This window comes from Chenopodium quinoa, unplaced genomic scaffold (genome assembly GCF_001683475.1).
Source record: "Chenopodium quinoa cultivar QQ74 unplaced genomic scaffold, ASM168347v1, whole genome shotgun sequence".
Classification (NCBI taxonomy): domain Eukaryota; kingdom Viridiplantae; phylum Streptophyta; class Magnoliopsida; order Caryophyllales; family Amaranthaceae; genus Chenopodium; species Chenopodium quinoa.
The window spans coordinates 5,462,202-5,534,290 of NW_018743955.1; the positions used below are offsets into that span (position 1 = coordinate 5,462,202).

The following is a 72,089-nucleotide window of genomic DNA, read 5'->3' on the forward strand; positions in this document are numbered from 1 at the left end:
CGACATGTGAAATATCGAGCATTGGACACCGAGTAATCAAGCCCCAAAGTGGAAATTCAGAATGGGCTAAGAAGTGAAGCCCAATCCAAGTCCAAGCATAGCCGGGCCCGATCGGGAAACCTTTGGCTTGATCGGGCGGCTGCTCAGAATCAGAGCGCGGAAAAAAAGGCGGGCCCGATCGAGCGCCCTTTCGCCCAATCGGGCGCGTGTTTCTGATGGGGTGTTTTTGGCGATTTACTTAGTTTTAATTACGATTTGTTGAGGGTTTTGTATAAGTATGATTGAGTGTTATTAGTATTAGTTACCTATTCTCTTAGAATTTCGCTCTCTACTTAGCTTTATTTTCTCTTTCTACAACTCTATACTTTGTTCTTAATTCAACTCATTATTTCCATTAATTTTGGTAACGATTTCTTCTCTATTAATTTCAGTAATTTTATTTCTTTAATTCATCATGATTTATTTAATTGCTTTGATTAATTAGTTTAGATTTAATTATGCGTGAGTAGTTTTCTTTCTAGGGTTTTGTGGGGATCCATAAATAAAATGAAGGGGTAATGTGTTATTGTTTATTGTCAATGCTTGATTAATTTCCTATTGATTGATTTAATGCTTTGCAATTAGATTAGGCATGGTTTAATTGTATGAGTTATGTAATATTGATTCGAGATTCGAGAGATGAGAATTGATGTTTAGGCTTAGTTTCAATAGGCGGACTAATTTATAAATGGTTAATTCGAGATTCGAGAGATGAGATTTAATACCGGTAAATTAACTTTGTGATTGTAATATGTAGCGAAAGCCCTTTATGATCTAATTAATTGATACATTGATGATTGATTGTTATGTTTTACCCCAGAATATAACCTATCCCCTAGGTCTTTTATTTATTGATTTTCCTCCTACTTTTATTTCTCCCTACTTTTATTCTTAGTAGTTTAGTTCTCTTTAATAATAACAAATTGGTTACTTGATAATTTAGATTACTCTTGATTAATTAGGAATAAATAGACTTGTTTCCCTGTGGTTCGACCCTTCTTCCCTATCTGCATAGTTAGTGGACTTAGGAATTATTTTTGATTAGGTGATACGACTTTAGCCTGTCAATTGTCCCAAGAATTCTAATTCCCAAATCTACCCATTTACCCCAATTATAGTTGGCGGAGAACCATAAATTAAGAACAAATGGAATCTTACCTTACTGCGAATTGAGTGTGTAATCCCACGTAGTTTTAAATATGTTATAAATGAAATTTACTTTAATTTTATAATATTGTTTTGTATTTTTCCGTAATTTAATTTCAAATTATTAATTAGGATCAAAAATTATTTTGGTACAAATCATTTTATGAACCTTCATTCTATAATTTATTTCAATATAACTAAAGTTTATCCATTTCATTCATTTGGCCCATTAATTTTATGAGGCCCAATCTTTCTCTTTACCCTACAACATTCTCCCCTATAAATACCCCATTAATTCCCAAAATTTTCCCACACAAAAAGGTTAGTCTTATTTTCTCCTTTGTTTTATTAATTTGTGTAATTATAATTATTGATTTACGGGTTTTGATTTTATTGTTTGAAATTAATTTAATTAGTCTCCAATTGTAATTTGATGATTAAACTTTATAATTTCAGATTTTATAAATGGTCATAATTTTCTGATTTTGTAAATTTTATAACCTAGGGTTTTTAATTATTGAAAATCATGATTTTAGGGTTTTTATGAACAATTGATTTAGGGATTTTATTGTAATGATGTTTTGAAATTTTGGTGATTTTAACTACTAATTAGTTTAACTTAATTCCAGAATATTTTGAACATTTAAATTCGTGTTTTAATTTTAAGATTTCTGTTCGTTAATATTAGTCCCGTTTTAATCCCAATCAAGTTCTGAACTCATCCGATTTTGATGAAAAAGTAGTGTTTTTCATGTGAAAACAACGTTTAAGAAAGTTGATTTTCAGGCAGTTTTTGATTTTTTTTTTAACGAAGTTTTTTTTATGCTTAAAATTTTATCCTTGAGTTTGATTAATAAAATTAATTATGTTTAAAGTTAATTAAGCATAAATATATTTTTTTATTGAATTTTTTTAAGAGGTTTTTCATCATATTATATTGTTGGAAATTACTTGGGTTAGTATTATTAATTGTTGGTTGTTTTTTTAGGAAGTGATTATTTCCAAGGAGACTTTTAATTGAGTATTAAAGTGATGTATTGATAAGGTTTTGAAGGGTTTTTAATTAATCTAAAGTGCTGGAAATAGTTTCTAAGTACTACTTTTGATGTTTTATATAGAGGGTTTAATCACCCATTAAAAACGGAGATTATTAGGGGTTTTTAAAATAATTTTCAGATTTTTATTAAACTTTAAATTTGCTGTAATTTCATGTATAAGAGTGTATTTTAAGGTTTTTATGAAGAAAATTTAAAGAACTATATATAAGCCTTTAATTTTAACTAAAGGGAAGATTTTAAAGTGTTGTTTGATTTGGATTTTGAAGGTTTTAAAGTAAGTTAGTATTGCTATAAATTTGATTGATTGGGTATTGATTGAGATGTTATTGTTTGGTTTAGGAGAGGGGTTTATTGAAGGTGATTTCTAGATAGTAAAGTGGCATACCAATTCGTTTATTCAAGGTACGTACAAGTTACGAAACCTTGCTTTTAGGTGCATGTTTAAGGACGGATCGAGAACTTAGTATCATGTATAGGGATGACTGAGTTAAATTGTTTGGTTATATATTGTGAATTTCGTATGACGTGCACTATTTTATATTGCAAGAATTATTTGTGCTCTAATTATGCAAGGTGCCTTAGAGGCAAAGGTATGTGATTTGTGGAATGATTTATTTATTACTCATTCATGATTATTGGAATAGGATGAGTAACGGAAGAATTCAAGTCTTATAAGACGAGGTTAAGGTTTTGGGGTGCCTTATGCACTCAAGGTGTTTATACACTGAGGTAGTTAAAGGAATAAATAATAAATGTTGCTTGTCACTAATAAATCAAGAATTGAAATTGGAAAGTTGTTTTACTTGATTGAATTGATATTGGATTGATTGTATTGTTTGCATATGAGTCATCACCAAGTCTAAACCTGTAAATCACGTAAAGTGCAAAATGGATGAGCAATAAAACTCTGGATTGGTGCACTTCTGGAGTAATGACAATCAGGGGTTGGGGTACACAAGGGTATTAGCCGTGTACTTTTCTCGAGGTCGTCTACTCTACGAGTCTCTTATTTCAAATACTTTTCAAAACTAGGAGTTAGGTCACTAGTAGAAAAAATGCTATTTGTAACACCCTATTAGTAACTGGCGTATGTTATGCTAGTTACGAAAGCATCAATAGTAACCGACTAAGACAATGCCAGTTACAAATTTCATGACATTAGTAACCAACGTAGTACAGTCGGTTACTAATATGTGGTTTATCATTGTTTGAAGTTTTATTAGTAACTAACTAAATAAATGCCAGTTACAAATGTTAAGTCAAAGAAACTTTGACTAAAAAGTTTGTAACTAGCTTACAAACGCCAGTTACAAATATTAGGTCAAATAAACTTTGACCAAAGCGTTAGTAACTAGTATACAAACGCCAGTTACAAATATCAAAGAAATTTTGACTAAAAATTTTGTAACTAACTTACAAATGTCAGTTACAAATATTAAGAAGTTAATGATGTAGCTTATAAATAGTAGTTGTAAATAAATAAAAAAAAAAAAAAAAAAAAAAAAAAAAAAAAAACACTATTGAAAATGAATAGTGTGCTGACCATTTTGCCATTGCCTTTTTATTGTGCGTTGAATTCTGTTGTGGACCAACCCCAATTTATTCATTCTCGACTAGCACTGTCAAAAACCGAACCGAACCGGTGAAACCGATCCGAATGAGAACCGAACCGATTAAAAACCGATTTTTTGAAACCGAAAACCGACCCGAACCGCATTTTAGTAAACCCGAAACCGAACCGATCCGAGTAATGTTAAACCGTTTTAGAACCGAACCAAATCTAAACCGAACTGGAAAGGAAACCGAACCGAAAATAAACCGAACCGTTTCTAACCCGAAACCGTTTAAACTGGCATAAAAACCGTTATAAACCGAACCGTTATAAACCGAACCGTTTACAAACCAAACCGTTTACAAACCGAACCGTTTACAAACCGAACCGTTTATAAACCAGACCGTTTATAAACCGAACCATTTATAAACCGAACTGTTTATGAACCGAATCCTTATAAATCGAACCGTTTACAAACTACTTACTACTAGGAGTGGTTATTGGGTGGGTCAGTGTGGGTCGATGCAGATCATTTACGAAGTGAGTCGGTTGCAGGTCAAGATGAATATTTAGCGGGACATAAATAATAACCAATAACTCGAGATAAAAAAAGGAACAACATATCAATATGTAATGTGGCTAAAACTATTAATACTTGTTCTATGAGATTAAAACATTTTAGCAATGAAGCAACACAATATATATTAAGCATCACTAGTTCACTACAATACAACATCCATGTCTTCTTAATTAGATGCAAAACTTTCATCTATCACTTCTTTACCAATTTCAAGGACGTCTTCTTCAATATCACAATCATAACCACGTAACCAATTTTGTGTGGTCACCAACGCCTCAACATTCTTAGGCAAAAGCGCACTCCTATACTTGTTTAAAATACGACCACCCATGCTAAAAGAAGACTTTGAGGCTACCGATGTAATAGGAATGGCCAAAACATCCCTAGCAATAACAGCTAATATGGGGTACACACTACTTTGAGATTCCCAATACTTAAGAACATCGTACTTTTGCCCTTCATAAATTGGTTGTCGAGGAGTACACAAATAAGAATCAATCTCCATCGATGGCCGATTTGATGTGTCATCCTCCTCATCATCATCATTATCAACATACTAGAAAAGTTCAAACAAAATGCTTTTATTAAATAATAAAATTAAAACATAAAATTATTAATTTTGTAAACCACAATAATCAGAAATTGATTACCTTGAATATATCATCATCCAAGTGACTATTTGAATTTTCGATAACAGCTGGGATGGAGGGTGGAGCATTTGTACTTGATGTAAAACCGGAAGACAAAGAAGAATAAAAGTTATACAACTCCAAAAGAGCATCTTTAATCACCTTCGCCTTTTCAACACATGCCTCATCAACATAAAGCACTTTTAACATCTTCATCACTCGAACAAGCTTATAACGAGGATCAAGAACAATAGCAATTGATAGGATCAAACTATATTCATCCCAATAGCCCTCAAACTTTTCAAGCATAACTTTTGTCATGGGTGCAAGTTTAGGATCTATATGGGCTTTACTTATTGTGTGCTCAATTTTTAAAACACTAGCAAAATACAAATTTGCAGTAGGATATTCTGAACCAGAAAATAACACAGTGATTTCATGAAATGGCTTTAGGAAATTACATATTTTAGTAAGGGTATCCCATTCATCATTCGAAAGTTTGAATTCATAACCTATAAACCTATCAATAACCAATTTCAAGGCTTCCTTTGCTTCCAAAGCTTTTCGAATCATCGTATATGTGGCATTCCAACGAGTCACAACATCAAGACGTAACTTTCCATTAAACACACAGTTAACCTCATGAAGAGCATGCTCAAATTGAGTGAGTCTAGAATCTGAAGAATCAATATATTTACAAACCTCACGCAATTTTTGAACACTACTATCAACTTCTTTTAAACCTCTTTGAACAATAATGTTCAAGACATGAGCTGAACATTGAATATGAAAAAATTTACCATTACAAGGAAGAGGAGAAGTCAACATTAAATCTTTCTTCAAAAGGTTAACCATAACATCCATGGATCGAGCATTATCAACAGTCATTGCAAAAGCTTTACCCTGAAGGTTCCACTCCCCAATAAGTTTTAACACAAATTTTTCTACCTCAACACCAGTATGAGGAGGACCACAATATCTAAAATTCAGAATTTTAGACCTAAGACACCAATTTTTATCAACATAATGTGCCGTTAAAGTAAGATAACCTCGATTAGTACATGCTGTCCACAAGTCACAAGTGAAGCTAACTCTACCTTCAATTCCCGAAAAAGATTGCAACAACAAAGACTTAAACTTATCATGCTCATCAATACAATGTTTCAAAATAGTGTTTCTACACACATGATTCACATTGGGGTTCAAATTCGTAAAAACTTCCCTAAGGCCATGATGCTCCACAATACTTAAAGGATAGGAATGCAAAATTATAGCTCTAGCAAGCAATTGTAAATGACGTGTTTGATTAAACAGGAGCTCAACACCACTTTCATGATTTCCAGGATGGTGTGGATTTTTATTCATGCATGTCTTAGTATGAGCTTTACAAGTTGAAGTACCAGCATTACCTGGAGTTTTATATTCATTACCGCAAACATTGCATCGAGCATATTTTATCGGAGCAAGACCAACCATCTTATCAAAAAAGGTGTAATACCTCCAAACATCTGATGTTCGTCCACGCTTACTACCACTAGTGGTACGTTGAGTAGAATCTTGATTCTGAACAGTAGAATCTTGATTCTTTACAGTAGAATCCTCATCAAAACCAATAAACTCTTGCTCCATTGCTGAAAAAACAAAAACACAACAGTATAAATCAAGTGAAAACAAAAGGCAAATTAAGGGCAAATAAAAAAAAATAGGCAAATTAACACAGCAGCTCCGGACCTGCTTGCTTCAAGCAAAGCACACCAGCAACCTAGCCCAGCAACAGACAGACAACACAGCCCAGCTAACACAAGACGACAGCAAAACCACAGCTGCAATACCCTAGAAAACCAGCAGCAACCAACCCCAGCACCCAACCTGCAGCAGAGACATCAACTAGGACAGCACAAACCATGGCCAGAAAGACTCTGCTCTGAACAGGGCAGAAAACACCCAGCAGATCCTACAATCTAGCCTTGTACATCTAGCAGATCTGGCCAGACATTAGAACAGCAGCAGCACAGGACAGACCCTAGCTAGTACTACATGCTCTAAGCTGAGGTAGTCCATCTACAATTCAGTCCTAAAATATACTAACACTATTAGACAACTCCTATCTGAATGCACTTGCACTTTTGCAACAAAACAAAACCCAAACTTAAATAAAAAAATCCTGCTAGCATTCAGCATTAACCCACATAAACAGAAACACTAATGAGAGAACAATGCAGCTGATAGAACAAAGGATAACATTCAGTATATTTGAAGACTAATAGAGCATTATAGACAAAGCCATACATTTTAAATGCTCAACAAACAGCAAACAGTCACAAAGGCAGACCAGCAACAACACAGCAGCCTGAAAAAAACCAAGCACAATTAATAACACGAAAAGAAACCACGAGCATGAATAAGGTAACCAAATCAACTCAATTGTTGCTCATGGTACTACAACCACAACCCTGATCAGAACTGAGCATAGCCAAAGCTGGTAAGGCCAGAACACCTCACAAATAGATATAACAAAAAATGAACAACAAGAAAAATAAAATTAAAAAATCAGAAATTAAATGAACAACAAGAATAATAAAATTAAAAATTACATGAACAACATCAAAAAATCAGAAATTATATGAACAAATCAGAAATTATATGAAATTATATGAACAAATCAGAAGTAAAAATCAAAAAATAAAGACATGCAAATCCTGCAAACAACGAATCAGCAACATAAAACCGAAATGAAAACAAAAAAATTAACATAAAATTACCTTTGAGCAGTGACGGCTTGAAGGAGAGGAAGATTTGAAGATGGAGAACTGGAGAATGAAAAAAAAACGAGAATGGAGAGATCGAAAAAAAAATCGAAAAAAACGAAACGAAAACAAATACAATTAACTAAAATTTACCTTTGAGCTATTGAAGGCTAAGAGTTCAGAGCTTGAGAGTTGAGAACTTGAGAGTGAGTGAGGATTCAACGCTTCGATTTGAGGATGAAGAAGAAGAACGGTGAATGTTGTGGAATGAAGAGGATGAATGAAGAACCTAATTGTCTTTCAGTCTTTCACAGTTTCACGTTTCACTTTTTTTTTTTTTTTTTTTCTCTTTTGCATAATATATGAACCACATGTTTATTTAATTATTAAAGAATCAAAATATCTAAATTCTAAATCTAAAATGTGTTTTTCCTTTTGGTTTTTGGAGGGAAATTTCCCACCATATTTTGTTGAAATTGTCAACCAAAAAAATGAAATTAATTTTCCACTTTGTAAAAATCAAAATTTTTAATTTTATTTTAATAACATTAAACAAACTTTTATACAATTAATTAATTACATGACTTAAAAAAAAACTAATTACATTTCTCGGATCCCGATAAAACGATATTCACCTTCATAATATCAGCTTTTATAATTTTTTTTAACACACACATTAAAATATTAAGTTCTTTAAATTATAAAATGTGAATCGGTTAGCGTGTAATTTCTAGGCGTTGCGATTAATAAAAAATCGAAAATTGTTCAATAAATAATGATGTCATATCTTAGAGAGTTAGAAGTACTACGGATTTGTTATATGGTTATATTTATATCAGTTTAGCTGTACCTATAAGCAATACACTTGTAATCGTGTAAACTTATAAATGATATAGTTGACTAGTAGATTAGTACATAAATACAAATTACTTAATTAGATATGAGTTATGTCTACATGAGTGATTGACTAATATGACTATATGAGCAATTGTCAATTTAGCATAGCTGCATAACAGATTAGCAGCGTACTAGACTATCATACTCGGTAATATACTAATACCATTTCAGTATTTGATCTACTAGACTCAAGTTAAAAGTTACTCTTTCTGATTAACTTGTTAGTCTAATTAAGTAATTACTAATTACTAATTAGTGACTTAAGCCTTAAGGGTAAACCAGTAAAGGATATACAAAAATATAATAATCTTATGTTTCTCATCCCTTTATACTAATAATATCTAACTATGAGAATATGAGATGGTTATATGTTATGTATCTGTATAATCGATTGAAGGAATCAACATTACCTTCTTCTTCATTAATGTTTTCTTTCATTATACAAATCAAACTACTCTGTAATATCTTCATGTATAACTTTATGCAAATATATAATGATAAACGAGTCTTAATTATCAGTCTTGTTGACTAATTAAGTATCGAATACCAAATTGCAAATTTCGATGTCACAACAACTCATCAAATCATGATTATGACATTATTAACTAAATGATCAAATCAGAAGCAGATAATAATCTGATAGTAAAACAATAATACATTAATGCACTAAACTTTTATAATCTACTTCATAATAAACTAGTAAGATCAGTATAGCTAAACTTAAATCATAACATGATATGTATTTATAAAATTAATGAGAATTTGCATATAATATGATGCCTCAATATGAAGTGATGAAGTCTCGGCTTGATATAAAACTTGTTAACTAGCAAAAAGTTAGAAAGTAGTACAAAATTTTTTGAAATCAAAAACAGACTCGAACCGTAATTTAGTAAATCTGAAATAAAACCGATCTAAATAATGTTAAATCGTAGAAGAACCAAACCCGTGAACGAACCGAACCAGTTATACTCGAACTAAAATAAAACTAAACCAAAAAACAACCGAACCGTTTCCAACCTGAAACTGTTTGAACCGGGATAATAACCATTTACACCGAACCGTCAACAAACCGCAACCCGTCTGCACCGAACCGTTTACTACCTGGAATTTTTACAACCCGCACCGTTTACAAACCGAACCGAATTTAAACCGGGTTAAAAACCATTTACACCGAACCGTTAACAAAGCGCAACCCGTCTGCACCGAACCGTTTACAACCCGAACCAAATTTAAACCGGGTTAAAAACCGTTTACACCGAACCGTTAACAAACCGCAACCCGTTTGCACCGAACCGTTTACTACCCGGACCGTTTACAACCCGAACCAAATTTAAACCGGGTTAAAAACCGTTTACACCGAACCGTTAACAAACCGCAACCCGTTTGCACCGAATCGTTTACTAACCGAACCGTTTATAACCCGAACCGAATTTAAACCGTTCAAGAATAAACCGAAACCGAACCGAACCGATAATTATTTAAACCGAACCGAAACCGACCCGTAAGACATTTGAACCGATTTCAAACCGACCCGATTTCAAACCGAACCGACTTCAAACCGAATCGAAACCGAATTGTCAAACCGTTTTGACAGTGCTATTCTCGACCCTCAAGTTTACGTTCCTTCTCTAATTCAATGGCGAATTTCTACAGTTAGGGCAATTGGAAGTTTAATTGGTTGTGGTGGGGTCCGACGGCGGCGACGGCAGGATGAAGAGAAGGAGTGTGCAGTGAGAAGGAGGTCAAGGATAGAAGAGATTGTGAGGAAGAGCAGATGGTTGTTGTTGTTGGCGGTTTTGGACGAGGTGCATGAGTTCTTCCCATAAAATCATGGTGTCATGGTACAAAAGATCAAGGTTTGTTCACAGTACTTTTAGAAGCTTTAATTCCAGATTATTGCCTAAAACCCCTGTTCAATCTTCTGCCCCAAGAATTAATTCCAGTTCATCTCCTTTATTTTGCAATCAATTTAAGTCTTCTAGGTTATTTAGTCAGCTTCGGTTTCTTCAAAATTTGGGAATTTTAATGGGTTAAATAATCAAAGTAATTTGATATCATGCCTCAATCTTTCCTCTGATCCAATGAATTGTATTGATGTTCAATACTTCAATTGGTCTGATATTAATGTGTTTTTAGGGTTTGTAAAAATGAAAATATGGATATTTTGGGTTTTTAAAAGGGAATTTTGGATATTTTGGGTTTACGGCTTATACTTTTAAAAGGATAAGGGGTTTTTGATTTCTCACTAAAATTCAGAGTGTGCTGTGGTGGTGAAGCCTTGAAGTTTCTGAAGCATCTCCATATTAGGTCCTCAGAGAAAGGGCTTTACGAAGGTGAGATCTTATTCAATTGATTGTTAAAATTAAGGTAAGGCAATGGAGAAATTCTTGGTCAAGTAGTGTCATCTAAGGTACAATTGCTATTTCACTGATATTTTTTTATGGTTGAAATGTTTTGATCGCTTTATATTGTTCTGGTTGAGTGTACATATGAAAAATTCAATTATGCAATTGAAATAATTCAAATTAAGAAACAAATATTTGATTTTTTTTATAATACATTTGTATTTTAGCTATTGTATGTTAGATTAGTATCATATGATTCTATCTCTATTTGTGTATAATTATAGATTGTGAACTATCAATTTGATTACTTGGTTGAAGAGTTGTTGTGCATCGGTGCATTGAATTGGCACTCTGTATTAGAATGTTGCCCGAAGATGATGCAAGAAATCGTGTGAAGAAAGTTTCAGACTTTCAGCTATTCACAATCTCTGTCATAAGGTATAAAAAGAGGGGTGGGTGTGGGAGCTGCCTGCATCATCTTTTCTTAATCTTATATAATTTGATTGGTTAGTCATAATTCTGAAGATTTTAACATGAACCTGACATGGTAGATGGTGCTAAGTCACATACGAAAGTCATGTAAGAAGTCATAATTCTCTGCTGGGTTGACTTAATTTATATGTGATTCGATTTAGAACTAATTATTATTTGTAATTGATTACAGAAGAAGGCTCCTTATTACATCCAGAAAGCAGAGAAGAGGAAGGCTGATTATGAAAAGAGCATGAACACCTATAACAAGAAATTGGTATAGTCTAATTTGACTCCATTGGACTTTTGAAATTTGCTTATTTACGTTGTTATTAGTGTTTGAATGCAGTATAAATTTTGGCCTTGAATGCAGAGGACAAATTTGGCGATGAACAAGGTAAAATCAAAGTTTGGCCGATTATACGAAACCACTGGTTCAATACTTCAATCAGACCCTCCGTATGTACTTTGCTTTTTTGCAGAAACAATTACCCGACCACACAGACCAGTAGTTTAATTAGACCTTGTTAAATTCGTGACCCTTTTTTTTCATATTGCCAATATTTATTTGCTTGTATTGCTGGTATTTTTGACATGATTGTGTTATTGTTGAATTTTGTTTTTATATTTCCTGGTTTACTCAATTGTTTGCTTTCTTGCTCTAGATTGGGTGATAAATTAGACAATGGAGAAAACACTACCTTGAACAGAAAATCATATAGTAGACGAATCTCTCTCAACCCCTTTAATTCTTTAATTGCATGTTTTATGCTTTCAATTATATTTCACATTTATGGTTTCTGTGCATTTTTTTTTTTATGATTTTTAATTTGGTTTTACTTGTTTTTTCCTTTTTGTGATATGGGTATTTGATTAATCTAAGTTTCATGACTTGCATTTGAATGTCTCTTGATCAATTCGTGATTAAATATTGGAAAATTGATTAATATATTATTTTTAAAGATTGCTGATGAATTGGATATATCTAATTTGTTACTAACTAGAAATTTGGTAAAGAGAAATGTCATTTCATGTGTAATCTTGTCTATTAATATACTTTTAAAGTGCAATTAAATTCTTTTTTCCAAGTGTCTATACCATTAGATTTGATTATTTTTGTTGGTTAAGGGTGTTTCCAAGTTAGTAGAGTGTATATATTCTATCTAGTTTGGCACTAAGAATGAATACAATAAGAAAATCAGGCTGAGGAATTTTCTATTTGCAAGTTAGTAGGATTTCAAAATGAAATTTGAAAAAGGGTATTGTATGATACATGATTATAAAAATGTTGCCTTGATTTCCTCGTATACCGGTTATCAAATAGTGCTTTACATGAAGGTTGATTGCATTATCAATTTGCAACATTAGATTTTGCTCATATATATAAAATATCCAAGCTCTATATTCATCTATTATTTATTTATTTATTTATTTCTTTTGTCTATCTTCAGGTTTTAGGGAATATTTATGTAGGTTCTACCTTGCCAAACTCTTGTTATAATGTATTATCGGTTGGACTTTCATTACAATGAACTACAAGTTGGGGTACGTTAGTTATGTTTCTTAATGTTGTTTACCATTTAAGGATTATGGGATAAAAATTTTATGCCTATTGGGGTAAAATTAGGGACTTTGCTTTGAACTCTGATTTATATACTCTCGGGTGCATTGTACACCCAACTAACTCAAGGTTAGTTTTTGCTCTTCGATTGATGATTAAATGAAAAACAATCATCAAAATGACGAAATGAGAACAAAATACATATGGGTGTATGGTGCACCTGGGTGTACGTATATAATAAATTCATTATAGATCTTTGACAGTGAATAATTTAATTTGCTAGAACACAAATTGATGGTGGTGAATAATTTTGTAGAACTCTTAATGAACATTTTTTTAGGGATTAAAAAACTCAGCATTTAGAATTTTTGGTTGTTAATAACTTGTAATAATGATGTTCAGGCTGCCCTCTTCTCTGTTTTGAGTTTTTTTTTTTTTTGTTTTCCAATGCTGCTAATGATGTTTTTAATGAAATCTCTTTTTTTTTTTTCTCTCAGTTTAAATGACAATGAAGCCTCTGCTCTTCTTTTGTTTGCCTTCTTAATTAGTGTAGAGGTAAATTGTTGTCATTCTTCCTTTAATTTCTTTGTGGTAATATACAACATGAGTAACTGTCAAAAAAAAAAAAGAATGCAGGTTTCCATGCTGGTATGTTTCACATTTCGGTGAGTCACTACAACTTTTTTTTTTTGATATGTTTGTGCAGTGAAAGCACTTAGCAGCTTTTGTACGCTATACCAATCCCAACGTATCCTACTGTGATTATCCAACTACTAGGAGTGACAATGGGTGCTATATCCTAATTGGTTTAGAAACTTACTTATAATATTCATTTTAAAATTGTTTTTAATTTTTATTTTTATTTACTTTGGGAAACATTGCCCCTTTTAAGTTATATTTTACTTGGTTGTCAGTATGATAAGCATTAATAATTTTAACAGGCAGAAAGTTGAATTTACAAGATGTAAGTATTCTACTTCAATATATGTTGAAGTGCATATTGTATGATGATAACGTTAAAGTTACTTGAATTTGATTATTTGCCTACATATTCAAGCTAGTGGTTTTGAAGGACCAATACTATTTAGTATATCAACAAACTATGGAGTGGCGACAGGTTTCTTATGGTGAATCAATTGTTCAGTCAAATTTTAAAGTTTATTGGGAACATCATAGTATTTCACTTGTTTGTTTGTATGACTCTTGTGAGAGACATGTTTGTAATTTGTTTACAAGCTTAAGTATATATATCATTTTCTATAGTATTATTAGAAGATTTATATGTAGATGTCATTTAACTTGGGCCTTATATGGTTGAGATTGATAATCATTATTGTATTTAGTATAAAGTTGATAAATAAATTATAGTGCTTCACGTACAAAAAAATGCACTGTAGTGGTGGCAGTAGGGGCGTTTGCTACTGCTGCCATTTTTTTTTAATAATATAGAAGGCTATTCGTAACCGGCGTTAAGTTATACTAGTTACAAATAATACCCTATTTGTAACCGATGTAACTTAATGCTAGTTACAAATAGTATGCTTTCTAACTTGGAAAATAGACTATTTGTAACTGGCTTTAGGTTAAGTCAGTTATAAATAGTACATTATTTGTAACTAACATTAGCCGGTTACAAATAATTTTCACTAATTGTAACGGTGGCATTCGCAACCAACAATGCCAGTTACAAAAAGTCAATTTCTCCAGTTACAAATAACATTTTTTCTACTAGTGGGTGAGATCTCATACTAACTACGGTCACGGAGTCGCGCCCGTGGTCATTGGATGTTTATTGATGTTTCCGAAAGGAGTCATGGGGTTTAATTTTTCTTTTATTGATGTTCCAAATGGAGCATGGGTTGGACAACCTTGTCTATTGCGTAATCCAATGAATAAAAATAATGATATATCTATTATTAATTAATGGAGTCTTAGTAATATAAAAAGTTGAGTCGTGTGTTGAGTCTATAATTTAATGATGCATGATGTTTGATTATTAGTAGCATGTTAGGGATTTCATAATTTATTTCGCAGCTTGTATGTACTCAGCTTTGCTGATTGCATGCTTTTGTGTGTATCTTTCTTTGGTCATGACCTTCGCCTTTCAATGACCCTGTGACGATCCAATTTTTACACTTGTAATATTAGGGAGCAGATTAACCACAGGTTCTTACACGCAGCATTCGCATCAGGGTTGTGGGATTTTGAGTGGAGAGTTGGTTATTATTCGCAGTATATTTCTTTTCATAAGTTTGAATTTTATTAAACTCTGGTTTATTTATTTACTACTTTTGTGGGGTTTTGAATAAGGACCTTTATGGTTCCAAGTTGTATGATTTAATTTGGTTTTGATTATTGGTTTTGAAACTTATTTATAACTGAATTAGTTTTTCAGCTGCTATTTTCTGATAAAGCCTTAACGTTTGAACATGTGACGGTAGCACGCCAGTAATTCTCTTGAATATTGTTCAGGATCCTCACAGATTTGAAGAGAGAATTATTGGGGTGTCACAGAGTGTCTTCAATTGTGGGGATTTATTCTTCAAACAATAAGTAGCAAAATTTAAGAAAATTTGGTGGAATTTGGTAAAGGAAATGCGAATTGAAGTTGGAAGCTGTTTTAAAGAGATAATCGAGGGGAAAATCAGTCAAAAGGGTCAATATTGTCGTTAGTAGCTGCTATGTGGGGCCATAGCCGGAAAAGCCACCGAAATTTAGAAAAAGGTGGAAAAATAAAAACGCTTTAATTTTAATGGAGAATTCAGAGGTGAATATAGCCACTTTCAATGGGGAATTCATGATTGCCAATGAAAATGAGAGTGAAAACAAGAGGGGCAAAATGGTCTTTTCAAATTAAAATGCGGGCATTAGTATGTAAAATAAGGACGACATTTACTCCACAAAATAAAAAATAAAATTTAATGGGTTGTAATTTTAAAACAGGTCTACTATTAAGGAGGTAATTTACAAATTTTCCCTAAAAATATTGCACAAGATTACACATTTAATAATACAAAATCAAACATTTGCAAATATGAACACTTTGTAGATCTTTTGAAACAAAAAAAAAAAATTGACTTTATTATGAAGGAGAAGGGAGGTGTAGATGTGTAGGCAAATTATGCAATTATGAGGACGAGAGACCATTTCAAGTCCTCTTATTTTGGCAGACCCCTACTTTGACCTACGCTCTCTCATTCAACATTCTCTTTTCCTCAAAATGTATTAAAACTTCTCTTCTCTCCTCTATAAAGTAGGAGCCCTTTCCTTAAATAATGCTAGCAAAACATCCAATTTCATAAATACAATCTCTTTTTCAAATATTCCCACTTTACCGTCCACGTCACCGGTTCAAGGGAATTTTATTATTTTACATTTTAAGTGAATATTCGCTACTTCAAGTAGTGGTGTACGTTGGAAAACCGCTACACTTACTCAGAACCGCTACCTCAAGAAGCAGTTTCTTGTTTAATAAACATCCACTAACATAGTACTCCATCCGTTTCAATTTGTTAGTCCCATATACTACTTTGGGCGTTTAAAAAAGATCTACTCATATTGAATGTCTCCTTTTAGTGTTTTTATTTCCTACTTTATACATATTAAATTCTGATTGGTTAGGTTAATTGATTGTGAATTAATGACAAGACTCTAAGTAAGAAATTACTCCCATGATTTATGCAATTATGGATAATGTTTTCCTAAAAAAAAAAAATAAGGCAAAACTATTTATGAATTGTTTTTTACTTTAATGCTAGATTCCAAATATTCTCCTTTTCTTATTTTATGTGATTGATTCCATATGGGACTATCATATTGAAACGGAGGGAGTACCATTTATTCAAGCAGCAAGAAATTTCTGCCACAACTACGAAGAACACCTCCACCCTTTTCTGTTGATGGTGGTGCTCCTCCCCTACTACCGCTGGCTTCTTGCCACTCTACTGCCATCGTTTTAGGCCCCTAACCCTGTCTTGGTGTTGCTGTAAATTGGGGGTCAGATGAAGGGTTGTTTTATGTTATACCCTAATTTTGTTTTTACCTAATTATCTTGTTAATTTGTTCTTATTTTCAATTCACATAAGAAATTTGACAAATAATAATAATTGATTGCAACTTTTCATAACATGAGCAACCATTCCGATGTCCATCTCTAATAAACTGGACTCTCTTTTCACTAGATTTTGGTGGGCCAAAAGTGGGGACAAAGGCATCCACTGGATCAATAGGCAACGAGTTCAGCTCCCCAAAAGCATGGGGGGATTGGGGATTCGATATGCTAGTGGTTATAATGAAGCCTTACTTTTCAAAAATATTCACCGCATGCATACCAATCCACAACTTCTTGCTGCTAAAGTTTATAACGCAAAATCGGATTGTATCTTCTATCCCCCCTCCGACTGGTGTAAACCTCCTTCGGCTTCTTTCAGATGGGTTAGACGTGCTATGCATTCTACGGCTATTAAAATGAGGACAGGGTTTGCATGGAAAATTGGTACAGGTCATAATGTTCTAGTTTCCAGTTCAAAATGGGTTAACAATAAAATTCCAGTTGTTAACTCAAATCAGAATCTTAGATAGAGTGCTTTTTGGAAAGTTAGTGAACTTATTACCCCTTCCCGCTCTTGGAATGTTGGAATTATTCGGGATCGTTTTGAGTGGGATAGTGCACTGGAAATTTTTTCTATAGCTCTTCCCGCTGAGGAAGAGGAGGATTTCTTATACTGGCCCTGACATAGTATAGGGACCTATACGGTTAAATCAGGGTACGCCTTCTTAACAAATCCGGAAGGTATGCGAGAGTCTCCTCATAGGAAAGAAACTTATGATTTTTTCAAAATTTTATAGCGTCTCGATATTCCCCCCAAATGGCGAATTTTCATGTGGAAACTTGCTGTAAATGGATTCCCTGTCAAGGCTAATCTCCGAACAAGAGGAATTATCATTGATGCTATTTGTGACTACTGCGATCTAACAGAGGAGGATGGTTTTCATCTCTTTCTTGAATGCTCCATAGCTCGATATGCTTGGGACAACTGCCAGATATCGAACTGTTAAAATTTAACGGATGCCACTTCCCTAGAGGATTGGATCCGAAGCCATATTCTGCTTTTCTATAGTTAGGATGGAATCCGTAGTGATCGTATTCAGGCCTTTGTAGCCACTTTATAGGCCATATGGATTACTCGGAACAAGCGTGTCTTTCAAGGTGACAACGGATATTTGGGCTGTTACTTTGGTAATCTGAAGGAGGCTTTTCTCTTTTTGAATGATTATACGAAATCGACAACTAGATTACAGGAAATTGCTTAGTTACCAGATCTCTCTAACCGGGTCCCGCCAGGGTTCCTTCAGGTCTCGATTGGACAAGAGAACCATGTCCTCCATTTCAATGACTCTTTAGCTCAAGGTACAATTCGAATTGATGGTTCGTGGCAGAAGTCTAGCAAACGGTATGGGGTTGGTTGGACAATAGAAATGTTTAGCACAGGTGAATTGAAAGCAGAAGGAAAATCTAGAATTGCGACCTCAGCCTTACATTCAGAGCTCTTGGCATGTTTATATGCTTTACGCTGGGCTAGAGATAATGGCTACCGTTCAATCAGAGTTTTAACCGATTGTGCCTCTCTTGTGACGATGCTTAAAAGGGAAACACCCTTGGATATTCATATTTACTGGACTTGGAAGGATATTATTAAAATTGGAAGCACCTTCCAACATTGCATTATCCTCAAAGTTGATAGAGCACAGGTCAACCTCTCTCATTGTATTGCTAATCAGTGTCGTACTTCTTTAAACTGCTTTTCTAATTCGATAGGATTTGATTTTTTTTAGTTTAGCTCTTCTTCTTTTTCTTCCTTTCTTTCTGCTGTTGTCAAAAAAAAAAAAAAAAAAAAAAACCGTTGATTTTGGAGATTGTATATAATGGTGAGTTTTTAGGAACAACAAGAATTAAAGCTTGTGACTGGTTTTCATGTTGATTACCACTACTTTCTTTTGATGTAAACCGCTACTTCAAGTGGTGGTTTTCTGATATAAAGAACCAACAAAAAATGGTTTATTTCTTTTAGCTTACGTGGGTATAATGGGAATTAGTAAAAAGATTATTGACCGTAATTTGGGAATTGGATGTTTTCCTAGCATTATTTAGGAAAAGGGCTCATAAAGTAGTAAACAAAGTAAGTAGTTCCTAAAAGCACACTCTCTAATCTCATCTCATCATACAGAAAAAGGTATAACTTTAATTGGTCAATCACTATCACACCCACCATATTTCCCTTAATTTGCCATTTTGGCCTTGTACATTACAGAGCTTTTCACTAATCAAACCTATTTGAAGTTTAAGAGAAAGCTAAAAGCTCTTTTTGAAAAGCTCAAAACAAGAGCTTTTATAATTAGTCTATTGAATTCAACATTTAGATTTTTGGTTATTTTTGTAATGCCCCATATTTTTATACTTATTTTATTTAAAATAAGTATTTCATGGGGTATTTAAATAATTTGAAATGAATTATTTATGATATTTTAATTATTTATTTTAAACAAGTTTGGAAATATTTTATAAAAGGAAAAATTTATTTAAATTAATTATTTATTAGTTGGAATTTAATTTAGGAAAGTTTTATTTTAGTAAAGTTTTATTACAAAAGATAAAAAAAAAAGGGAAGCTTAGGTAAGAAGGGTTTCTAGAGAAAGGGGTATAAATATTAAACACTTAGGCAAATTAAACTTTTTCCAGAGTGGAGAAAACCCAAGGTAAACTTTCTCTCTCCTCTCCTTTATTCTTCTTTTTTTTTTCTCCTTCCCCTTGTTTCGGATCTCCACCGTCGGCCACCACCACCACTGGTGGGCCGCCGTCCACCAGTAGCACCAGCCGGCAGTGGTGCCGGCATGCTGTCCGACCTTCTCCCCTTCAGAAAAAAAAAATTCAATCTTTCTTTTTAATTTTTGTTTAAACCTTAGATCTAATTGTTAAATATGGGTTTTGTGATTAATATTATGATATTTGATTATAAGTAGTATGTAATTTAATTTTCTGATTTTAATTCTAATTAAAAAAACCCCAATTTTGAAACCCTAGATTAATAAATTATTAATTATTGAAGGATTATGATTTAGGGTGGCTTAAACCTTATTTATGTGTTTTAAAGGCTAATTGTAGAGTGGATTTTAATGCTATATTATTATTTTAATTTGTAGGAGACTTCGAAGTGGGTGATTTCTATTAGTCGTGGTGATATTAAGATCGTATTCAAGGTATGTTCGCGTACTTGGCATATTTTTGATGATGTAGTAGCATGCTAGATGTGATTAATTAATTCCAAGTAGTATCATGCTAGATTATGATTGGAAATTGTGATTTGGTTGTCATTGCTATTGATTTGGAAATAATCGTTTGACATGTTGAATATGAACCACACTTTTATTTATGGCATGATAGAAAGCATGTTTAATTAAACTAAATGTTTAATTTGGTTTGGAATATTAAAAGAGAATTTTATTATGGTTCATATAATATTTATTAATGCTATAAGCATGGGAAATGAACTATGTAAGTGTCTATGTACACGGAGAATAAATTGTATGTTGGTGCCTTAGTGCACTTAAGGTGTTTTTAACACCAAGGGATAAGTTTTTGGCGCATGAAGCGTTTAAGGTGTCTTTGACTCCGAGGTAGATTTAAAAAAGGTTCAACATTAAATATTATGTGATCATTAATTATTCAAGAATTAAATTGGAGTGTTTAATTGTTTGAATAATTATGATGTTTGATGTTATTATGATTCGAGAGTCATCACCAAGTTTAATAAATTGTAAAGAGCGTAAAGTGAAAGAGCTTACGCACCAAAACTCTTGGAACGTATATACCTTGAGTATGAACATATGGGGGGAGTTATGCGACTTTATATTTGACTATAACTTTTATTGGGAGTACAGGACGCTGTATTTTCCTTTTTATGTGCAGGAATTCCGTCACTTACGAGTGGTTCTTTTATACTAGCACGGTTAGCTCCCGTGTTAGTACCCCTTTATTGGGGCAGGTTAGGGGGAACTTGTTCGATGCGTAATCAAAACTAAATAAATTATTTAGTTACCTAGTTGAGAAGTTTTGTTTTATGTTGTGTGCTTGAAAACAAGTGCAACAAGGTAAGTTGTGTGTTGATAAGTAAAAGCATGTTAGTGTGTTTAATTACGCTTATGTACTCAGCTTTGCTGATTGTGTGTTTGTTGGCCTTGTCTTTACCTTAGCCCTATGACGACCCATTATTAATAGAGAGTAGTGGAAATAAGTAGAGAAAAGCTTTTCAAGTGATGAAGCATATTCATGATGGAATCGCTAGTTTTTCCATAAGTTTATGATGTGTTACTGCTTTTAATATATCATAATATTATTGTTGCGAGACTAACGTAAAGGTTTTGAGTTTTGATTGGTTTTGTTAAGGACTTACAATGGTTCCAACTTCCAAGTTGTAGGTTTGACTTTGCTTTTGATTAGTTGACTTTTAAAGTTGAGTCATTTTAAATATTTTAAAGGAGAGTCTTCCGCTGTGTGTCTTTGATAGTTGTCTTAGCCGTTTTCATGGTGGTGTTAATATATTAGATTTTCCTATTTAAAGTTTTAAACGGGGCAAAACAAACATTTTAAAATAAAGGAATTTCTAGGGTGTTACAATTTTGTACACTAAACAACTAACAATTACCTACAATTTAGTATTTACCAAACACTTTTACACAATTAGATATGTATAACTAGCTAGTCAAACCATCTAATACAACTAACTAGTCATCAACCAATTAGTACGACTAGTTACATCAGTCAGCCACCAACTAATTACCATTACCAAAAGAAGTCATCATCATCATCTTCATCGTCGTCATCGCTGTCGTCATCATCATCATCATCATCATCAGACGTTGACGCAGACGTAGAAGCAGAAGCAGAATTTCGTAATGAGTTCATCAAATACCACCAGGAGAAAGCCTCATCGCCATGCGCATCTTCATATCTTTCTGGACACAAATCAAGCAATCATACAGGTGATATGTTTTTAGATATAAAGCATATTGGGATGGTTATTACATGTTCAGTTCAACTTATTTAAGAATATGCTTATTTCATAAATGATCAAACCAGTTTAGACTACAATTTTTTTTATTGCGTTTCCTTATTACTAAATATTACTCCGTAGTGATTTCATAATTTTTTTTTCAAAAAAATATATCAAAATAAGATTGTTTCATATTCGGAAAGTACACAATAATACAACAATTCACGACATCTCATTTGGTATTTTTTATTGTATACGTATGGTCAAAGGTCAAAGGTCAAAGGTCAAATTCGGATATCAAATCATATCAAAGAAATTTAGATCAGATCAGATCATATCACATTATATCAAGTGAAGTGAACATAGCCTTAGACACTAAAAGTCTAAAACAAACTGCACATATTAAACCTCATAGTCAGTTATATATCTGCAAGGATTATTCTTTGAAGATATGTTGTGGATCCTTTAATTCATCAGCACTTGGCTTCATTTTTGAAAGGGTGACTGGGTTAGCAGATGCCTCAACAGTTTAACAGTTAACAAGACCCTTATACTTCATGTTTGTCGGTCTTCATTACTTACACATGGCTTATGTAACTTCTTTGCATTGGAATTCATCATGCAATTCATGTCCATGCCATCTCTAAAGATACATTACAAAAGTATCTCAGTTCTGACTTCTATATACTCCAATTAAGCACAAAGTCACAAACCCTGACAGATTTGAATGAGTAAAGCATGGCAACAACAACAAAATTTTAGTCTTAAAATGATTTGGGGTGATGAGTAAAGCATGGCAAGAGACCAAAAAAAGCCAAACACATGGTCCAGTGTGATAGGTCACCTGAAGTCAGACCAACCCTCATCAAGGTTTCCTATATTGCCAGTAACAATTTTCATATAAGACAACTAGGCAACTAAAACGTTCCATCTGCAGCAAAATAGGGAATTAATGCCTAATTACTTAGAAAAATTGTAGAGAAACATAACAAACAAAAGGATGATGATTGCAGAACTTATGCTGGAAGAAGGCACATAAAAACATAGACAACAAACATTTGCAAGCAAAATATACAATTTGTCCTTACTTATTTCCTTCTTTTGATGTCCCTTGGTACAAGAAGAAGTCCTTCCTGAACCATTATGAGGTTTCCTGTACTGCAAAGGGCGCTTATCAGATGACAGGCCATCTTGGCCAGAAATAGATTGCCAACTCTGTAAACAACCACATTGGCAATAGTAGTCAGAAAATAACCATGCATTCAGTCCAAGTAGACTACAGAAATCAAGTTCATGGTAGCAAAACACATATGTGTTCTCAATCCTTAAGATTAAAAACATTACATAACTTCTCTTCAATCTTCATATCTTATTATGTTTTTTTCCTACAGATATGTGGTTTGCGATAAGTGTGGTGTTAAAGCGAAAAACTTAAGTGTCCGTTAAGAATCTGATACCTATGTTGAGTTGAGAGTAGGACACGGCCACACTGGTACATACTAAAAGCTGAAATAGAGATCATCAATCTTTAAAAACATCAAGAAGATTAACTAGCATAATAGGGTTAATATTTGGGGTAGTGATGACATGACAAGAAAGTTCTTTCTATTGTATGGTAGACATTCTTGATGCCTAAAAAGAAGTTGGTCTGAGTCTAAATTTTGCAGAATCTGGAACAGTGCATAGCATAGAAGTAGTTAACATACTATGGGTGTAATGAGAGTTAATCAAATGATACATCTAGTGGATGAAGATGGCACTGTAGCAAACAACAAAATTAAGATTCAACAAATAAATGCAAACTAAATACTCCCAAGCCCTCCTCTCTATTAAGGTTACCAGTACGAGAAAGATCAGCTACCAAAGCTGTACTTTTGCTTCACTATCATACTCCATACACTGTTCTCGGTCAAGCTCATGATCCGAGGATCAATCACTTCACTACGTTGTACTTTCTTGCCTCACTTTTAAACCTTTTGGTAATATAAGGAAGTAGCTTCAATTTGATTTTCTAATAATCCCGAGGAGTTAGGACTCAGATAATGCTCTAGTCTACTAGTCTAGGCATTTGGTTTGATTGTTCTATGTCAATCTACAATTATGAATCTACCAGGTTTTGACTAATTATATGTTTCGTTAAACCACAAAATAATAATAAAAAGTTTATGAGCTCATATAATGCATGTTGTCTTATGGTAATTAATTGATGGGGTTTCAAATTTCTTAAGTCACAAGTTTAGCTTAAACTTTTGGTGGATGATGTTTATATAGCTACAAACACATATTTCAAATTACTAGTCCGGTCATATTTCTACTGACACAATAACATGAGCATCCAACAGAAGCACACTATTTTAACAACTTGACAAGCAAATAAAATCAAAATCAATCTCATCCTAAATGTTATTGGATTTGATAGATTTTAAAAGCATCATCAAACTCTCACCTTAGACAGGTAATCAACACAGGCTTTCACATTCTTCATTAAATTTTGCTTGAAATGGTTCCTTCGATGACCTGACCTTCTGCTTCTGTAATTGCTGTTGTTTTTCTGCATTTCAATAAACAAAAGCACCACATGTCAATTGTCATAATAAAGACCCGGGATCAAATCTCTTCTACATAATTTCCCAATCCCCTCGATACGGCCAAAAAGTTTCTCAATTCCCCCCCCCTCCCGGTAACATTTAATTTGGTCCATAAATTAAATTAGCTCAACCAAGCCCAATTCAAACCATAATTCAAATTCAACAAATAAACGCAAGCTGCGCTTTTATGCTTTACTCTCATACTCCATGTTCTCGGTCAAGCTCATGATGCCACGATCAATCAATTCACTAAGTTGTAGATTTCTTGCCTCAAATTTTAAGCTTTTGATTATATTCTAATGATCCCTAACAGTTAGGAATTTGATAATGCTCTACTCTACTCATCTAGGAAATTGATTTATTTGTTATATTTCATTAAACAATGACAAATCTACTAGGTATTAACTCATTATATGTTTCGTTAGACATTGAAATTATAATACAATCTGACAAGCAAATAAAATCAAAACTCAATCTCATCCCACAAGTCAGTGGTTTGCTAAATATTAAAAGTATCACCAAACTCTCTCACCTTTAATAGGTTACCAACATAAGCTTTCACTTTACTTATTATATTTTGCTTGAAATAGTTCCTTCCATGACCCAACCATCTGTAATTGTTGTTGGTATTATTGGATTTCTGCATTGCAACAAACAAAACCATCACAAATCAATTAGTCATATTAATCCGGGATCAAATTTCGTCTACATAATTTCCCAGTCCTCTCTACAAGGCTAAAAAAGTTCTTAAATGCCTCCCCCAATAAATTAAATTAGCCCCATGAATCAAATTAGCTCAACCAAGCCCATTCAAACCAAAATATCACTTTGCTAAAACCCATTATCACCCACAGCATATAACTTTATCTAATTCATCACCAATTTATCTAATTAACGATGCAAATTAGCATCCAGTGACTAAGTGAGGTAGTAGATGTTGAGAAAATACCGGCTAATATGGCATTATTAACAAGTATTGTAAATATAGGGGTATAGTGGTCTTTTTTCTCCTCTTGAAAAACTTGTCAAAAATCTATAGTTAAATTAAAAAATACAAACCCAAAATCACAAACTCTGAGTTGTCTGGAATTCTCGACTGAGGAGTGAGGAAATAGGCTTCTCTTTGGGCTTGCGCATCTCTTGTTCATCCATCTTCATTAGAATTAAAGAGCTCATCTTGTTCATTTTTCATGGTATTTGACTACTTTCCATCTTCAATTACATTGCTATTAGAGTTTTTGCTACTCTTGTAAATTATATTCAACTTCAATTTGTGAGTTGCAGGAAGTAGTAGAGAAAGAGGAGCAACAAACTCGGGTGCCAATGCTAGAAGATTGTTTGAACCTATTAAGAGGCGAAACCGACGAGAAGCGTCTCGCCGGCTTACTGTTAGTCACCCGTTGTTGCGACAAGAATGACCAACAATCCATTCTTAAGGTGTATCATGCTGTTGGTGTTCGATTCCTCGACCGCCTTTTACGTACTGGTAATTCATTTTTAATTCATTCCTTAGTGTTTTTTTTCTTCATAATTTTACCAAATTTTGTTTGTTTTATATATTGTGTTTAAGCAGTTTTTGTATTGGGTGTGTTAATTTGAATCTTCCTTTAATTATGATGCTTAATTTTATAAATAATTATGAAATTGGGATACAATTGCTGCCATAAATACTGCTTATTGCAATAACTATATGGTGAAGAATTTGGCTAGGATTATTAAGGTTAAGCTCCTTGTTATGGCATTAATATTAGGTTTGTCATAATAGTGTTACTATGGTTTGTTAATTTTGCAAGAGTATTTTCCATCATGGATTATAGTATCGTGTATATGTCCGTGTTTGTGCCTGCATTAGGCTTGCTATGTTCGATTGTGTTGATTTTTAAAACAATTTATGGGGATTTTGGCATTGTTGAAGATGAAATCCTAAATTAAGGTGGTAGAATTGGAGGATGTGGGGGATTCCAACTTGTTAAGGTTTATGGACTTATAGTATATTTAGGTGAACATGATTTGCTCAGTTCATGGGTATATGGCTAAGTTGATTATTTTCAATGAAACTACTTGGGTTTAGATGGATTTATTTCAGCATTAAGATAAGATAGGAAAAATATTTCATAGAGAGTAGAGAGACAAGTGGGATGTGGGATTGAGGGGTTGGTTTTGGTTTCGTACTTCCATAGGTAGCACTGGGTAATGTTGTTGGCTGAGCTGAGTTTTAAGAATTTTTTTTTTTTAATTGTTTATTTGGAAAATTAGCTTAAAATATTATCAATAACGTATCTTAAACTTTCTTTAGCTGTTATGCCCCCCAATTTCTTTTGTCTGTGATTTTTGTTTGCCTTTTTTTTTTTGGTTTAGCTTCCTGCACGATCAATTCACTTGATGAAACAGAAGTTTGAGACCCATTTTGATCGTGATCTACTATGCATTTCTGATAGGTGTGGGTAAAGGTAGTACAGCCAATAGCGGAAGTGACAATCGTGATGCATATCTGCACCTATGCATCACAGTTCTTGCAGCATTTTGTCGTGTTCCAGAAATAGCGGCGTCTGAAGACATGGTATCAAAGATACCCTTAATCTTTGAAATCATGGAGAAAGAGTAATACTTTTTTCTTAAAGCTATTTTTGTTAGATTATTGTCAAATCTGCGCATTTTTAGCTAGCTGGTTTTGTTGCACTTCATGTTATGTATCTATACCCTAGACTTGCTTTTAGGTCTTGAAGTTGTTGTCTTAGGCTCTTAGTCAAATGGCCATACTTAGTAGCTTTTACATTTCAAATGCAGGGCATCTTCTTCTATTTTGGAAGAATGCTATGAAATATTGTTTCTCACTTCATCAGTTTCTGACAAGGGAGTTGCTACGCTATTTGAGTCCGGAGGCCTGAGGTTGATTTCTATTCAGTTGCCTTCGCTTCCAGATGGTATGAAAACAAAATAGCTCTGTCATCTTCTTGTAGTTTACTTATGATTTATTTGTCTTCTTTGTTTTGAGTTCTGTAGCAAATGGTTTGCTGACAAGTATTTTGTGTGGGATATCTTTTCTTGTTGAGATGTTTGAATATGCATACCTCCTTTTTTTATTTAGTGATTTGTGGACTCTATTTGCAGGTTCTCAGGTCTTGGAACTTTCCTTGAGACTTCTCCAACTCATCTTAAGCAAAGTTTCTGTGGATGTCATTATAGGCAGACATTTACCAGAGTTGGCAACTATGGTGAGCTAATCTGTAAAACACTTTCTGTTTGATGTGTATTTGCACTCATTGGGACGGGTAAATCATATTTAGTAAAATTGTTTCTCAACTGACTGGAGCTGAATAAAATATAAAGATCAAGGAATCAGTACTATTAATTGGTTTTTGTGTTTACCTTTAACTTAAGATAAAGGATATGGATCTATCATAGAAGCACTAAGCAAAGGTTGACATCTATAGAAAACTGATCATTACAATCCATCCCGATGCCACTCATTTGTAAGAATTGATTTGTAATGTGGCTAGGAAGTTACTTATATATGCTAAGACAGTTGAAAGTGACTAAAAGAATTCAAATTGAGACAGAAAACCTATATTCATTAATTGACTCTCAAAGATGTAAATTACATGAGACAGCTCCATTTTGTTATTTTGCTAAAATCAAGGATTTGGAAATGAATAATAATCAACCCTCATACGTTTTGGATGACTGAGCAACAATAGTTTTAGATATAAAAGTTAGAAAATGTTTCCCCCTATTACAAAGTTTAAGAAGCTGTTTCATACTTTAGCTTAAATATTTCCCTCAAATTTATTTTTTGGAAAACTATATTTGATCTTGTCTCCAGCAACTCTCAAACATGTTCCTGCATCACAACTATTGCCTGTTCATTAAGAAATTATGATGTCTCTTACTGAATCTTTATCTTTCAGGTTGTACCCATAGCTAGGCAGTTTGCTCTGTTTCAAAATGCTCTGAAATTTGACTTACTCCAGCTTCTTTGTGTTATCCTTTCATCGGATCATTCGGTATGTTCAAACTCCTGATGATGCTTATAAGTAAACTCTTTCAAGCTCTTAAAGTGGCTTGGAATTTGATCATTCTTTATACGGCAAGGCTGCGAACAAAATTGTAAATCCATAGAAGCCCTAATGATGCATTAAGGTTTTATATTAAAGCTTGGAGATGAAGTTGGCAAAGATCTTCTGTTCTGACAGATAGTAAATCTTTTATTATATAATGGAAAAAAGGATTTGAATTAAGACTATATACTATGGACTTTGCCAGAAACTTGGTCTCTTCTATAACTTTTAGGACAAGGGGTGTATAAGACTGGCTTTATGTATGGATTAGTGTCATACGCAAAATTAATAGTTGATTGTGCAAACATAATAGTTTGTAACAAGTATTGCCATCATGATAAATCACATAACATATATATACTCTCCTTTCATTCCCAAAAGTTTGCCTTACTATAGACTTGTGTAATTGTGTTCAGGAATTTTTGGAAACAATGAGTGGTAAGAAAATGGTGAATTAAGTAAGAGTGAGTGGGTGGAAAGGTGTAGATAGTGTGGGTTAAGTAGAGTAAGGTTGTAAAAAAGTTTACCAAAAATAAAAAATGTAAAAGTGAGTTGAATTTTCTAAAACACTGTGAAACAGAAAGTGAGTGGAACTTTAAAAAACAATCAGTTTAGCTCCACCTAAAGCTTGCTTTGCTACTTGGGCAGTTGTCATAGAGAAGATCCTAGTGATGGAATTTCTTAAGAGGAGGAATTTTTACAATACAAGCCATTGTAGTTTGTCTCTAGCCTTGTATGTGATAAATTCCTTATGTACTGGTGTTCTTTCCCTTCATCATCTTTCTCTAGCCTTGTCTGTGATGAATTGGGTTCAATCATTTTTACAATACAAGCCATTATAGTTTGTCTCGAGGAGGAAGTCTGTTTATCATCTTGTACCCTTATGTCCGCTGTGTTCTTTCCTTTTGCATCTATCTCTAGCCTTGTCTGGGATGAATTGGGCATTTGGGGTCAATCTACTTTCAAGAAAGATACTTGTATAGCTTGGAAAATATGTTGAAGCAAACTTGGCCTGTTAAAGTGTGGAAAATACTGTAGGCATTTTTTGCGGGACACTTAGAAAGAATGAAACTAATGGATTTATGATGGTATAGCTTCCCTTCGTCAAGGTTTTATATTCTTTTCTTAAGTCTACAAGTAAATTAATAGGTTATGAGCGATACTTGATGCTACTTGATGTTGAAGACAAGTTGCTCCATCATAGCTCAAGCCTTAAAAAATATGGGCTTTGTCCTTTGCCTTCCTATTGTACATTTTTTTGGGTAGGTAAGATGAAGGGCCCTACTGGGCCGGAACCCAGGTTAGTGGGCTAGACAACTTGGGAGAGTGAGAGGAAAGGAAAGGAAAGGAAATCCCTTCCCTAAATTGTCCTTAGTGGGGATTGAACCTCTAACCTCATGGCTAGAAGGTGCCCTCCTAGTGTACATGGCTGTCTAGGTGACTCACACGCTCACATACTGTCTGTCACAGTATATTGTATTAATACTTGTTAATAAACCAAGAAAAAAAAGAAGGTGTTTGTGTAGCCTGTTGCGAACTGCAGTCATGTTATCGTTTATGGTTATAATATGATTGTCGATTTGATCTCGTTTAGATTTTTCATATTGAGTTATTCATGACTCTGAAAACCTCTATGATGATTTTGAAATATTTTAGGTTCCTCTGAAAAGTGCACTCCGAGCCATGTCCGATAATAAATGGTCTGCTTATGTGCGTGCTGGAATTATGGATATTTTACAGAATCGTGTTGGTATGTTTATCTTGCTATTATAATATCTACTTTTCATGCTTTTTTCCATTTAATTATCTGCTTTATTTGTAAAAAGCTAACTTCATGATCATAGTTTTAGAAATATCTCGTAACACACATAAACAAGCTTGAGAAAAAGATTGCCAAAGCCTTTTTCTATCTATATCTTCCTTGTGTGAAATTAATTACATAGTATGTTTCTAGCTCATGGCCTACTGTACTATATATATTGAGCAAGAGCTGTGTCATGCTTGGGTTACAGAGGGTCTAAGATGCCTGTTTTCAAAGAATGTTGAACTTCAATCCTTTTTTAGAAGGATCAAAGGGAAAGCTTTGCACTTGTTAGAATGCCATACATTGTTGCTATAAGCTCTCCTGGCTTTTTATTAGCCTTGCTCCACTCTAAGCTTAAAATCTTAAGGCTGATTTCCGTTGTCTCTCCTTGCAGCTGCGGAGCAAAAGATTCAGGCCCTTATTGTGGCTGAGGCAATGCTAGCTATGGTGGGAGAAGGGTGGCTGATTGGCCAGTTGGATGTCCCGGATCTGACTAAGTCCTTTCCATCTGAAAGGTAGGCAACATGTGAATTTCTGCTTTTCAATCCTCCATTTCAATTTGTTTACACTGCTGGACTTTTAAATTTATAGTTCCCTCTTTCTTCTTCTTCTTCTTTGTTTCTCAGGTGCTTGTTACTTGTTCTAGAGTCAGCACGGGTTGAGATTGCTGTTCTGCTTAATGAGCTGGCATACTTAAAATATGAAGCAGCTTCATCAAATCCTGAGGCCTTCCTTTTAAAGAGACGTAACTTGGCCATTGTGTTTTCATTGGTCGAAAATATCATCAAACTCATCTCTAATCTTAGTGAAGATGAAGGTAATGGCTTTTCAACATTTTCTTTGCTTTTAAGAGTAAAAAAGGAATTTATTCAGACCTCTCAGAGCATCTGCATTAGTTCTTAAACATTTGGTCATTTAGATGCGATATGAGACTTGGAAACTTTAAATTAGAAGATAACTTAACGAGGTCTTGACCATGTTGGAGTGTACGATATGAAATTTGTCAACTTTAAGTCTTTAACTTAGAATATAAATCAACCAACGGTCTTGAGTCTTGACGATGTTGGAATTTGATCCTCACCACACCTAGGGGTGTAATGAGCCTGACTTGTTTGTGAACAGTTCAAGCTTGGCTCGGTCAAAGCTTGACTTGTGGTGGCCTAACTCGGGTTTGTGTTCAGCTCAAGACTTTAACGAGCTGAGCTGAGATATGCCAAGCTTGGCTCCAAAAGCTCGTGAACAGGCTCAAACATTCTTTAATATATGAAGATTATATATTATGTGTATATGACTATATGCAACAATATATTCATCCTAGATATTACACAATAATAAGTTAGTTTCGTCGTCAAAATAGAAAACTCACAAAACTACAATTTTATTAATAATAAATAAATGCAAGTAAATTAAGGATAATAATAAGTCAATTATGTTCGTGAACAGCTTGATATCGGATCAGTCAATGCCCGGTCAAAGTTTGACTTATCAAGTTTTGAGCTCTGCTACAACATGAGCCGAGCTGACCACAGTTTCGGTTTGGCTCGACCGATTAGCACCCTATTCACACCAATACACTATATCAATAATCTCATAATGGTTCCTTACAAAATATGCCTTAAGGGAGATAAAAGTAGTGGTAATTTGATGATTTGATCTCTTTCTGAAAAATGTAGTCATCTTGAGTACATATGCATAAGATTTATACCTCATGGGGCATTGGCTAATGGCTGTGTTTGGAGAAAATCAGCTGATTTTAACTAGCTGATTATATTAACTGATTTGACTAACTTATTTTATTAGCTTATAGTAGAAAAGTGATTGGTAAATAGCTGATTGTTTAAAGCTAATTGGTTATGTGAAATGACCAATAAGCTAATTGCAGGGTAGGTGATTCATATAGGTTTTTTCTAATTAAATGGGGGTAACGGTGTCGTTTCACCATAAGAATTGAATAAGCTAATTGAAAAAGCTCCTAAAAGGAGCTTTTGAAAAAGAGCTTATTAGTGGAATAAGCTCTTTAAATAAGCTTCCCACCAAACACCTTGAATTAGCTTACTCAATAGCCAATAAGCTAATATTGGTCAAATAAGCTAATTTTTCTCAAATAAGCTAGTTACCTAACACAACCAATGGCTATCTTAAAGTTTTTGGCTAGGAGACCAGTTTAAATATAAATTGTAATCATTTGCTCTACGATGAACATTCTGATTATTGGGGCTATCTTAAAGTTTTTGGCTAGGAGACTAGTTTAAATATAAATTGTAATCATTTGCTCTACAATGAACATTCTGATTATTCACCCCCCCCCCCCCACACCTTCTTGTTTGCTGAATTTGACAGTTGAAGATTCTTATATATTGTATTCTGTAGTATCACCAGTATTTGTGGAAACTTTTGTTTGCATATTCTTCTTTTAGTTGTCCATATATAAGTAGTACTTTCTGCTTGGCTAGAATGTAGAGTTCTTCCTACCTTCATAGTTAGTTACGAATGATTATATGTGTCTCTATGTGGTAGCTCTAATTTTTTCCATTTTACTGACACAAGTCACTTAATTGATTAATAAATGACACTGACGATTTTTCTGCAACCGCAGAGAGTATTATTAGTGAAGGCACATTCACAAAGGTCATTTCTGGACTTAATGAGACAGTTGAAGTAGTCCTTGAATATCTTAAGGATGCAAAGGTAATGATGTGGTGTTATTAAATACAATTAAAAGATTCACAATATTAAACTTATTCTTAATGGTGTGAAGGATCACGGTCAAAAGAAAGGAGATGATCTTCTTGCTTCTGTACGACTTGTTGGAAGGTATGCCTATTTTTCCTCTTTTCTTTTTTGTCAGCTTCAACATCGGAGATCTGTCCCCTTTGAGGTTGCTTCTGATACACTTTTGTTTAGTTACTTGGCAGAGACTCCCCTTGCCAGCAAAGAGAAGGTCGAGGAGCTCCTAGATTATTTGCTGTCAATTGAAGGTGAAAATGAGTTAAGGTAAGTTTAAGTACAATGTACATTTTCAAAGTCAATAAAATTTCTTTCTGAGTTTAAATAGCATGTTTAATATATTTTTCTGTGGCAGTCCTTTTCTATCTAGAAGCTTCTTGCTTCCCATGATCTGCCAAGCAACAATGACAACTGAAGGAGTCAAAATGCTGGCTTCCTCTGGATCTTACAAAGTTGTAAGTTTCTTCCCTCATTATTATAATGCATATGACCAGCTAATTATTTACTGAATAGAATTGTGTGTTGATGCAATTTCTTTTGTAAAGGTAATGGAATTTAGTTATTGATTGATTTTAGAATGGAGATTGTGGGCAACATGTCTTTCTTTTTGTTGCTCCCACTTGGCCGCTCCCATATACAGCAGTAAATTTGCAATAATATACCAAAAGAAAATAAAAAAAGAGGGGGGTGGGGGGGGGGGGTGGGGCTAAAGAGAACCCCCTCTTTTTACCTCAGTCATTAATGTCTCAGGATTATTCAATCATTTTTTATTCTGTATAATTGCAGAGTGTATGCAACAATTTCTGTATCCTATGCTTCCAGCAACTGCCTTCTTAGTGGAAAAGCTCTTATTCTACCAGAATGTGGAGCTGTTCATTTTTCCCAGATTGCTTGCTTATTTTATTTTGATGCACCTCTTCTTTAAACTCTGATGTGAGTATAAATTTGGGACTCTAATTGATGTTTCATTTCTCTAAATGCTCATTTGGTTATCACATTTGTTATTTCCTCTATTGGTGTCCAGCATTATCACTATCTGAACACACATGTGCCTTAAATTGGGGGAAAGGGAATTTCTAGCTTTCTTAAAGTTTCAATGAGTGAAGGAACGCCCATGAATATATTGTGGGAACTTTCTATGGTCCTAACCCACTTAGTAAAATTGGCAATACAATTTCTTCTTTATTTTGGAGTGGCAATACAATATTCGTAATTATTCCTTGATTTTGGCTTCCTTGTCTCCTTGTTTTGTTAATATGTGTCAGCTTAACTCTCTCTTTTTTTTTTTTTTTTTTTTTTTTTTTTTTTTTTTTACATCTTAATTTTTTTGGTTCCTGGGCAGGTTATGGGGTATTTTGTACAACTAGTGAGTGAAGATTCCCGTCTCAGTGAGGATAGTGATTCTGTATTGTTAATATGTGATACAGTTATAAACTTCTTGTTGAAGGTAATGCCTCTAGCAATATTGCTTCTTTTCCCTTTGTTATTTTACATTAAATGGTACTTATTCATTTATTTGTGGTTTTGTTTTTGTCCTGGTTTTCCTTAGAGGGAACACATCAAAGTTCAGCTGGATGAAGCTGTGTTTGTCCAAGTCTTGAAGGCATTGGCTTATTGGACAGGTACCTTTTTTGGATGTCAGATTCTCATATTGCCTTTGGACAGTGATGAAAAATCTGTATATCTAAAAACACTTAAATTTTACTCTTTCCATACATTTGCTGAACTTGTTTAACAAAGGCAAAGGATGTTGAGCTTAATCTAGTAATACGTGTTCTGCATCTCAATGTTTTGTCTTCTGCATACGACATTTTCTTTTTATGGGATACTCTAGCTAAGAATAAAAGACTGACAGCTGTTAGATCTGTGATGCAAGACCTGAAAGCAGGCTCCTTGATAAGCTACTCTTGATATAAAACCTGAAATAACCCAAGTCATAACAAATTTGACTCTTGGGCAAGTCTAATAGCCCATGCCTGAAAATGATCTGAATAAGATGTCTTCTGTGTGTTTTTACTTGCTTTTGATCTATAAATATTAATGAATAAATTTACAACACCCCTATGCATGTACTATGTAGATCAAAGTTATGTTTGTATTATGGGTTTTATACAATCTTTAATCTAGATTTGAGCTCTATATTTAGCTACAAATCTGAATGCAACTTGCTTGAGAAAGAAAACTGAAGACCTAATCCACCTTTCCCACCCTCCCCTACATTAACCAGAATCCAGATTCAACATTGACCTGACCTGAACCTCATCCTGACCCAACATGATTCTGACCCATGTCTAAATTGACTGGAACCAACACACACACACACACACAAACATAAAGGGACTAAATCTAGGCCTGTATACCTGATTTAAGTCAAACCCAAACTTTATACTACCTCCGTTTCTTTTTAGTTGACACGTATTCCTTTTTAGCAAGTTTTTTTTATTTTTGACACGTTTCCTTTTGGGGTAAATTTTTTACCTTGCATTTACAAGCTACCCCACTTGCTTTTTCATTCTCTCCCACTCTCTCTCCTCTCCTTAATATATGTGCCTAAATCAAACGCGTCAACTAAATAGAAACTGAGGAAGTATAAAATAAGCTCACTTTAACAAGTGTTTGAAATGGCCCAATCCATATTAGTGATATGAACCCACAAAGTGAGGTACGGTGACCTGAAAACGACAAGTTACTGAGAAGCTCGGGCTGTTTGAGTTAGCGTTTTTAATATGTGAATGCCAGAGATGAACACTCTAGGAAACCAATAGTATCCCAAAAATTGCTGTCCAGTGTCCACTACTATAAATTTCCTATCTTTCATGTCTTATGGGGGAGTTGGGTATTTTACTGAATGGATTTGCCGATCTGGTGCCTCTGGACCCATCAATATGTAAGATAAATTAGATACAAGCCATACAAAATTGTTCTGGTTGAAATTGTTAGATGCAGTGTATATTTAACACAAATCAGCTCTTCCCATCAAATTTTATTCATCTATTTGTTTTCTTATACAAGGCTATTGTCTCTGTAATGGCCAGAGGGAACAAGTGACTCAACTTACATCATGATGGCGTCAACCATATGCTCACTTATTTTTGACTACACATCAGAGAAGGCCCTTCTGGCATATCCAGGGATTGATGTAAGCATTTTACATAAATTGTCTCAGCTCATTGCAAGAAGCTTGGTTGTATGTGCACAGGTAAAAGTTGCATCTTTTTCAATCATGTACATTTTATGTTGAGACATGCAACATTTGAGAATCTGCATTGTTGTTCATGCTTCCCTACACACCTGCATGCATACTTGCTCATTCAATTTGTGAGAGAATGGTGGAGAGAGGGAGTGGAAATAGGTGGGAAAGAACAAAGGGGGTGTTTTCACAACCACCTCCTGATCATAACCTTCATGCAGCTAGAACTCCCCAAATTCCAATGGTTCAATCTTGATTGTACAAACATTTGTGTTTCAAATATATCCATAACTTTCACAAGATGGTATACTTCCTATTCACTGGGTCATTATCTTTTTTAAATACTGCTTAAACTGTTCAAAAGTTGAGTTCTGAAGCATATGATATAAGGAGTCAGATTTCTCAATATTTTAGGAAACATGATCTTATCTAGAAACTTGGTAGAATCCAACAATAGAATTTTCTGAATTATTTCAAAAATCAGTAAATGTTTTCCATTTGGGTTTGTATTGTATTGGATTAGTTGTGACTGACTCATTATGTAAATGGTGTTAACATTTCGATTTAGATGTCTGTTCTAGACAGCTTTGCTGCTACTATAGGAGTAAGGCAGTCGATATTCAACCCACCTGGAGTGAAAGCCTCTTTAGATAAATTGGGATAAAAGTTTAAGAGAAGTAAAATACCAAGCTTCCTCTGCGTATGTTATTAAAACTCACGTTGAGAAATGCACTTTTGCAGTCAAACATAGTGAAACTGTTTTGGTTAGGAAGAGGAAAGAAACGACATCTTATAATTAACTTCTTCAGATATTATGTAGCTCTTATGCCAAAACCCATAATGTCTCTATTCTTTTGTCTGAATAACAATCCTATAAATCCTTGCATGGAATATTGCGTATAAGATCCTGCTTGTTTCCTGGTGGTATTAATCTTTGTTGCTGCAAATTAATCAGGGGATGAGTTCACTAGTAGACATAAAATCACTTGTTTGTATCTTAAATAAACATTAAATCTTAATTTCCTTATGGATATAGCTATGTACTTTTCTCTGCTTGATATTTTCTTGGCTTTTCATGAGAAGTTGAGATCCTTCTAAAAATTTGATCCTTGTAAAAAAATCCGTCACAGGAAAACTGCAACAATGAAAATTCGGATGTGGATCTTCATCAGATAATAGCTGCAGGTTTGTTCAACTTCTCTGAATCTCTGATACCCAAGTTGAGATTGTGTGACATAAAGTTGGTTAAATTAAGTTTCAATTACGGACTGTATTTTTATCTTTTTATTATTATTTTTTCTGTTCTTCCTTGGAATTCTAATTGACAAAGAAGGCATGAAGCATTTCTTTTTTTCTTTTGTAGACCAGTAGACAATATTCTATGGACATTTTCTGCATGTACTAGTGCTACTTATTTAGGTCTTCTGCACTATTTTGAGCATATCATTTACAGCACTTCTAAACAACGATTACAGGTTATTCCCGATGGGCTGATCGATTTCCCCTTGTCAGAGAAGTGGTTGGGAGATAAATTACATGAATAGGTATCACGATTTGTTGGAGTTTCTGCTGTTGTTGTTGCTATTGCCGTTGCCTAATATCATTCAGCTATATAGCTGCTGTACATTAATACCTGAGAAAGTACTGTAAATCATCGTTTCGTGTCCAGCTGGAAAGTTGATTTAGCTTGTAGGAGCGAAAATTTTGCAGGGGAAAATTTAATTAGTGGTTCATTTGGTCTTGTAAGAAACATCTATTTTAAAATCCAAGGAACTCGCGTTCCAAAGAAAGTTAAAGTTGGGTGTTTTATAAATTATAACCTGTAAAAAGCACTGTAAATCATGAGATTACACAAACTGTAATGTTCACATAAATATGTGTTATGTGTATCTGCAAAGATTATTTTTTTGGGAAAGCCTAGGGTATCATATGATGCTTATACATTTATACCACAGTAATTTATGCAGGACATCATTTAAAATTTGTTATTTTGCTCTAATCAGACACTATTAAAACAGGCTTCTCCCTTCCCTGGCTCCCAGCAAAGGGAAATTTAGTCATTCCTGTGTAAAAAAAAGTCAATTAAGGGCAGTTACAGAACAATTATTTTTTATTTTGTATTTTATATAGCCAAAGTAAGACATGTGAGTACAATTAAATAAACAAATTGTCAATAATGTTACAATATACTAAGTAGTAGCTAATACTCGCTTCACTTAGTTGTAAGTAGCAAAATAATGAATCTGTCTCACTTATTGTACATTTTTTGCTCTCTTCATATACATCTTACAATATGTTGTAGTATTTTCTGTATATAAATTATACAAAAATGCAGTCAAGATCTAATCAAACTAGAACCAAAAGATTCAAACCAAGTTATATCAAGCAAAGAGATGAAAAGCTTTTTAGTAATTGAAAAAAGAAATTTCTTTAAGCATTCTTCCGCTCTGTCACTAACATAATGTCCTAAGACACCTAACAGACAAATTAGCACTTAATCTACCTGTATTACAAGAACAAAAAGTATCTTAGAGAAGCTTTGATCTAAAGAGAAACCAAAAGGGAAAAAAAATAACGAGCATTAAGCGAATAAATTGATTTCACATCATATACGTAGTGTAATAAGACTTGCAAGCCACTGCTAAGAACAAGGATCAGCAGATCACATTCAGAACCAGGTTGTCGATAGTAAACTCAAATTCAGCTTCTCACTTGCAAGTGTTGCAACACTGCGACACTGCTCTAAAACTTCGACAAACCTTATCCCAACCTTTTGAGCCCAAATATTAAATTAAGCTCAACAGTTATCAATGAGTTCCCCTCTACTATCCCATGGCCGGTTCTCAAAAGACTTCCCCATGATACTGCGCTTCTCATTTAAGGTTTCATCGTCAAGCTTGTACCCTGGGAAGTAGTCCAGAAATGTTTTATTGCCTATTTCATCAACTCCATTAAATAAAAAGCTCCTCAACAAATTCTGTGAAATAGAAGTTCATTAAAAAAAAAAAGTCCTAGTTTAAATTATAACCATATTACAAATTAATTTAGCTAGAAGATAGCTCATCAGTTCAAGAAAAATACTCTTGCTTTATCTTCCCCAAGCAATCTCTTCAGCATTGGATGCCCCGGATCCTATTGCATATGTTACGTTAGTATCAGGCTTATTATGTTATAAACTGGGATGGTGGGAATTGTGGAATCAGATATTATGGAAAACATTATCACAATAACACATAGATGTTCAGCCATAGAAAGTGTGGCATTCAGACGAGAACAAAAACTCTCCACCTTGGCAAAATCTTTTTTTAGCCCACTAGAAGTATTTCTCTCTGTAAACCATCCCCAACCAAACGTATTTCAGTGTATACTATATACGAAGTATAATTCACAAACAACATATTGAGGAACAATCAAGTCATTTTGCAAAAGCTTAACAAATGATACTGGTGGAAAAGGAAAAGGGGAAGATGTCTTTACCTTCTCTGCTCTCCAGGTAAGGTATTTATGTTGTGCTTCACTGTTGAGCATAATTTGGTCAGCAGCAGTCTCCTCCACTGCCTGTTCCATCAAGTCAAGCCATGTCTGCAGATACAACAACATATTTTAAGGATTTGTTAATGGTGTTATGTGTCCTACTGAGTAGAATCATTAATTCAGGATATAAAAACCAACTACACTTTTTACTTCTTCCTCGAAACAATTTTTAACTATTATTTCAGCAATATGACAAGATCTCCATAATCCAATCAATAGATAAGCTAAAATAGATGTCCCTAACAGATTTCCCCATAACTTATTTGGTATAAATTTCCAGTTGCAACCTCGCTCTCTCTTATCAACAATGGTGCCCACCCATATGCGTAAATTTGTTATGATTCTTAAAAAAGTAATATATGGTTTTAGGGAAATATTCTAGGGACAAACTAAATTTGAAGGTTGAATGACAAAAAGACTAGACAAACGAAATAAACTGATACAGTCACCAGCGAGACCAAAGAAACCAATTACAGGTTTACAGCCCCAAGAATCTGCTGCACATATGACCCTGGTTCCAACTTGTGATCTGGTGGAATGTAAATTTCACTAAAAACCGCACATTGTATAATGTGAAGTCGTGAACTATTGATTATAAAGATATGGTCTATGACTTCCATTTCCAGCATCAAAAGATCTCCAGCTAACAAATCAACAAATATAATTAATTGCCTCTGCTGTTATTTCATGCAAGATATCAGAGCATTTGAGTCAATGAGTCAAGTCTAGAAGTTGATATTCACCTTGTAATAGTCACTGAATGCGTCAAATAGAATATCATGCTTGTCTTGACTTGTGGAAAATCTTGTCCATATAACTATTGGTGAGAAAAACCTCAAAGATTCACCTGTAAGTTTTCCTCCCCATGGCAAAAGCTGCATATAATCTGAATTAAAATCAGTGAAATTTAAAATGGGTTAGGAGATGATAGCATCAAGACTTGATCCTGCAATGTAGAAGAAATACAAACTTACTTCAGCATACTTAATGCTGAGAGGCATTAAGCTTTTGTAATACTTCTCTTTGTATTCTCTATTAGTAATGACATCATACAATGGGTTGAGATCCCTGATGAAACCGTATAAAAGAAAAGGGACATTAAACATAAAAGTGTGATATAAATGCATAAAAAAGAAACCAATGAAGCAAGAGAACATTCATCAGCAGAGCACCACACACACACAAACACATACACTAGTGAAGCAACATTGAAATGGGTACAACTTACAATACAATAATATTCATCGATGAGCTGCTGAAAAAGTTGGCACAAAATATAGGCAAGTCGAAAGCAACTTTTGGGAAGATGCCAAAGTCCAACACCTGTATAAAATATTGTCATGGTAAAACGAAAAATAATAAGTAAATGAGTGTTGTAGGAAGTTGTTAAGAAATAAAAGTCGATTATTATGCTAGCATAGTGTAGCTTCTTCTTCCTCTTTTTTTGTGTGTTGGTATTTTCCCAAGGGACAGGCTTATCTCTTCTAAATCCAGAACTCTTCCAAAAAAAATTGTTTCGAAGGACAGGCGGGTTCACCCCCCCCCCCCCCACCCACAACCTATCAAAAAAATCTAAATCTTCAAACCTTGAGTCTTCTTCACTTCCCAAATTGTATTCCAATTCCAACAACTACCCTTAGTACGTTGGTAACTCCACCAATTATGATCCATATTATACACAGGTTATCCTGCTTATTGTGATTGCACATGTACACCTATTGACGCAACATTCCACACGTCAATGTTCCCAATTCCCAAGGCTTCCATATAATTTTAGGACAGCAAACATTATCCCAAGCTACAGACCCTACCTTCCTGCTATAGTACTCCCCACTTCTAAGAAAGCTCTGCAAACTTCAATATTATCAAGCACTCCTAGGCAACACATACACATGAACTTATAATATAAGCAACGCAGAATTTATCAGCTGTACCCTGGCCTAAAAATATAAGTTCCCACCGCTGCCACACAACTAATGTCATGTTTAGTTCACCTTATTTTTACTTATTTCAGAAAAAAATAAGTTCTGATCACATCAAATCAGAAAAAGTTCAGATCAGATTATTGTTTTATGTGAATTTTTTGATCGCTGAATATCTTTAATTTCGTAATGAAAAAAATTATGAAAATCACATATTTATAAAATACACATTATTATGAATCTAACAAGACCCCACTTGATATTTTTTTTACCATATAGATTATCGTATAATTAAGGTCAAAGTTTGGTCAAATTTGACATTCAGATCAGATAAGTTCAAATAAGCAAAAATAAGGTGAACCAAACAAGACCTAATTCTTCAATATAAAGTGTTTTGACCCCATTATAATGTGTGAGATTAGAACTCCTTGTAGCTCAAAACTACAATATGCATGGAATCATAAAATTATAGGCTAATACCTAAAAACTTTTACACATAATGCCTACATTGAACCTGCTGGACTGCTAGAAAACTTGATATTTCACAATATCTGTCCAAATTTCAGGACAAGGTGCTCAATAAACAGCAAACCATGATGCAAACCTACAGTCCGCAGCCTTACTTGCTCCTATCCATTATATCTCAGTAAGACTTCAATCTCATGGATTTTGCACCTATATATAGCCCAGACTAACAAATTCAAGATCTATATACAGAGTGCTCTTTTAAAGGCATTAGATATTGGTGATTCAATTGACATTGACATCTTCTTAAAACAAGCTTACCTATTAAATTGGTATCTGATAAAATCTGCATACAATGTGTTCGTTCTAACTTCTAATACAATGAATGCTGGTGAAATCAAAAGACGATGATTTCTTCGAAGCAATAGGTATACCTACTAAACTGGTATGTGTGTCATGTTCATTTCAATTTATGTAGAATTAGCATATTCACGCATTTTTATAAAGATTTTCAGAAGAGTTACACAGCAGACTAACTCTTGGGAATGGCCAATTATTTATCTATGATCATTTATTAATTTTTCTTACACAGTTACACCCATAAGAATGTATGTATAAGGGGGGCAAAAAAGAAAAGAAGAAATACCTGCAGTGAATCACCCCCGTCAATGTGCATACTGCGAAGTAGTCTAATTTTAGAATCTTTAAAAGATTGAAATTTGAGGTTGGCCTTTCCATCTATAGCTTCAATCTGGCTAAATTTTTTCTGTTAACACTCAAACAATAATTTGAATAATTAAAGAAAAAAATAAAGGAATTGAACAAACAAAAAATTGAGATGCAGAAAGTCTATTACAACAAAGATGATAATGAGATCCATCAGAGACAAAAATAATCCTACACAATCAGCAATTGCATGACAAAAGATGCACACTGGACAAACTAGTTTGGATTTCCCTCCCTTATGAACCACGATGTAAAGTTATATGGTTTGATGCTTGGCCTAGAGGCATTTGAGATAGATTAAAAACTACCTCAACGCAATATAGTTTAAGCATCAACAAAACAGCCATCAAGAAGACTACAGTGAGATATTCCAGGAAAACACATGTTCCAATTTATTTAATACCAACTGACCAATAAACAAGCATCACAAACCACCCCCCATTAAAAACACAAACTATATCAGACTTAATTATCCAACAACCAAACTCCCATCTCCAAAATGGCATGATTGTCAAGCCCTTCTTTCCCCGCCCCATCATCCCTCAAGACCTCTATATGAAATAGATAATGAATATTGTAATCACTCCACAAGATTGTACAATTTGAAACAAAACATCAAAACCCTCAAAAAAATAAAAAATAAAAAATAAAAATAAGGGGGTTTGTTGATAAGTTTCATTGATTGCCTTCCTAAAGTCATACATCAATCTCGCATACCTAGGATTTAGTTTTTTCTGCATCATTGTTCCCTAATCCTACCTTTAGAAATCATAGCAAAGGAATGTCATATTTTACTCCCAATGACCCTATTCCTCAACTTCTGCTTCTTCTCCATAACCACCCAATCCCCTCCATAACCCCATATTATTCTCCATAACTAATTCCATCATAGAACCAAATAAAGGAAAACGATATCACCATATACTTCCAATCGAAAACAATATCCAGCTCAAAAATGGTTTCCTCCAAACCAAACACAACCTACCAATTCTCTCTGCAATCACAAAACACCAACTTCATATGAGTCATAACACACAAATCAGATGAATCATAGGCAATAACATGACAACATACCCTTCTTTAATGATCAGACGTTCAGTAACTCCTAATATCTTTCTAATGCATGGGAAATTCTAACACATAAAAGATTAACTAGCCTTTTGGCCCGTTCGATGCACGGGTTCTTATCTAGATTATTTCATATGTAGGTATGTTTTTCAATAGTTAAAACTTTTGATATGAAATACGAAGTAATTATTTCATTGCTAAAACTTAAAAGAAAAAAAAAGAATGAGGATAGACCTGTGGAAAAAAATAAAGGAATTTAGATATGTATATATACAGGAAGATTGTAGGATATGAAATGACATATTGGTTTAAGTTATATTTTAAGTCTATTAGTTGAAAAGACAATTTTTATATAATTCAATTCATTTGTTTATGTGATGTATATTAATTGGTTCAACTTTATTTTGATTATGATGGAAATGAAACACTTCATTTTCTTAATTGAATTTGCAAGTTATAGAATGTATAAAGACTTAAACAAAAAGATCAAAAGGGTGACATGTGTTATATGTGGTAGTGAGTGACTTGTGATGACATGTGTCATATGAAAAATTATGATTTGTGTTTTTAAATACTAATATTATTGAGAATATATTAGGATATTTTTTAGGAAATATTTCGTTAGTATCTCTTGAGGCTGGTGAATATCTTTTTGATATATTTTCCTAGTTTCCTAATCCTATCATATAAGGGTTAACTTGTATTTTATATATAGAGGATGAAGCCATCAATGAAGAGCCAAGTCATTCACTTCTATTTTCTCTCTATTTTAGCATGGTATCAAGAGCAGGTTATTTTTTTTTTTTTACAACACTAAACCATGGCCGATTTTCAGGGTAATACAATAATCCCAGAAATTCGTCTCAATGGTAAATTTGATAACACTTGTTGGATTATTGATACTGGTGCAACTCATCATGTCACCGGAAATAAATCTTGGCTATTTGATTCTTACAACATTGAATGCCCTGTTGGTTTGCCCAATGGTGACAGTGTACTCGCAACTTTGGCCGGATTTGTTTGTTTGTCTGATAAAATCACTATCTCTGGGGTTTTGTTTGTCCCGAATTTGAATTGCAATTTAATTTCTGTCTCTCAACTTAGTGATCAATTAAAAGCTGTTGTACAGTTTAACTCGCATATGTGTGCTATACAAGACCCAATGAAGGAGCTAATTGGCACGGGTCTTAGGCAAGACGGATTATATTATCTTAACAAGCCGGATGTGGTGCAACGTGTGTCGGTGGTTGGAGCGACTTCTGAGTTGGATCTTTGGCATAAAAGAATGGGTCACCCTTTTGAAAAGGTAGTTAAGTTGCTTCCTCATATTAGCAATAATAACACTAGTTTAGCAAAAGGTTGTGAAATATGTTTTCGTGCTCAACATTCTAGAGACAAGTTTCCTTTGAGTGACAATAAAGCATCTAGAATTTTTGAAAAAATACATTGTGATTTATGGGGCCCATATCGTCATGTTTCTTCGTGTGGGGCTCGTTATTTCTTGACTATTGTTGATGATTATTCCCGTGCTGTTTGGATCTATTTGCTGCTTGATAAAATTGAGGTTTTTCGGATGTTTATGACTTTTGTTGCTATGGTTGATAGACAATTTAATCAAACAATTAAAATAGTGCAGAGTGATAATGGGACTGAATTTAATTGTTTGAACGATTATTTTGTTGCAACTGGTATTCTCTTTCAAACCTCTTGTGTTGGGACTCCTCGACAAAACGGGAGGGTAGAGAGAAAACACAGACACATTCTTAATGTTAGTAGGGCCTTGAGATTCCAAGCCAATCTTCCTATTTATTTTTGGGGTGAGTGTGTTTTAGCTGCGGCTCATTTAATTAATTGCACCCCTACCCCTATTCTACAAAACAAAACTCCTTTCGAAATTCTTTTCAATAAACCTCCTTCTTTTGGTGCTATTCGAACTTTTGGTTGTTTGTGTTTCGCACACAATCAAAAGACAAAGGGGGATAAGTTTGCTAGTAGGAGTCGTAAATGTGTTTTTGTGGGGTATCCATTCGGGAAAAAGGGATGGAAATTATTTGATCTTGAAACAAAGGAATTTTTTGTCTCTCGTGATGTGAAATTTGTTGAAGATATGTTTCCGTTTGGTTCCCCGACTGATGTAAATATTGATGCAAATTTTGGTGATACGAAGGATGATATTCATGTGGATTTTGCTGCTTGTGATTTGGGTTACGATGATAATGGTGCAAATATTTATGACGACACTTTTACTATGGAAAAAGGGGGGATGCCGCTCACTCCGCAACTACCCCGCAACATGACAGTACTAGCCGCAGGGGGGTTGCGGAGTCCCCTGCCACTGCCAATGCCCAGCATGAGAAACAGCAATATAAAACAGAGCATCAGCTTGCTGAGGCAGCCACTGCCCAGCAGCAGCGCACAGAGCAGGTGGCAGAATCTGCCACTACCCAGCAGCAGAACACCGAGCAGGTGGCAGATTCTGTCACTGCCAAGCAGTGCCGCACCGAGCAGCAGGTTGATTCTGCCACTGCCCAGCAGCACCGCACAGAGCAGCAGGTGGCAGATTCTGCCACTGCTCAGCAGCACCGCACCGAGCAATTTGCAGCACCTCACGTTGACAGTGAATTGGGGCGTGGTTTTCGGGATAAATATCCCTCGGTTTTGCTTCGTGATTTTGTTATACACACAGTTGTTGCTAAGAGTCCGTCTCCTACTTCCAATCAGACTTCAGGTACTCCGTATCCCTTGCCACACTACATAAACTGTGACATGTTTTCAGTGAATTATCGCAAATTTCTTGCTGCCGTTGTTTTGAGAAAGGATCCAAAATCATTTAAAGAAGCCATGAAATCTGAAGGATGGCAACGTTCTATGAAAGAAGAAATAAGGGCTTTAGAAGACAATGGGACTTGGACTTTAGAGTATCTTCCTCCCGGTAAGAAGGCTCTAGGCAGTCAATGGGTTTACAAGACGAAATTTTTGTCTAATGGTGATGTTGAACGTCTTAAGTCTCGCTTGGTTGTTTTTGGTAATCATCAGCAGGAAGGTATAGATTACAGTGAGACTTTCGCTCCAGTTGCAAAAATGACTACAGTTCGGGCTTTTCTCGCTATAGCCACTTCTAAAAATTGGGAACTTCATCAGATGGATGTTCATAATGCTTTTTTACATGGTGATCTAGAAGAGGAGGTGTACATGAAATTACCTCCAGGTTTTGAGAGCTCGGATCCGAGGTTGGTGTGTCGTTTGAGAAAGTCTTTGTATGGGTTGAAACAGGCACCAAGGTGTTGGTTTGCAAAACTCACCACGGCTCTAAAAGGGTACGGTTTTATTCAATCTTACTCTGATTATTCTCTTTTCACATATACTAAAGGCAATGTTCAGATTAATGTCTTAGTTTATGTATGAGAATGTGTCGAAAGCAGCTAAGACACCGTTGTATCCTGGTTATTCTAAGTATTCCAAGCTTTCTAGGATTTTAACATTGTACAACTTGAAAGCGAAGAGCGGGTGGACCAACACTAGTTTCACTTTGTTGTTGGAAACCCTCTCTGATATGTTTCCAGAAGGAAATGACATTCCTAAGTCGACTTACTATGCGAAGAAGTTGATGTGTCCATTGGATTCAGAGTACACCAAGATCCATGCATATCATAATGATTGTATGCTATATCGAAAGGAGAATGCAAAATTAGATGCTTGCCCAAAGTGTGGTGTGTCACGATACAAGCGAGAGGGCTCAAATAAGGATCGTTTGAAGTGGCCACCGGCTAAGGTAGTATGGTATCTTCCCATAATACCAAGGTTGAAGCGTCTGTTCTCAATTAAGGATGAGGCGAAAAAATTGGTGTGGCATGAAAATGAGAGGAAGAAAGATGGGTTGATTAGACACCCGGCTGATTCGTTGCAATGGAAAAACATTGACAAGACATTTCCAGTATTCGGGAAGGAGCCGAGTAACATAAGACTGGCATTAAGTACGGATGGGATGAATCCATTTAGCACTCTTAGTAGTCAACATAGTACATGGCCTGCTCTTCTGTCAACAAAGTACAGGCTCAGCGCTAGGAGACAGCTGTCAGCGCCAGGCGACAGCCTTGTCGTCTTGCGCTAAGTCAGAATTAAAACGCGCTTTCCACACGGAATCCTCTTCTTAATACGATTAAGCAGCTAATTCCGCATTGATCATATTAAAATCATGTTTGTGACAAATCACCTATTTTATTGAAAATAAAACTATTTAAAATATAGTTATTAATCCTAATATCATTAGAATTTAAAAAGAGCCTTCTTGATAATTCTAGAAGATTAAAATCAATCCTAATAACTTTAGGAATAATAATTAATAAGCCCTCCTCTAGATAATTGGGCCACATATAAAATCATTTTGGGCCAAATGTAATTTAATCCATAACTTCCTCATTATTCGTCGGAATTAGGCTTATAATATATCGCTGGAAAGCTTTTTTTCGAGCCCAATCCAGCTACACTATTATTGGACCCTTATCATGAACCAAATTGGACTGGCTATTTTCATAAATAGGGTGCAGAAAGAAATATTTTAAAAAATAGAAAGAGAGATATTTTAATAAAAAATCCACATCACTAGACTTTTCACACTTTCACTTTATTCGATAATCAATGACGTGAAAGGTACTCATCACTGGGTTTGGTTTTGGGGAACCACATTTGGGTGTCTACACATAGGCTGGCACATAATACACATGTTGCGCTTATTTATTTTGAGGGAAATTAAAGGTTACACATGGTGATTTCATGTTGTCCTTTTGAGTTTCAATAATATTATTACATGTGTCGTTTTTTACAATTATTTTTTTTTAAATAAAAATTTGGCAAGTATAATTGAAGTATGTATAGTTAATTATAGAGAATTAATTGATTGAAATTCTAATATATATATATATATATATATATATATATATATATATATATATATATATATTGTTGTTTCAATGAATACTACAAGAAGGGGGGTTGAATTGTAGTATGACAGTTTAGTCTAATTTTTTGCGGAAATAAAACTAAGTAAGCTAAAGGAACTGAAAGATAACTAAAGGAACTAAAAGTGCAAGAGAGATTTTTACGTGGAAAACTCCTTAGCCCTAATCAAGGAGGAAAACCACGACCACAAGGGATTTTAGGAAAAGAATCTTCACTAGAATAGGTCAATGACCTATTACAAACTAAAGACTCAAACTTCAAGTTCCTCAACGAACTTGAAACCCCGAGGAACAAGTCACCCAACTTGTTACTCTTCTCTTTCTCTTTCTCTCTTTCTCTCTTCTCACTTCTCTTTCTCTCTTCTCACTCCTCTTTCTCTTTCTCTTTACACTTCTCTTTCTCTTCTCTTTCTCGCAAATGGAAGTTCACTCAAACTTCTCAATTCCCCAATACAAGAGTTCACTCAAACCATTAAACACTTCTCAAATACATATGAAAGATAGATGTACGAAACTAATATGTTGGACACTTTGAGACATGTAAGGAACTTGGAACCTAAAGGAACTGGTTCACCAACGTGGAAGACATGATATATTTCTCATGAAAAACTACCACTTAAGTGAGACAATATATGGAATGACTCTCTAAAGTCAGACAGTTTGGAAAGAATTAAAAACATTCTATTTATAGAAGATTAGAAAACCCATTAATTGCCCATGTTCCTTATGATCAGAAGTGGTCCGAATCTTTAGGCCCAAGAATAGAAAACTAATTCTGATTATAAGCAACAATAATTGGTCAATTAGTTGCTCCACGACTTGCCCAATAACTTCCTTTTTGTTAGGAAAGCAATCAACACGTTTTGCAAATACCATCCACAAGTTCCTTGGGGACCAAGTCCTTGTGCTAAAAGATAGGAGTTTAAAACTGATTTTTTTAAGAAGATAAGTTAAAATAACACACTCGCTCATTAATTTAACTTCACATATAGACCAGATTCATTTTATTCCTTAACATACAAAATCTCAACTGAACTCCTACTTTTAAGGTAACCACTTTGAAAATCTTTTTCCCACGACTTTGACTACAATAAAATCAGATTTTGTTTATAAAACTTTGTTTTATAAAATAAAATCATTTTATAAATTAGTTTATTTGAAAACTAAATCCCTAGAAACTAGGAAAATAAGTTATCTTTTTTACTAAGAGAAATTCATATTTTATTTCAAAAACTTATCTTTTAAAAGTAAAATCTATTAATAAATATTAATACCAAGTCAAAACGAATTTCCTATAAAGTAGACAAACATAATGCAATGACTATTTAACGTGGAAAACCGACTTCTAGTGCTATGCAAACTCTAGTTCCTTCTATAAACGAATTCTAGACTGACTAGTAAGGGATTTACTAGTTATCAACACTAAGTTCCTTACTGACTGAAGTTCTAATGTGGTTCCTTAGGCTTGTTCCAGACAATTTCTCTTGTCCAACATACTTAAATGATTCCTAGAAAAATATGCTCCTATTTTTCTGTCTTCATGTTTCTCTGATGAAGCTTCTACTCCGATGCTTCTGTTCCTGTCAAGGAACTTCTCTTTTTTGGTGAAGCATCTACTCCGACACTTCTGTTCCTGCAAAGGAACTTCTCTTCTCTGATGAAACTTCTACTCTGAAGCTTCTACTCCCGCGAAGGAACTTCTCTTTACTTGTTCCCCCTGAGGAACTGTTGTTCATTCGTTGCAAAGAACATATTCTCATTCTTCTTAGGAACTGCATGTAAAGTCTAACAATACGTTTATACATTTAGACTTCTTCTCTTTGTGTTCCCCTTGAGGAACTCAAACATGATGCATACATTGTATGTAGAGAACCATCTTTAATGATGATCTAACCTGTACTCAATCATTTTCATGCTTCATGACTTGTTCATGCACATCTCAATACACATATTAGTTAGATAATCATCATTTGTTCACAATCATCAAAAATTTACCACACACACACACTCACTCACACACACACACACACACACACACATATATATAATCTCTCTTTAAAAAAATAAATATAAATGTGATCTTAATTGTATAATAAATCAATTAATACTGCAACATATAATATATAGATTATTGCTCATTGATTGAATGCGTGATATTTGGGATATCAATTATCTCTAATATATGTGTGATATTAATTGTATAATATATTTTTTAAAAAAATAGTAGTAAAATGTATTAATATTTTTTATTACGATTGAATATTAAATGTTAAATTTTTATATTAATGGAGACTTACTCATGATTTCACGTAATTTGTTAATTTATAAAATATTTATTACAATTTGTTCATGTGGATTGAACCCACCCATAAAAAACTAAATTCGTCATTGATCAAGTGTCTTTTATTATTAATTTACCAATTTATGATAATAAATTTGAACAATGTTAGCAATCTTTCGATCGTTTGACAATAACCACAATTACACTGTTTGTCTATAAGTCATTTTTGACAAACGATTCTGTTATTGCTGATTATGTATTCGTAGAATAGATTTCGAACCACCAGCAATATTTCTAAACCTATATGTTTAATTAAATTATATTGTTAGTTGTGTATGTATATTTATATTTATAGTGAAATTTTTGGTTTTTTTTCTAACTTAAAAGCTTTTGAGCAATGACCATTGTTGTTGCTACTAAACGCGGCCAGTTTCATTTGATGATTGACAATCATTAAAATTGAGGTGTTCAAATTAAATCTCATTTTTATATTAGTTATTCAATTTATTATTTAAAGATTTTTTTTGTAGTTTCTTAAAATGAAAAGATTGAGAAGGGTAGAATGTACAAAAGTTTTTCATTTAATGTACTTTTTTTCACTAAATATGCAAAACTGATTTCCTAAATAATAAAAATTTTGAATTTTCCGAAAAATAAAAAAAATGTGCACATTATGTTCAAAATTTATACACCTCGAATTTGGGTCGAAATTTTTTATGCACATTTAGTTAAAAAAATATGCACATTTAGTACAAAAATTATGCACATAAAATTCTTCTCATCTTTCTCATTTTAAGGAACTTCTCATTTGACCCTATATATACATGGGTTGGGATCCAATAAGAAAAATCTTAAAATTAGAAGGATAAGAAGGAATCTAGGCCGTATAAATGAACTCAATGCTTCACGTTTAACCCACGTAAAATGCACATCCTGCGCAAAAATTATGCACATTTAGTACAAAATTTAATTTAAATAAAAAATTATGCACATTCGTTTTTTCTTTCATTTTTCTCATCATCGAAACAACTCTCTCTCCTCCATTAGAGCTTATTTCTAGGTTCTAATTTTAGAGATAATAAGAAAGTAAATGTAGTTATGAACTAATTTCAAACCCGGTAATAATGATTGGATTTCCAATGTTCACTACTTGGATTGTATTAAAATGTGCATCGTTAATTTATAAATTTTTCCGATGTTCTAAATTTTTTTCCATGTTCTCTCTCTCTCTCTATCTATATATATATATATATATATATATATATATATATATATATATATATATATATATATATATATATATATATATATATATATATACTTATACTAAAGGCGAAACCAGGAATGACACTTGTCATTTCCTGGTTAAAAATTTTCCCGCCTTTTTTTTCCCTTTCATTTTTAATTTTGTTTGCCATATTTTAATGACACCTGTATATTTTATAACCTATAATAATAGTCATTTTCATTTTGACAACATATTTAATCCAATATTACTTAATTAAAATTTTTACATATATTCTATATATACTAGGAAACTTTTAATTACAAAAATACTAAAATAGATTAAAAAAAATAAGGTATTGGAATATATTATTTTCCAAGATTATTATAATATTATCAATATAAATTTTAAATAAAAACTATTTTGGTAGCATACTTTGTACGGATTATTAATCTTAAAACTATACATAACGTTTATAAGAACAAAATAATTTTGTTATAGTATACTTTGTACATAACATATATTGGAAAATTAAATCTAATTGTTCTAAACATTTATGTGATTATTTTATTTTATTTTAAAAAAACCTACTACTCACTAAAAATATATTATAAAGTTGATTACGGAATACTAATTATCCTAAAGTAAAATGAACTCAAATAAAATTTCATATTTTGCCGATCAAAATGTGTCAAAAATTTAAGGACAAACGTATATGAGTTTGTATATGGGTACTAACCTAATTACCTAAGCTAATAATTTAATTTTCTTATATAAAACCTTATATCTTATAAGTTTCTATAACTATATATTTTTTTTATACAATCCAATTCAATAATCTTTACATTTAATTTAAGTTATTTTGTCACAAATAATTTTTTTTGGATAAATTATTGTTGAATTAACACCATATTTATTAATTTAATTATGATCATGCATGGCACGGGAATTAACCTAGTATATATATATATAGAACCAAGTTATAATGAAAACCAAGGCTAAAATAAGAACTAAGAACTAATCTAAGCCCTAAGATCATGTTAATCGGACGGTTCACATGCTTCCCGTGTCATTAATGACATTTTTATAATATTTTAACTTTATAAAGTAGTTTCTAGTTTCATTTCTCAAAAGTAAATGAAATTTTAGTAAAAGTAAAGGAAATCAGTTTTAAAGTAAATGAAATTGCCTTAAAAGTTTGAAAACAGAGAAATTACGAGAATGCCATTAATGAGAGCGGGTGCAATGTGAGCCATTAGATGGAGAACGATCAATGGCTGAGATTAGTTCCTATTATTCACCTTGGTTCTCACATGATCTTAACTATATATATATATATATATATATATATATATATATATATATATATATATATATATATATATATATAATTCTCAATAAAATTATACATCCTTTAATTTTTGCACAACACCAATTTTGGTCGGGTCATATTTATCATAAATAAACAGGCTGGGTTGAAACGATTAGGTCAAAATGAGTTTATGTTCATATTGGATTGGTACATAAAAGTTGTCTCTTTTTTGCGTTGTGTTTCTTGCGTAGCAGGTTAGCATTAGTTGGGTTGAAATTGGTTTATTTAGCACGTGGGTCAATTTACCTGTGGGTTAGTTTGATTCGATGTTTTTGGGCTTGTAAGTGGGCTGAATTGTTGGATGTTATCCTTTCAGGTTAGAATAAAAGTTAGTAGAAGCTAGAAGTTTTTTTTTTTTGGAGTTACACCCGGTTCACCCTTTGGATTAATCCAAATTTGAAGATCAATTTTAGATGGTTAGGTTCCAGTCCCATCCCAATTGTTATTGCAGAGCTAGCGGTTTTTTTAATCCTACGTTTAACATAGAAATAATTCAAATAATTATGGTTAATTGGTTGTTTTATAGTCAAAACCAAATTGTTTGTGTTTTATTAAAATTATTATCAAGTAGATAAAGTAGGGGTAAGTGAAAGTTATGGGCCACGTTTCCCATTCTTCTGTCCTCTTAGTAGTTAGTCTAGTTTTTACTATTTAGAGATTTTTCATATGATGCTATTAAACTTTTGACTTTTCCATATAGTATTCAAATATTATCTTTCTTCCATAAGACCACCCAAGATTATACTTAATAAAAATAGTGACACTTCGTTAATTACGTTGCTTCACCTTAACCTTCACCATCTCCAACAAACGACATCATTTTCGAACACCGGTTCACTATCCCCTCTTCTGAAAACTCATCAGATACTCTCTCGTCGCCAGAAACATCCTACCCACGTCACCATCTCCTTCAACAGGTGCGATGGATGAGGTTGCAAAAGTACTGACAGGCTAAAGTCGTATCACCTAATAAAAATAGTTATCTATATATTATACTAAAAGACAAGCGCCTGAATGTGAGGATGAAAAATGTCACTCTCTCATTGGCTTATCTTAAGTATTGAATATATTTATATAATTATTTTTTACATATTCAAGTATAGTTATTTTTGTTAAACTTCAAACAATAAAAGCAAGTTTCTATACATGCATAAGATTTTCATGATTTCCTAACATAAATATTGATTTAATTTTTTTATAATAAATATATACTTTCCAATACTACAAATAATCCATAAAGTCTTTCCAATCTTTATTTATAGTCAAGTTTAAGAATAATAACTAATTTGAAGCAATATGATTAAACTGGCATAATTAAGAAAACAAATATTTTGTATTTTGAAAGGCTAATTTTTTTTTATTTTATGAAAATTAAATAAAATCGATAAGAATTTAGTTTGACGTCAATTATGAAATCAATACAAACATTTAAAAAAAATCAGATGTACAATAAAATATTGTGCACCTATTATAAAAGCTACCCTGTAATGAATGAAAGTTATTTATGATTTATTGATAAAAGATACCTAAAATAGTCTACAAGTTATCCTAAATTCAATTCAAGTAATCAGATGAATACAAAAGTTTTTGATAAAGATACAAAATAGTGTAAAAATTACTTTTATCGTTTGTTGTATTCCTTGACAAATACTGAATGCTGAGCCGAAATGTTGTCTTGGAAAAAAATACATAATCTTGAACATAAATTTAATTTTAATCAACCTTTCAATTTCTATACAATGTCTTTTACAATGACCTTTTGTTTTTCTTGCATAAAAAAAAAAAAATTGAACCAATAACCAATCAAAACAAGAAGAATAAAAGTTAAATTGAATTAGACATTTGACGGAAAAGGGATAGATATAAAATGTATTATAACTATTACTCGTGTTTTAAATTGTAATATTCCAATGCTATTACTTATGAATTTTTTTTAGAAAAACTAACATTTTGATTTAAAATCGTGCATTGCTCATGTACTATACTAGATATACAACAATCATGTGCAATAATTTATGTTGTTTTATACATAATAATACTTTTAATTATAATAGTATGTTTATATAATATAATATTTTTTATAATATAAAAAAGTATATGTATTTAATATTATATTTTATAACACGTGTCCTCCATACAAAGTGTTTGGTTGTTGGTGTAGTGGTGATTGAGACTACACTTGGTAGGGAGGACCTGTGTTCGCTCCCCTGCAACAACAATCGGAAGGGGAGTGGAGCCTAATAGCCTAGAACAGAAATCTGGATTAGCCCAAAGGGTGAACCGGATAGAACACCCAAAACTCAATGCATATATGACGGGAATTAACTTATCCTTTATCTATCTTATACAAAACTCCAAAGTCTAATTTTTTTTTTCAAAATATAATAACAACTTTTGTAAATTTTTGTTAATATGAAAGATATAAACCTATCAAAATGTGTATATATAGTTAAATTGTTTAATAACTTATATCGAATGCGTAGTTTTATTAAAATTATTTGCATGTAATCATTAAATGTGTTGGATGTTGTGTAGCTATGCAATGTCCAAATATTTTAGTTAAGCGACTTTGCTTTAGTGATTGTACGGTAAAAAGATATTGACTTCGATCTTGAAACCTAATAGTCTAATAAATTCTAAATAGAAAAATTAAAACAAAAGAAAATGAAAATAGTAAATGGCTTTAAATATTGAAATAAACATAACCTTTTAAATCAATTTAGCGAATTCAAGAGACAATTTTAAGGCTTTTAAAATTAAATGGGGGAAAATATATGTAAAAAGAACATTTTTAGATATATAAATGTCCATGCACTATTATAAGGGTTTTGTTAACCATTTTATAATTAAGGTAGGGATTAAATCTTAGTAATATATACTCCGTATATTTTATTTAAATAAAATTATCAGTATCCATACTTATATACGAAATATTTGTGTTGTATACTATATTTAATCAGCTGTTGGTTATATATATGACTATTATATAATATATAGTTTTTGGCACAATGCTTAACTTAGGAAAATATATGTTTTGGTAGGTCAAATATAAGGTTATTATTGTGTCTATAGATTTAATGAGTGCGACGGGTAAATAAAACATGTATATATTAGATTGATTGTAGCTACTGATGCGGATGGTATGATAAGAAAATTTTAGTTTTTTCTCAACGAGAGATATAAATAAATTAGTCCACTTCTTATATAGCTATGTGGAGTATTATTCAATTATTTTTCAATTAATAAAATAACATTATAAAAAATTAAAAGAAATTCAAATAAAATAAAATACTATTCAAATAACGTTCCTTTAATTTTTTTTATTGACCATTAGTAACCAAGTCCTTTAATAGTAAATGAATTACCTTTGTATTTATTTTTATTTTCCCTACGGGTTTAATAGTTTGATTTATAAACCGTGCATCGCACGGGCATTATGCTAGTTTTATTTCTAATGAATTAAAATAATCTAGATTATTAGGTAACCAATTTGTTGTTATAAAAAGGGAAATAACTACGAAGATCAAGTTTAGGGAGAAAATCAATAATAAGAAGGCCTAGGGTCACAGTTTCACCAATAATTAATATTTCGGGATAAAGCATAATAATTAATAATTAACATTGCACAAATAACATGATTATCAGGCTCTCGTAATTTATTAATCAACATAGATCTAACAGGATCTCGCAATTTACTAGATCTAAGTTCTTATTGAAAATAGCCTTTAATATCAAATTAACAGCTGCTCGATTCATCAATTCAATATTGCTCAACTTTTACAAGCAAATCACATCTGTCAATTTATAATCTGGTTGTAAAGCGTTAAAACAATTCAATAAGAAATTATCATGCAACATCAATAATAACACATTATCCCTTCATATTAATTATGGATTCCCCAAAACCCTATAATTAAACTACTCACACATAATTAAATGTAAACTAAACAAAGCAATTAAAAAAGACATGATAAGAGAAATAAAGTAAATAACTTAGATTAAAGTATAAGAAATCGTTACCAAAATAATCAGAATTAAGGAGTTGAATTAAGAACAAAGTTGTAGAGAGAGAAACTAATCTAAAGCTAAGTAGAGAGAGAAAGTCTAAGAAAAGAGGTACTAAGCAAAAGCATTAAAATCGTACTTATATCTAAAACAATTACTCCTAATTAAAACAAAAAACAAATCGCCGGAATTAGCACTCTAAAAATCTCCCGCCCGACCGGGCGAAGGGCCGCCTAATCGGGCTCGCCTTTTATTCATAATAAGCTTCTCTCGCGCCTGACCGGGCGCGAACAACTCTTCCCCACCTGGCCGGGTGCGCCTTCGGGCGGGAGCATACTTGGCCGGGCCCGGGCACTTGGGCACATTTTGGACTTCGATTGGGCTCCGATTCTTCGACCCAATCTGGATTTCCTTTACGGGTCTTGATTACTCGGTCCAAATGCCTCGGAATCTCAAATGCTAAGCCCTTAATCACCGGTTCAATGACTCTAACCGGCCCTGGGCTATAAAAACTGTTCGTGCTCCTCCAATGCTCGTAGTCACTCCATAATATCTCGGAAAAATGCTCCAAAAGTTCAAACCCCTATAAAAGTCAACCAAATCTTTGAAAACACCAATTAGTAATAAAAGTGGCTCTAAAGAGCCAAAAAAACTACTAATTATGACAAAGGGAGGGGGGTAAAACACAATATAAAATAGACATATCAAACTCCCCCAAGCCAAACCTTTTCTTGTCCCTAAGCAAAGATCTCATCAATAAATAAATAAATATGCTTCACCCCAAAAGGTCAAAATCAAGCACCAATAATTCAAGGCAAATCTAATAAACATGCTTCAATGTCATTCAATCTCATTCATCTAATCACTCTTCCTCCCCAACAATTGTCAAGTAGAGCAAACCACATGAGCATATAGAATTCAAGACTAGTGCTCACACACTCAACTCTCATTTATGTGGCGTGTAAAAGATGTACTCGATCGCTCTCCATCCCAACCCCTTTATGTGAACAATGCCCTTCCAAACTCACACTCTTGTGTGTTTAAAAAGACAAGCACTCAACCTACTAGTCGACTCGAAATATGTCAAATCATAACTTGCACTGATAAACAACGCTTTCACATCCATACAACTCTATGCACAAAGGTCGGAAGCTCTTTAAAGCTTGTAATGTAAGGCTAGGGTAAACGGTAGGAAATATTTAGGAAAATGTGAGAGCAAAGCCATGCTTAAGGGAGCAAATCCTAATAAAACCAAGGTCAAAAATAAATGATGACCAATCATCTCCAACATACTCAACTCCAACAAAAGTTCACCAAATACAACTCCAAACATAAACAGCAATCCCAACACTTACAAAATTCACTCATAAAGATATAATAATGTAACACTTGAGCGAATAACAAACTGTAACTCTTCAAACTTGATTTTTTTCATTGAAACTCATTTTTTTTTCTTTCTTTCTTTTGATCAACCTTCACTTAGAACACTTGAACATTAAACCCTCTTTTTTTTATTATTATTGAAGTTCACTTTTTTTTTTCACTTTTCTTTTTTTTGGAACTTTTTTTTTTCCTTCATAACATCATACTTTATGTTTTTCAAGAAAATTCAACTTTCAAACTCATCAAAAATAAACTATGATCAAGAACAAAATAACTTCTCAAAACCCACCCAAATTGTGCAAATAATAAGCACACTACAAACTCCCTCACATCACTCACTAATAGCTCCCCCAAGCCAAGCTTGAGACTAGTAACCAATGGGGAAAAACAGGCTTACAATGTGGCTAATAAACAACAAAAGGGCACAAGCAACAACATGGGTAGCAAGAAGGGAACAAATGTATCTAAATCATCTGAAGACTACCTAAAAGAACAAATGCTTTCGTCCTCCTCAATGTGCATAATAGTGAATCATACAAACATTACTCATAGTTGCAAACCAATACTCAAATTCATTGACATACTAGGAACTATCACACAATTCCTAACCAAATCAACTAGTCAAGCACTATATTCACAAGCAGTTGGGCAAAATTGACGCATGCTAGGGCATCTAAACAATCAAACTTCAAATCATGATCAACAAATCCACAATGCTTATCATCATATACCAAGAATCAAAACAATATTTTCCAAATATGGGGCACAGGGAAGCATGATTTACAATTCATTAGAACGTATTTTTGGATTTTTTTTATTTTTCAATTTTTTTTGTATTTTTCATAAAATAAAGCAATAAAACTATACTAGAAAGCAATAAATATAATCTAAGAAAACACACCAAAAACAAAAGAAAAGGGAAAAAGAAAGATACCAAATCCAAAAATCTCCCCCAAGCTAGAATCAGATAATGTCCTCATTGGCTCAGGAACTAGCCCAACTGACTAATCCTCATCCTCCTCATCCATGGAACCGGATCCTCCACCGCTACCACCCGCACCACCTGCACCAGAAGAGCTACCACCAAAATAGTTAGTCTGAAACCCCACCCCCAAGCCGGTCCCCCAAAAGGTATGTCCTGTCCGTACCCGTGGAAAGATGAATAATCAGTATAAATACCACAGGCGGTGGGATCTCTATCGTATCCCTAGGGTGGGGGCTAAAGCCAATCAGGGTAAATAGCATCGTCGGGAATATTTCCCCGACGAGCATAATCATCATACATAGGATACAGGGCTCTACCCTGGTTCCTCTTAAGGTACCCTAATCGCTGGTCAAGGGAGCCTACCATCTTCCTAAGGTCTCTATGTGAATACTCTATGCGCCCTATGGCCTGACCTATACTCTGAAGATCCCAAACTGTCTCACAGCCGCTATGGGGAGGAGGTGGTGCTGCATGGGACATGCGAGGTGGTGAAAGCACTACCTCGGGCTCAGGCTGGGGTGGTGGAACTGGTGGTGCTTTCCCCCTAGCGTAGGAAACTAATAGATCATACGTGTAAGACTCTTGCCCAAGGGGAAAAGCGGTCAACTAGGGATTAGGCAAGGGAAAGATAGGTAATGGTTGCTCCGACCCTGTCCTAATGCACCAATGGGGGACTCTCTGGCTATCCAAACGTATCCAACCCAAGTCCTCTAGGTACCTAGTAGTCATGTAGATGTCTGGTCCTCAGTTAGTTAGACCGTGAGGTCCACTCTCTACAAACTTGACCTTCTTAACTGCTATCCTGGTGATGAGGCCTCCTAGACGAATTGGGGTACTAGCATGGTCACTAGCCGAGGCATGTCTACTGAGTGGAAGATGACGTATCTAGCAATGTTTAGCTTACCATACCCAAACACATAGTGTACAATTACATATAATTCATTGGTTTGGGCATTGAGCGGCTCATTCCTACCCAAAAGACAAACACTTGCAAATCTTTGCCAGATTTTAAGTACAGGGTGATGGATGGGTCTGGCACTAGTATGTTGGGTGTTAGGCGCCAGTAAACCAGTCAAAAAATGATAAATATCTTCCATTTTATAATTCTCATGCCATTGGTTAGGTAATTCAGAATTTAAATAAAAAATCTTACAAAAATCGACAAAGGTTAAAACAATATTTCTATTATTTAACCTAAACATTAATTTCGGACCATTTTTGCTATTTTCCACAGACAAAGAAGATAGGAATTCACATGTTAATTCACGATAAGTAGGGTAGTGTATATCTACGAATTTTCTCATCCCTATATCGTTCAAAAAACATTTTATATAATCATATAAGCCATAGAATTCAAGAGTAGGGCGGTGTAACCACCATGAAGGGATTACCTCACGTCCGTAGAGTTGCTCTAGCCGTTATCTTTGCTCCGGGGTAGCAATTCTGATGGTCGGCCATTGTGGAAGTTGCAATTCCCGGATCGTATTGTTGACTTGAACTAGAACTCCTCCCTAGAATTGTCCTCGACCTCTTTGATGCCATATTTCAAAAATGGGTAAGATTTTTTTTTTCTGAATAGAATTTGGGGATTTTGGTATGGGAATGTAGAGGATGAAGAGAGGGTTACAAATATGTAAAAATTATTGAATTTGGATGAGGAATGTAGAAGAGATCTTAGAGAGAAGTTAGAGAGTATAAGGTTTTAGAGAGAGAAAAAATGGTGGAAAGAGAAAGAAATGAGAAAAGAAAGGAGGAAGAAGAAGAAAAACACGGGCGGAGGTGTTGTCGCACCCGGTCGGGCGGTCTCTCGCCCGTTCGGGCGATCTGATTCTCAAATTTGGGCTCCTCTCATACCCGATCGGGCGAAATTTCACTTGATTTTACTTCAACTCTCGTGCCCCGTCGAGTGCCTTTTGCTCGATCAGGCGATCAAAATCTCCGTATTTCGTCAATTCTCGCGCCCGGTCGGGTGAAAATTCTTGAATTTGAACCCTTAGTCTTGCGCCCGATCGGGCGGTACTTCACCTAGTCGGGCCTGAGACAACATTAGTACGGGGGTATTTTTTCCTCTTTTCTTCAAATTTTAACCAACTCTTTTCCTTAAAACCTGTACAAAAACTCAATAAACTCATCAAACTCCCTCATCTCTCCTCTCTCAAGAAAAAGAAAGAAAAACTAGTCTAAAAAGCAATAAAATACGGGTTGCCTCCCGCAAAGCGCTGTTTTATCTAGGTCCCGCATGACCCTCTTACCAAGTATAAAAACTAGGACCCTTGGCCTACCGCTTGGTCGGGTGGTTTCTCACCCGATCGAGCGGTGTTTAGACCACGACGCGGTTTCCTGACATGCCCCGTGGGACGCCAAATCACCTTATCTGGTGGATCCTCCTTGATTTGAACTGGGGGTTCTTTGCTACTACACACTAGAGACCCCTTTTCGACCGATGGTTGCTTCAAATTATCACTAGATTGAGCAATTGCAACTCGATCTGGCGGAAAACTTACTGTAGGCTCAATTTCCACAACTTGCTTGTTTATTTTCACCTTCTCATCTTCAAAGCCAAGACCGACAGTGTAGAGGGCTCTTTCTATTGCATCAACTTCCTTTTTCCATTTGTCTATTTCATCTGTAGAAGATGCAACACAAGATACCGCCTCTAAGGGATCTTTTACAAGAGCTTGGGGCTTGTTAGAATAATTATGAACCACATTAACACTAAAACACTTCTCCTCTGTCTTGGGGATTTTAGGGGTATTATTCATATTAAAAGTAATTTTATCGTCCCCTACTAATAGTGTCAATTTGCCACATTTCACATCTATAATTGCTCCTGCAGTGTTAAGGAATGGTCTACCCAAAATAATTGGGGTTTGCATATCCTCAGCCATATCAAGAACAACAAAATCAACAGGTATATAAAATTTACCTACTAGGAACATCCTCTAAAATACCTAAGGGGTATTTAAAAGAACGGTCGACCATTTGTAGAGTAATATTAGTAGCTTTTAATTTAGCCATGTTTAACTTGGAACACACAGACAATGGCATAACTAACTCTAGCACCCAAATCACATAATGCATTACCAATCATTAGATTTCCAATATGACAAGGGATAGAAAAACTACCCAGATCTTTCAGTTTAGGTGGGGATTTATTTTGAAGTACGACACTACATTTTGCAGTGAAAGCGACTGTCTCTACCTCACTAATAGCCTTTTTCTAGTCAATATTTCTTTCATGAATTTTGCAAATGCAGGAATTTGTGTAATTAATTCAGTGAAGGGAACTGTTACCTGCAAATCTTTAACCACCTCCAGATACTTACCAAACTGCTTATCCAAATTTGTTTTCAAGTGACGATTGGGGAATGGAAGTTTGATAACTGCTTTGGAGCATTACTGCTCTTATCTGGAGCTTCTACCTTCCCTGGAGTCGTACCCTGTAATGTATTATCAGAAATATTAGTACTACTCTTTAGCCCTGCAGGGCTATTAGCTAAATTTTCAGGATTAATGGAATAAAGATTAGCATTATTCATTAAAACAGGTTCATCATCTCTGGGCATAGGGGGCCCTTCATAGTGTGAACCACTCCTTATAGTAATTGCAAAAGCTTGATCCGTAGGCCTGGTTGGCTGTGCTGGTAGGGCTCCCTGTTGACGGGCTTGTAGAGTAGCAGTAATCTGCGCAATTTGATTATCTACAATTTTATTATGTGCTATGATCGAATCAATTTGGGAATCTCTACTCTCCATGTGCTTCTGCATACTAGCTAGCATCACTCTAATTTTTGCCAAAGCAGGATCGGAAGATGAGGAGGGTTGTTGTGGTTGGTTCTTCTGGCCAACATTAGGGTGGTAATATTTCGGCTGAGTTTGTTGTGGCGCCTGTGATTGTGTGGAGGTGGCGGATTTGGAACATTGGTGCTCCGGTAGGAAAGATATGGATGATTCCGGTACCCAGGATTGTAGGTGTTGGAGTATGGGTCATTCTGCCTATAAGCTTGAAAGGCATTGACTTGCTCCACGGAACTCCTGCGATCTTGCTCCCAATGACCTACAATTCCACAATCTTCACAGAAAGCCTCATAAGCATTATTATTAATTGCAGAAACATTAGCTACATTTGCAGTACTAAGATTATCTAATCTTTGGCAAATAGAGGTTAATTGAGCTTGTAAAAAGGATACAAAGTCGGCACTATGTTTCCCTTTGTTAGCAAAGCCTATGGGATTCCCATATTGGGAATTATGTATTGCCATATCTTCAATAACTTGACCTGCATCATCAACATTAAGGTTCATAAACCTCCCACTAGCTACAGAATCCAATATTATTCTAGATGAGTTTCCAATCCCATTGTAAAAGGCTTGGATCAACTGCCATTGTGCCGGATTATGGTGGGGGCATTCTCTCTATAGATCCTTGAACCTCTTCCAAGCCTCATATAGAGTTTCATCAGCCTCTTGGGCAAAGTTCTGCATAGCACTCCTTAGTATAGATGTTCTCTCTGTAGGATAGTATTTATTATAAAAATTTAAAACAAGAGTCTCCCAGTTAGTTATACCAAGTGTAGTTCTATTCAATCCATTATACCGTAATTTGGATTTTTCACATAAAGAGAAAGGAAAGAGAAACTCCCTGACTTGGTCCTGTGTGACCCCAGCTTGCCTGATGGTATTACAGTACTAACCATAGTATGCAATGTGAAGATTTGGGTTTTCACCCTTAGCTCCACTAAATTGCTTTTTTTCAATCATCGTGATAAATTAAGGTTTAATCTCGAATTGTACCCCATCAAGAGCCGGAGTGGGAGTAAAGTGTGGAAATCTATAAGTTTTTGCTGTAAATAATTACCGAGCTTCTTAGGTACCGCCATCTCTGATTCTGGATCTGAAGATACCTCTGAATCTCTAGAATCAGTTGGAGGGACTCGATGATTATTGTTATCACCAGAACCCGCCAGGATTTGCCTGTAAAGATTATTTTGTTTATGGAAAGATCGTTCGATCTCAAGATCGAATGAGATATAACTTGATCTGGAACACCTGGGCATAAACAAAGAACTAAAAGCAAATATGAGACTTGCCTCAAAGAACTAACGTTCTCTGAGACAAGAAGAAATAACGTAGACTGCAGAAAATAATCAGAAATAAAAATAAAACCGTTTCCCTGGCAACGACGCCAAATTTGACAGGCTAAAGTCGTATCACCTAATCATAAATAATACCTAAATCCACTAACTATGTAGATAGGGAAGAAGGGTCGAACCATAGGGAAATGAGTTAATTTATTCCTAATTAATTAAAATAATCTAGATTATCAAATAACCAATTTGTTGTTATAAAAAGGGAACTAACTACGAAGATCAAGTTTAGGGAGAAAATCAATAATAAGAAGGCCTAGGGTCACAGGTTCACAAATAACTAATATTCCAGGATAAATCATAACAATCAATAATTAACATTGCACAAATAACATGATTAATAGGCTCTCGCAATTTATTTATCAACATAGATCTAACAGGCTCTCGCAATTTACTAGATCTAAGTTCCTATTGAAAATAGCCTTTAATATCAAATTAACATCTGCTAGATTCATCAATTCAATATTGCTAAACTTTTACAAGCAAATCACATCTGCTCGATTCATAATCTGGTTGTAAAGCGTTAAAACAATTCAATAAGAAATTATCATGCAACATCAATAATCAACAATAACAAATTATCCCTTCATATTAATTATGGATTCCCTAAAACCCTAGAATTAAACTACTCACACATAATTAAATGTAAACTAAACAAAGAAATTAAAAAATACATGATAAGAGAAATAAAGTAAATAACTTAGATTAAAGTAGAAGAAATCGTTACCAAAATAATCAGAATTAAGGAGTTGAATTAAGAACAAAGTTGTAGAGAGAGAAACTAATCTAAAGCTAAGTAGAGAGAGAAAGTCTAAGAAAAGAGGTACTAAGCAAAAGCATTAAAAACGTACTTATATCTAAAACAATTACTCTTAATTAAAACAAAAACAAATCGTCGGAATTAGCACTCTAAAAATCTCGCGTCCGACCGGGCGAAGGGCCGCCCGATTGGGCCCACCGCCTTTTCTTCATAATAAGCTTCTTTCGCGCTCGGCCGGGCGCGAACTCGGCCGCAAACTACTCTTCCCCGCCCGGCTGGGCGCGCCTTCGGGCGGAAGCATACTTGGCCGGGCCCGGGCACTTGGGCATGTTTTGGACTTCGATTGGGCTCCGATTCTTTGGCCCAATCCGGATTTCCTCTTTGGATCTTGATTACTCGGTCCAAATGCCTTGGAATCTCAAATTCTAAGCCCTTAATCACTGGTTCGATGACCCTAACCGGCCCTGGGCTATAAAAACTGGTCATGCTCCTCCAATGCTCGTAGTCACTCCATAATATCTCGGGAAAATGCTCCAAAAGTGCAAATCCCTACAAAAGTCAACCAAATCTACGAAAATACTAGAAAACACCAACTAGTAATAAAAGCGGCTCTAAAGAGCCAAAAACACTACTAATTATGACCAAGGGACGGGGGTAAAACACTATATAAAATAGACATATCAAGTACAGAGTGAAGAAGCGAAGGATTCATCTTCCGACATATTAAACGGCGACGACGGTCATAAAGCTGGAGTAGTATGAATATTATTCTTTGGTTTTACATATGTAATTAACGTTTTTGAGAAAAAGAGGCCTAATCCCTCTTTTATGTACACTAGTCCACTGTGATACTGCTTGTTTTCTTTTTGCTGCTTGTTGAAGATGGAAGTAAAAACTGTAAAAGGAAATTAATTGAAAGAATTAGGTCTTAATTAAGAGGCCAGGGGGAGGGGGTTTTATGTTAAACTCTCTATGAGTCTATCTAGAGTGTAGTGGACTATGTTTCATACCTATTTTAAATGTTGTCTGAATTATGGACTTATACTCCCCTGAACAGTGGACTGGTGTACATAAAGGAGTTAAATTCAGACTGTTTTTGTTAATGTTATGTTGATCCATCATTATTTGGCGGTGCTAACTTTTATTAAATGTTGTCTGAATTGGTAAGAAACGTAAGTTTTCTATTATTCTTGTGAGTAATCTGATTAAATCCTGTATATGTTGAACTTATGAATTATAACAATACGAGCTTGTGAATTATAACAATGCAAAGTATTTTGCTTCATTTATGATATGGATGAACTATAACTTTCATTGTTGTATCCCAATGTTACTCGTATTCATATCTGCATTGGGACTTCCTGTTTCAACAAGAACATACATCTATACATTGATCTTTGTATGTGACAGATTTCTAGATGTTATCACCTTGCATATTCTTTGTTACGTTTGTACAATAAAATATTATTGATGCTTATCTTTGGCCTATGAATTTAATGAGTATGCTCATGTACCTTCAGGTAACTCTATTTCTTTTGCCCTTTGTTGATTTTCCTATTACTTGCTCTCAGTGTATATATATGAGACATTTAGAATTGAAGCAGCCAAGGCTCAAAGATCAAAAGCTGCTTAGATAAGAGCCCCTCAATTTTATTAGTTTTTCCGGGCATTGGATTCTCTAAAACTTTGCACATCTTTCAAATTGATTGCTTGTCTCATGTTTGTGTTTTAGTGATTGATTTAGTTTTTGGGTTAGGTTTGTTAATTTGCTAATCTATGATTTTTTTTTTTGTGATGTTTTAGGAGGCAGGAAAGATTGGGATTCCTATATGATTATGTATTAGATGTTAGGAAACCCATTTCTGCTGGATTTCACGGACTTGGATCTTTTCCTAGTGTTGATTGATTTTATATGTCATGAGATTTGTGTGTGTGTGTGTGTGTGCACGCGTACGTGTGTCATTATATTGTCTTGGTATATATTTACAATTGTAGGGAATATTTCAAGCATTATCCCTAGCTTGAACCCCACTGTGATCATACACTAAAGTACGGTGGCGTCCAAAGGGAAAGAAGATAGAGCAAAAAAGTCGCTAACAAGTTTTAGGAACTTGTAAACCGTTCACAAGGTGAAGGTTACACCCCTTAACGATCCAAGAGATCGTCAACTCTAATAGGTCTGGAACCATGACTGGTAGTTCGGGGATGAAGGTACAAATCCAACCTAAAAGAGATTGAACCTGCCCTAATAATATGCCTCTACTTTATTCTGATCGTATTCATGTGCGCTTTCTAATTAACATGCAATCAATAGGATTACCCTAAACCTGTTTATCTATGTTGGTTGAATATTAATGCACAAATAAACTATTATTGACGATCACTTGAATTATAATCAAATTAACCCTAAACAAGATTATTAATTATCTTATTAAGCGTGATTACAAGTACAAATTCCCTTTAAACATGCATAAAAGGTGTGATCAAGCAATAACAATATATATATCAAGCAACATAATAAAAATTATAATAAAATAATCATGTTAAAGCATAATAATAGAAAGACCCTAGGCATGATACTAACAAGATTAATAACAAACCCTAGCATGTCACTAAACATATAAAATCAAGCTTTAACCCTAACATGATACTAACAATCATAAATATTAGGAAGAACATAGGAAGCATTATACTTTTAATCATACTTGATATTAAAGTTACCCTAAACATGATACTAGGAAGATCAAAACGCCCTAACATAACATTAGGAATCATAACAACAACCTAAGCATGATTTCTACATAATAACATCAATAAAAACCATTAAAGCACTTACTTGGATGCCTCGTACCTCTTTCTAATAACAAAATATACGCACGTTAGTAACTTCAAGGAAAATATAAAATAACAATTAAATTAAATAATTGAAAGAGATTTGGGACCAAACCCTCATAAATTAAAACCTTTCACGTCTAGGGCGAAGGCAACTTCGAATATGGCTAGGTGTATCTAAGTCTTGCGAATGCGGAATTTTGTATTTGAGAAAAGGCTAGTTTAGAAAAGAGAGAGAGAGAGAGAGTAATCAAGAAAATCTTGATGAGAGTTGGTGAGAATTAGTGAATGAAAACGGAGTTTTTAGAAGGCTATTTATAGAGAAAATCAGCCAAAAAGATAAAAAATCAAAACAGAGTTCTAACGCGTAAAACGAGGTTAGCGCCATACGCTGACATTAGCGCCAGGCGCTAACGCTAGCGCCAGTTGCCAAGCTTAGCGTCAAACGCTAATGCTGGCGTTTGGCGTTAACTTAATTATTGACGCATTTTCTAAAATCAGAGATAGAAATTGTCGTATAGGAGGATAAAATCGTATTTTCCTCAAAAATATTCTTTTATTCTGATTAAAACTTTAAAAAGTCAACAAAAGTCAATTTATCAATGCTAATTGAATTAGGAATGAAAAGAACCTTCTAGAAGAATCTAGAAGACTAAAACCATTCCTAATTGCATTAGGAATGATAAATCTATATTAGGCCCTCCTCTAGATCATTGGGCCGCATATAAGGCTCAAACCGGGCCCAGTTCAGTAATTTGGCCATAACTTCCTCAATATTCATCGGAATTGGGCTTATAATATATCTTTGGAAAGCTCTTTTCAAGCTCTATCCAACTACACTATTATTGGATCCATATCATGGACCAACCAAACTGGATTGGCTGTTTTCTTAAAATAGGTTTTCAAAAACAGAGAGAAGAGAAAAGAAATTAAAACTATCCGCAACACTAAACTTTCCACACTTTCACTTCATTCGATTATGATTCGACGTGAAAGGTACTCATCACTGGGTTTGGTTTTGGGGAGACACAAATGGGTGTCTACAACAATTGAATTAGTTCAAATGTATGTTGAGGATTTTTTGCTGATTGATAAATACATAAGTTACCTAATAATAATAACATGCCTTCAATTCACTACATAGGTTACCTAGTTAAATATATAAATATTTAGTGTTACTCAAATTCTGATTTAAGAAGAATTATGGGGTTTAGAGAAAGTAGTTGGCTGCAATTGAGCTGATTCATGTGATAATCTAGTCTGATTTAGGCATTAAGGCGGAGTAGAGAAAGTTTGGAAACTCATCGTGGAAAAGGAACGTAAAGCAGCCCATATAGGTGTTATTGCCTTACCAATATTAAAATTATTTGTCTAATCAATTGGATTGTTCAAATCACTTTAATTAACATCAATCATAGATGGTATTGTAACCTCATCCATGAACCAGAAATTAACTGAATCAAACTACTATACAGGCTGCTATATGTTGTACCCTAAACATATTTTAGTACCTCATATTCTCATGCAATCGTTTTTTGCTAGTTGTGCAAAATGAAGATTATAATGATGTTACTAATACTACATTTGCGTGTTGTTATTTTTACCTGCTTTATTTATTTTGCATAATGCATGCTTGTTGATTAGCTGTTAATGCATAGTGGATTTTGTTGCAGGTTCCTAAGGCAGCCTCGGAATTGAAATCAAAGTTGCAGCTACTCGGAAAAATGGTGGAAGATGTAAATTATTCAACACTAATTTAGAGGAAAATATTTTAAATCTTATATATGGTAGTCTTAAGTAAACTTGTTTTATTATTATTACAATTGAGATTTTCTTCTGCTTTGTTTAAAGTTTTAGTTATTAGGTAATAATGAAAGCACACTTTTGCTGATTGTACATTAAGTGTATACTATAGTTTTATATAATATATATCTTAATTAATTGGTATAATTGTGCAAGCTAGCTGTCCAGCATGCACTGGATTTTTTTTTTTAATTGGATCTCACAGTATTTGTAACGGGCAAAATGTGCCCGTTACAAATAATCTTGTTATTCATAACGGGCTAAAGATGTGCCCATTACGAATAATGGGGTTATTTGTAACGGGCGCTTGTGTTTGCCCGTAACGAATAACTACTATTTGTAAATACGTAACGGCCGCCGCCCGTTACCCGATAGTGTTAGAACAAAGCTGGATAGTGTATGTAAAAAGAAAGTAGGAAGATTTCTTATATTATTTTGATATGTACAAGAGTACATTTATATTAGGTTTAGGGATGCCTTCTACATTATTGTATGCAATGAAGAGTCACAACTTTTGGCATTTCAACTAATCCTAATAACTCTAGTACATTCAAGTTTATTTTTTGATTTCTTCACTAATTGTTGAACACTAAAAGTCTCATTTATTAACACTCCTTGAGACTTTTGGCCATAATACTAAGATTTAGTCTCAGAAACTCAAATCTTCTTTTTGGTAAAGCCTAGGTCAAATGTCAGCGAGCTGGTGCTCAGTAAGACAATGAATCAGCTTCACTTCTGTGTCTTGCTCAGCCTCTCGAAGTACGTAATACTTAACTTCTTGTGCTTTGTCTTGCCGAAAAAATTTGGATTTTTTGAAATAGAAATTGCTGATTTGTTGTCTACTAGAACTTCAGTAGCTTCTTCCTGTTTGTCTCTCAAGTCAGCAAATATTTTCCTGAGCTACACATCTTGATTAAATGTTATCGATGCTGCAATGTACTTGACTTCAGTTGTGGATTGAGCTACTACTTCTTGCTTCTTCGAAATCCATGAAAACACTCCAGATCCAAGTGAAAAAGCATATCCCAAAGTACTTTTCATGACATCATTTGAACCACCCTAGTCACTGTCTGAATATGAACACAATTTGGAGTTTGCATTTGTGTTAAACATAACACCAAAATCTAAGGTTCCTCTTATATACATGAGCACTCTTCTGGCAGCACCCATATGAACATCA

At 34.0% G+C, this 72,089-nt stretch overlaps 2 protein-coding genes and 1 long non-coding RNA gene across 9 annotated transcripts; 2 read left to right on the forward strand and 1 right to left on the reverse strand.

Moving 5' to 3' along the window:
• The first annotated feature begins 10,198 nt into the window (after positions 1–10,198).
• LOC110689234 lies at positions 10,199–14,067 on the forward strand. 5 transcript variants are annotated; one of them, XR_002504856.1, is made up of 7 exons: positions 10,199–10,507; positions 10,908–11,575; positions 11,661–11,744; positions 11,841–11,926; positions 12,919–13,012; positions 13,526–13,583; positions 13,735–14,067. It is a non-coding gene; the product is annotated as an uncharacterized LOC110689234 (long non-coding RNA). The 5 variants fall into 5 exon arrangements; XR_002504857.1 differs by having other exon boundaries at positions 10,908–11,744; positions 11,817–11,864; XR_002504854.1 differs by having other exon boundaries at positions 10,908–11,744.
• A 7,740-nt stretch (positions 14,068–21,807) lies between these two features.
• On the forward strand, positions 21,808–38,419 carry LOC110689235 (neurochondrin-like). 3 transcript variants are annotated; one of them, XM_021865965.1, is made up of 18 exons: positions 21,811–22,067; positions 25,951–26,152; positions 27,105–27,267; positions 27,454–27,590; positions 27,778–27,881; positions 28,575–28,670; positions 30,381–30,474; positions 30,923–31,043; positions 31,155–31,345; positions 33,125–33,216; positions 33,287–33,342; positions 33,433–33,522; positions 33,611–33,710; positions 34,598–34,702; positions 34,805–34,877; positions 36,291–36,454; positions 37,576–37,630; positions 37,921–38,419. In XM_021865965.1, the coding sequence occupies exons 1-18, from the start codon at positions 21,981–21,983 to the stop codon at positions 37,974–37,976; spliced, it is 1,986 nt and encodes a 661-aa protein (XP_021721657.1). In that variant the 5' UTR covers positions 21,811–21,980; the 3' UTR covers positions 37,977–38,419. The 3 variants fall into 3 exon arrangements, with proteins under 3 accessions (XP_021721659.1, XP_021721657.1, XP_021721658.1); XM_021865966.1 differs by lacking the exon at positions 21,811–22,067 and adding an exon at positions 25,635–25,859; XM_021865967.1 differs by lacking the exons at positions 37,576–37,630; positions 37,921–38,419 and having other exon boundaries at positions 21,808–22,067; positions 36,268–36,454.
• Positions 38,420–38,855: 436 nt separating this feature from the next.
• Positions 38,856–43,835, reverse strand: LOC110689478 (phytochromobilin:ferredoxin oxidoreductase, chloroplastic-like). The gene is made up of 9 exons (XM_021866266.1): positions 43,810–43,835; positions 43,194–43,263; positions 43,013–43,132; positions 41,208–41,302; positions 40,954–41,047; positions 40,723–40,854; positions 39,923–40,027; positions 39,527–39,577; positions 38,856–39,422 (listed from the first exon to the last, which is right to left on the reverse strand). Exons 1-9 carry the CDS (start codon positions 43,833–43,835, stop codon positions 39,243–39,245), a joined length of 873 nt encoding a protein of 290 aa, XP_021721958.1. The 3' UTR covers positions 38,856–39,242.
• Positions 43,836–72,089: the final 28,254 nt, after the last annotated feature.

Bases quoted from the DNA above. Each gene is read 5' to 3' on its own strand.
- LOC110689478 (XM_021866266.1), bottom strand. From the start codon at position 43,835: ATGATGCAGAAAAAACTAAATCCTAG. The intron at 43,133-43,193 runs GTTTGTTCAATT...GAGTGTTAACAG, and splicing joins TTTCTGCATCTCAATTTTTT to AAAAAATTTAGCCAGATTGA. The intron at 41,303-43,012 runs GTATTTCTTCTT...TATTTTATACAG, and splicing joins ACGGGGGTGATTCACTGCAG to GTGTTGGACTTTGGCATCTT.
- LOC110689235 (XM_021865965.1), top strand. From the start codon at position 21,981: ATGAGTTCATCAAATACCACCAGGAGAAAGCCTCATCGCCATGCGCAT. The intron at 27,591-27,777 runs GTATGAAAACAA...CTCTATTTGCAG, and splicing joins GTTGCCTTCGCTTCCAGATG to GTTCTCAGGTCTTGGAACTT. The intron at 33,343-33,432 runs GTATGCCTATTT...ACTTTTGTTTAG, and splicing joins TCTGTACGACTTGTTGGAAG to TTACTTGGCAGAGACTCCCC.